The sequence below is a fragment of the Colossoma macropomum genome, unplaced genomic scaffold (assembly GCF_904425465.1).
Source record: "Colossoma macropomum unplaced genomic scaffold, Colossoma_macropomum, whole genome shotgun sequence".
In the NCBI taxonomy this organism is placed as follows: Eukaryota; Metazoa; Chordata; class Actinopteri; order Characiformes; family Serrasalmidae; genus Colossoma; species Colossoma macropomum.
Genome location: NW_023494802.1, coordinates 35,325,058 through 35,396,028, shown reverse-complemented (window position 1 = coordinate 35,396,028; position 70,971 = coordinate 35,325,058). Strand labels below are relative to the sequence as shown.

The 70,971-nt window shown below is 40.8% G+C and overlaps 8 protein-coding genes and 2 pseudogenes across 8 annotated transcripts in view; 7 read left to right on the top strand and 3 right to left on the bottom strand.

The window, feature by feature from the left end:
* Positions 1-1,918, bottom strand: part of egr4 (early growth response 4) — a 3,574-nt gene extending 1,656 nt beyond the window's left edge. Inside the window, 3 exon segments of the mRNA XM_036592361.1 lie at positions 1-168; positions 170-723; positions 1,325-1,918. The exon segment at positions 1-168 is cut by the window's left edge and continues 1,656 nt beyond it. Of these exon segments, the coding sequence (XP_036448254.1) occupies positions 1-168; positions 170-723; positions 1,325-1,394 (792 nt within the window). The 5' untranslated portion in view covers positions 1,395-1,918.
* A 7,717-nt stretch (positions 1,919-9,635) lies between these two features.
* LOC118822544 (steroid 17-alpha-hydroxylase/17,20 lyase) lies at positions 9,636-16,665 on the top strand. The gene is made up of 8 exons (XM_036591660.1): positions 9,636-10,351; positions 11,524-11,662; positions 11,751-11,980; positions 13,369-13,455; positions 13,606-13,797; positions 15,056-15,225; positions 15,418-15,521; positions 16,421-16,665. The coding sequence occupies exons 1-8, from the start codon at positions 10,013-10,015 to the stop codon at positions 16,663-16,665; spliced, it is 1,506 nt and encodes a 501-aa protein (XP_036447553.1). The 5' UTR covers positions 9,636-10,012.
* A 1,911-nt stretch (positions 16,666-18,576) lies between these two features.
* On the bottom strand, positions 18,577-23,542 carry LOC118822543 (flocculation protein FLO11). Its single transcript, XM_036591659.1, has 5 exons — positions 23,319-23,542; positions 22,696-22,737; positions 22,053-22,311; positions 21,132-21,293; positions 18,577-20,649 (listed from the first exon to the last, which is right to left on the bottom strand). Exons 3-5 carry the CDS (start codon positions 22,195-22,197, stop codon positions 19,340-19,342), a joined length of 1,617 nt encoding a protein of 538 aa, XP_036447552.1. The 5' UTR covers positions 22,198-22,311; positions 22,696-22,737; positions 23,319-23,542; the 3' UTR covers positions 18,577-19,339.
* Positions 23,543-31,090: 7,548 nt separating this feature from the next.
* LOC118822524 lies at positions 31,091-34,591 on the bottom strand (annotated as a pseudogene).
* A 3,807-nt stretch (positions 34,592-38,398) lies between these two features.
* LOC118822657 (chemokine XC receptor 1-like) lies at positions 38,399-40,033 on the top strand. Its single transcript, XM_036591850.1, has 3 exons — positions 38,399-38,551; positions 38,802-38,855; positions 39,025-40,033. The coding sequence occupies exons 2-3, from the start codon at positions 38,852-38,854 to the stop codon at positions 40,014-40,016; spliced, it is 996 nt and encodes a 331-aa protein (XP_036447743.1). The 5' UTR covers positions 38,399-38,551; positions 38,802-38,851; the 3' UTR covers positions 40,017-40,033.
* Positions 40,034-42,699: 2,666 nt separating this feature from the next.
* LOC118822894 (chemokine XC receptor 1-like) lies at positions 42,700-43,730 on the top strand. The gene is given in 2 exon segments (XM_036592222.1): positions 42,700-43,306; positions 43,308-43,730. Coding segments are annotated over 2 exon segments (906 nt in total). The 5' UTR covers positions 42,700-42,823.
* Positions 43,731-45,294: 1,564 nt separating this feature from the next.
* On the top strand, positions 45,295-51,035 carry LOC118822978 (chemokine XC receptor 1-like). Its single transcript, XM_036592320.1, has 4 exons — positions 45,295-46,009; positions 49,293-49,433; positions 49,705-49,759; positions 49,931-51,035. Exons 2-4 carry the CDS (start codon positions 49,395-49,397, stop codon positions 50,887-50,889), a joined length of 1,053 nt encoding a protein of 350 aa, XP_036448213.1. The 5' UTR covers positions 45,295-46,009; positions 49,293-49,394; the 3' UTR covers positions 50,890-51,035.
* Positions 46,033-48,343, top strand: LOC118822977 (annotated as a pseudogene).
* A 6,902-nt stretch (positions 51,036-57,937) lies between the features above and the next one.
* On the top strand, positions 57,938-60,185 carry LOC118822893 (chemokine XC receptor 1-like). The gene is made up of 2 exons (XM_036592221.1): positions 57,938-58,007; positions 59,218-60,185. The coding sequence occupies exons 1-2, from the start codon at positions 57,938-57,940 to the stop codon at positions 60,183-60,185; spliced, it is 1,038 nt and encodes a 345-aa protein (XP_036448114.1).
* Positions 60,186-65,140: 4,955 nt separating this feature from the next.
* LOC118822651 (chemokine XC receptor 1-like) lies at positions 65,141-67,851 on the top strand. Its single transcript, XM_036591844.1, has 2 exons — positions 65,141-65,289; positions 66,450-67,851. The coding sequence occupies exons 1-2, from the start codon at positions 65,286-65,288 to the stop codon at positions 67,454-67,456; spliced, it is 1,011 nt and encodes a 336-aa protein (XP_036447737.1). The 5' UTR covers positions 65,141-65,285; the 3' UTR covers positions 67,457-67,851.
* The last annotated feature ends 3,120 nt before the right edge of the window (positions 67,852-70,971 follow it).

The window sequence follows — 70,971 nt, the reverse complement described above, 5'->3', positions numbered from 1 at the left end:
CTTCCTGCCTGGAGCTTTGGGCGCGTGCGCTCGCGTTCCGGTCGGCAGCGCCGTTGAGAAAAGCAGAGAGTCCAGCGCGAGGGGGTCATGGGGGAAACACGCTGAGCGGTAGAAGGCGTGTCCGTGGAGAGTGGACGTGGCCTGGACTTGGGCCGTGAAAGTCTGGGGGGCTCGGGACGGTCTGCGCGCACTCGTCCGCGTACAGCGGCTCCTGCTTTATCCACGTTTCCGGGGCGCACGCGGGCTCCAGCGGCGAGAGCAGTTCGATGATGTCGTCCAGGTCCGCGAGGCGCTCGCATGCGCGCGCGTCCTCGAAGAAGTCATCGAAGAAGTCGTCGAAGCTCTCCTTCTTGACGTGCGCGGCAAGCGGCTGGCACGCGCTCCCCGCCGAGTCCGTGAGCTCGTCCGAGGAGTCGCTGCAGAACGGCGAGGCGGGAGAGCCGAGCGAGCTCGCGACCGAGCCCACCGAGCCCTGGCGAAGGAGCGCGCCCCCGCTGTTGCTGCTGCAGCTGCGCGAGCTGGAGGGCGGAGGCGAGCTTGCGGACAGACCCACGATCTCTGTGATGAGGTTGAGGAGGGCGTCTGTCTCCGGGTGGAAAACGGAGGGAGGAGAGGGAGGAGAAGGAGGAGAGGGAGGAGAGGGAGGGAAAAGATCAGAGGAGCATTCAGCACAGCCGGAGAGAAACGGAGAGTCCGGAAGCTCGAGTTTAGGCTTCAGGAGACCTGAGAGAGAGAGAGAGATAGAGAGAGACAGAGAGAAGTGTTAATGTTTGTTAACAAGTTTCATTATTTACATTATCTGTGTTTCATTATTATCATTATTATTATTATTATTATTATTATTATTATTATTATTCAACAGACTTAAAGTTTAAAATGAGCACCATTTGCATTGCTAATAATGCACAATGAACTGGAGAGAGAGAGAGAGAAAGAGAGAGATATAGGGAGAGAAACAGAGACAGAGGGAAAGTGAGAGTGAATGAGAGAGAGAAGAGTGAGAAAGAGAGAGAGACAGAGGGGAGATATAGGGAGGGAGAGAGACAGAGAGAGAAAAAGAGAGTGAGAGAGAGAGAAAGAGACAGAGACAGAGGGAGAGATATGGGAGAGAGAGAGAGAGAGAGAGAGAGAGAGAGAGAGAGAGAGAGAGGGGTGTCATTATATAATCTCTCTCCAGTTGATGCATAAATGACTCACTGCTGTTCGCTCTAACAGCGTCGCCCCCCATTAACACACATGAAGCCCCCATTAAAGCAGAGCAGGTGAGAACAGCTCGTTCTGCACCACCTCATCGCCCTAAAGCCCAAAGCCCGCTCGCGCTTACCGGTCTCCGGCTCGATCGCTTGGCGCTCGCAGATGAAGTCCAGCGCGCTGAAGTCCACTGTGTTCAGCATGATGAAGAAATCCGCTCCGGTACCAAATCAAACAGCAGATTATGAACAAAAATGTCCCGTTTGTGCTTCAAAATTCCACGAGGTGCGCGTGTCCTTTGCTCCAGCGCTTGGGTTTCCGGTCCGGGATTCCCTACGCGTTCCCGTACGGCTGGTTTGAGTGGCTTTCGTTATCCGGTTTGTGTTCCTCCGGTCGCTGTTTACTGGGATCCCTCTGCCGCTCCTTTTATACCGCCGGCGCTCCGCCTCCCGCCGCATCAGCGCGAGGATTCCCCGCCGAGGAGCTTCTGGGCGCGCGCCGCTGCCCATAAATGGGCAGAAGAGGATGTGACGGGGTTCCCCCTCCGAAAATGGGCACGGGGCCGTGACGTAGCGGCGGTTTTCCTGATGCAGAGAAAGGAAAAAAAAAAACATGAAATAAATAAATAAAACATGGTCTGGAGACTGAGCTGTTTGTGAATGGAGGGCAGCCATAATGTTAGCAGCTGAAGACTGACTGTTATAATATCCACTGATCTTTACTGTGTGGCGTTTGTCTGGCGGGAAAACCGCCTCAACGCCGGTCGATGCTACAGGAAAAAGATGTCTGAACGGCTTATATAAGAGCTGCAAGAGCCAGAAAGTTATGCGCAATCATGCTATGAAATGTTGGCTGCTTTATTATGTTTGTTTGCATCTGGAGCCAAAGCCGAACTGAAAGCCCACTATTATATTATATATTATATTATATTATATATTACATTATATTATATTTTATTAATACATAATATATATGTTGTACGTAACATCTCCAAGAGTCCAGTTACCAAATGATGCGCAGTCATTGCCATAACATGTAGGCTCTTGAATCGCAGCTGCAGCGTGCGGAAGGCAAACCACACTGTACATGCATTATACTATATGATTTTATTTTTACAGCATATTATACTACTACAGTGAGCGCATCTTTCTTACACTGCGGGTTTATGGCTGACTGTGAAAGGCTCGATGCAGGCTGGTGCTGGGTTAAGTTGCTGTAGCCTGTTGCAGCAATGTCAGATTTCAGCACCCTGGACAGCGCCTACAGCCGCATTGTTATTTTTCCCACCCGTATACCGACAGATCCCACCAAGGAATACTCAGAAGGTTCCCGCCTCCTGGACTGGGATTGGCTAATACAGACTCGCCTGCTGCGCTACGATTGGCTAGTAGGTCACACTCACCAGCAGTCCACCATATGGGAGAATTAAGTTCTAGCCAATCGTAGTGAAGGAAGCAGGGTTTTCCGGAAAGTGGGTGGGAAAAATGGAAGCGTTCTAACGGCTTTTCTGTCTGAATAGACTCTCCAGTTCAGATTACTTCTCTCCCTAATCTGCAAAGCCAAAACCCATTTTCACACAACTTCCCGACATCAGTATGGACCACTTTTGCATAATAAACTGATTCAACATAGTGAAGCGAGAGTCGCCTAATGCTCTACTGTCTTCTCTGCTAAAATCATGAACGGGGTTAAAAGTGCAGAAATATTGGGTCAGATTAGTTGAGCATGCGCTGTGTTATGTAAGGGCTGGTTTTCTGAATCAAACTGCCGGTGTAAAATATTAAACCCCGTTTGGATTCATGCTGCTGTGTGAAGGCGTCTCAGTGTTTTGATATGATAAAACAGGTTGAGTAACAAATGCTGTCTTAGTCATTTTAAAATATGCTCAAAGTGCCTCCAGCTCACTGTTTGATTATGGCTCATAAACCTCAGTGACTGACCTTTATAATCACTGCAATAACATCGTGCTCACATAAACATGACTAAAGGTCAGCGACATGATATGAGAACAGGGCGGACTGGCAGTAGATTTTAGAGCGCCCCCAGCAGGACCAAGGTCGAACTGACAACATGTTTGTCGATCAACGAATCATTTTTTGTTATCTGGTTTGTGGCTAATATGTAAAACGATTCAACTAATTTTCCAAGGTTTTTCTCCCCATGTTTGTGTGTAACGTTACAGAAACAATAAAGGCTGAGTTTATGTAATGATCACCTTATTAGCTAATTTGCTGCTTTTATAATGAGAATTATGTGAAATAACAGCCCTCATCATCACCATTATCTTAGCACACTTTGCGGTGTCAGCCAGAGGGCTTTTTTCTTTTTTTGGCGCACCTTCTCTGAACAGCCGACCGCTGTTTTTCTCTTTCTATCCATGTTTCGGCAAAGACTGCTAGATACTTTTAATGATAGATACTAACTGCCCGAGTGCTAGATACCATGACGTGGAAGGTTTTCCCAAGAACCTCGAAAGAGTCAAGGCTCTGGTCCATCATGCTTACTTTACTTGCAAGTTATGTAGAGAAACAGCGTGAAGAGCACAAAGGAAACATACAAACCCTGCCAGCTGTAGCTGAACTGTTAGCCTAGCTCTCCTTTGTTTACAACTCTCTCGCCCAAAGCTGGCTACCACACACAGCCCCGCCTTTCAAAATCAAAGTCCCTGACGATCACCCCAGTGAAAAATGCACTGAACAAAAACACAATAATTTTAACATGTACAGATTTTTAACAACCTACTTGACCCTGTATCTCCAAATGTGATAATTATATCGGATTAATTTTGTGGCAAAAGTTTCAAACAAAATAATAAAATTCACAAGCAAAACATAAAGTATCAAAATGCCCAAAATATTTTGCAAATACAAATAATGAGTTAAACTTTACTCTTCAGAAAGATTAATGCTTACTTTCATTCATTCTGACATAAATTTATTATTCATTTTGCCAGTTTTTTGCTTTAATATTTTTTTGTCTATTCATTTTTTGTCTATTTGTTAATTTTGCTTATACATTTTTTGCTTCTTGAATCTTTCTGGAATCTTTGACTTTTATTATTTCTTTAATAAATAAATAAATAAATGATAAAGCAAAATGGAACTGATTAATACAGAAATTTCTCTATTAACTTTAAGGTTCTTTGCTCTATAAGTTCCTCTGCAGTCTGAGAGTCTGAGAGTCTTTACCTTTAAAGCGGAATTCCGGATATACACACCAAACATGGCGCTGCTAAGAAATAACAAGCACGTGACACTTTCCTTATTTTATTTATTTAAAATCTATATATTTTGGGTTCTCTGACCGGGGGGATGCTGAGTGCTAGAGCGCCCCCAGCAGGACAAACTTCGACCTGTAGAGCACGAGGCTCCAAAAATACCCGGGAGCGCGCCTGCTGCAGAGGCGGAAACTGCAGTGTGTGTGTCTCTCTCTCAGCTAAATTAGAGCCACTCTGTGCTCATCAGCCTCTCACAGCGAGGGGACTAATTATAGGCAACAGTTAAAGGCTGTGAAAATGAAGCGCTTATATTCAGTCTTAGATCTGCGAGCTGATCAGGTTGATGTGCTCGTGCCACCCACAGCGCGCGCACTGAAACAGCAGCATCTGTATGAGCTCACTTGACCGCATCTGTAGGAATGTGATCTGATCTAATGTAGAACCTCTATCAGAGCGAAAGAGGTACATTAAAGGAACACTTCGACCTAATCTCCATCTAATGCGGGTTCTCTGTACGACCGATCACCACAGAGAATATCAGCACATTCTCCTGTACTTGACTGAAACACACTTAGTGGTGTCTGACAGTAAATGTTTACAAAACATTTCCATATTTGCAGAACACTTTGGTAGATTCTGCAGTAAGAGGAGAATTAAGCACTAAATCTGCATAATTCGGTCTTTCAGAGATGGCACTAGTTTTCCAGAGGGATGGATTTATGCTAACACTTTACCAGTGCAGTGGTGTGGGCGCCATTATCGCCATGGATACAATTAATTCTTAGAGAAAGTGAATTCGGTTCTTGTGTTCAAAAGTTGGAGAAAACGTCATTAGAAAATCTTTGGTAAGACATTCTCTCGTAATCATGACATGTCTTACTATTTCTAGTTTCGATTTGTGTTTTATAGTCATATATTTCTAATGTTTTCCCTCGGAATTGTGGGGGGTGGGGCTGGGGCTACAGGTGGTCGTGGGTCTTACGGGTTTAGATACAAACAGCGCCCCAAAACTCCAAACCTTTGTTTTTGATGAAGGTGCACACACTGCCACTGACTTCCAGCACTATCATTTATCATCTTTCCTTTACTGCACAAACTCAAACGAAGCCGAATTTTGCCTTTTAAATTTTCTCCGTCAGTTCTTTTTCGAACTTTCCGTTATACCTTAAATAATGCCGCAGTTGTGTTGTGGCGCCTGCGACTGCTGCACCGTTTAAGGTGGAACTGAGAATTCGAAAACGAACCTGGCAAACGGGAAGCCAGTTTCAGCCTCACTAAACTTAAACCCAGAACCAAAATGCTAAAAGCCATGCTTGAAGGTTTGAAATGTGCACTAAACTTGAGATAAACTTCAGCTTAAGCTTTTGTAGGTAGCTAAAGAATTGGAGCTAAAGCAAACGGTTGCTGCAACGGTTACTGCGCAGTGATTGGAGGGCTGCGAAAAGAGGGCGGAGCTTGGCGGAGATATAATAATTTGATTGGTCATAATACAATGATGGCACTCACAAAAAACAAGTCAAATTTTATTTCATTGAAAAGTAGTTTTGATAAATATTCTTTTACATATTCTGCACATTTGATTGGGTAGACCTGTTATCAATGTGGGTAGGGGGAATAAACAAATCGCTACAGCAATCAGAGGCCCTGAATTACGGGGCCCCTGGGCTTCAGCCTAGGTAAGCCCGTGCATTAACTTGCCCCCGCCCATAGGTTTCAGTTATAAGTGAGCTTGAAGTCCACAGGTTTCCGTGTCTTTCTAAGTGCAGGGAAAGGCGTTGCTTTTATTGGCTGTGGTAATTAGCGGATACAGATGTGGCAGACAGAGAGATCAGGCTGAGAAAAGCTGGACTGTTCCTTTAAATCTCTCAGTCTTGCGTTCACTCCTCCAGTGTTCATTCGTGTCCAGCTGGACTTAGATAAACACTTTGGGCGTTTCTCCAGCGCTGGGGATTTAGCTGTGTTCACTTCAGCATACACTCCAAAAGGACACTTCTCACTTCTTATTGGAGGACAGTGTACTTTCTTTTAGTACAGCTGATCTGAAATCAGGGCTAGAATCTGATCCTAGATCAGCCTTATTCTACTATGGAGATAAATGTGTGTGCTGTATCTCTCTCTCTCTCTCTCTCTCTCTCTCTCTCTCTCTCTCTCTCTCTCTCTCTCCACCTCCATGTGAGCATCCCAGTCTCTCTGACACACTGAGTTATATTTAGAGCACACAAACATTCATCCCTCAGACCTCTCTCTCTCTCTCTCTCTCTCTCTCTCTCTCTCTCTCTCTCTCTTCGCTCAATTCAATATTTGCTTTATTGACTGAAAATGTACATTTGTATTCCCAATGCACTGCAAGTAACATCTAGACCTACATATTATACAAATAAAGAAAACATCAGTAGAGACTTCAAGGCCTAATGATTTCTTTGAAATAAATGTGTGTAATTTTTAGATTATTTGTATTTAATGGTATTATCATGCTTCTTGCATGTAAACAACCCAGGTGTTGTACTAATTCTCTTATTTCTCTTGTTTTGGTTTGAAACAAAAGGACTGAAATCTTGAATTGCCAAGCAGATACAGCCAAGCTAGATCTCCCATTGGTTAGGGCTTCAGGAGCTGAACTGAAGTGTTAACGTGTCAGTTATACCACTCACCATTAAATAAGGCATGATAGTGATAGGGTTTAACAAAGGGTGAGATGCACCCGTAAGAACATCACTCTAGGCCTGAGTCCTAAGTCTTTTCTCAACTTTGTGCAAATAAGAAGGAGTTTCCCCCACCATCAGATTGTTAAAAAGTGCTGCGGTGTGCTACGTCATGTGTCACATCCACAATCAAACTACACGCTGAAATCAGTGTTGATAGAAGATGGAGGAGAAACCAGCAGGAGATTTTTACATTAGTTCACATATTTAAATGGAATGTCTCACCTGTGTTTCATCAGGGCACAGAACTCTGCTTGACAGCTAAACTTACTCATCTTTCAGTGACACACCTGCAAAGCGGCCAACAGTTAGTGAGTTTTGATTCGCTGTAATGTCTGTGCAGTGTTAACTAGCAGAAATTAAACTGAGTTTTTTATTTATAACCTGAATTAAAGGTCTAGCTCCAATATCCACACTCAACCACTCAAAACAATAATCATGTATCTCTGTGTGTGTTTGTGTGTTGACTAGGTTTATGCTACATTGTGGGGACCAAATCCTGTTAATACACTCACGTTGTGACCACAAGCTGGTCCCCACAATGTTAGTCATTAAATTTTAAGGTTAGGGTAAGGTTAAGGTTAGGGTTAGGGTTGGGGTAATGGTTACAGTTAAGTTAGTAGTAATACTGGTTAAAGTTTGGATAAGACTCCTGGAAATGAATGGAAGTCTATGTTATGGCCCCACAATTCACATAAATAAGATTGTGTGTGTGTGTAGGTGAATTTTATCTAAGAGCTTTGTGGTCTTGACCATGCAAGTGAGTCTGGCACATGCATATTTACTGTCATAACAATCGTGCGTCAGAAGCGCACACTGCTCTGACACCAGAGACTGAGGAACATCTGACATAAAGCAGATGGAGACGAGAGAAGAGAGTGGCAGAGTGAGAGCTGTAGAAATAGTTTCTTTCAGGCTTTGGAGAGTTACTCTGTGGCTAAAGCTGCACCAGCCTTGAACACTGTCCTTTACTGAAGATCCAAGACTGGATGGCTGGACAAAACTGTGTGTGTGAGAGGAACACGTGAAAGAGCAAAAATGGAGGAATGAAGCTTTTAGACAGAAAATCTTGCAGGATACATACTGTGGCCCCAGAAAGATTTGAAGAACATTTGAAACATTTGTGCCATCCTAAAAAGTAAGTTCATAATGTGTAATGGAGCCTAAAATGGAGCCCATCCCAGCAGTCATTGGGCAGAAGGCAGGATGGATTTCAGCATATTTAACACTAATTTATCACAGTAAAAATGCTTACTATTGTTCGGTGCAAAACATGGTGAATAATTATGCTCATTGACACTGTTTTTGATTTCAGTTAAGTCTATGCCAATAAAAATTTATAACATTTATAGGTCTGTTTTTTTCACATGTAAATTTACAGGAAATAACTGTCTACAGAGATGCATTACTTTTACATTTACTGAAACAAGTTATAAGGTGTAGAAAATACAGGACAATAAAACTACATCACAGTAATCTTGGGGTTCAGGTGACGTGAAGTCACAGTATACAGTTGCCATTTTACTGTTATTTACTGTTAATATGGAACGATGGGACTAAAAGCAAAATTTTACTGTAATTTTGCAGCATTTTCTCTTTTTTACAGTGTATCCTCAGTGCAGTGTGGTTGGAATCCTCCTCCAGTGTTTCTCCATACAAAGAGTCTACCATCAGTTTGATGTTAAACGTGTTTTTCTCTGGAAAAAAATGTCATTTTTTAAAACATTTTATGACCTTCATTGAAGTGTACTGATGGTTAAACTGTGCCTAAATTAAAAGTGTCTAAATATTTTTGGGGGCCTCTGTATGTAGTTTATAGCTCAAATGAATATCTTATATTTTTCCTATTTCCACTTAGTTGGTCCTGCAATATTTCTGGCCCAAAGAACACACACACACACACACAGTTTTGTTCAGCTCTCCAGCCTTGGATCTTGAGTAAAGGACGGTGTTCAAGGCTGGTGCGGCTTTAGCCATGAAGCAACTCTCCAAAGTCGAAAAGAAACTACTTATACAGCACACTGTAAAAATCACTGTAAAACTACAGTAAATTACTCGCTAATTTAAATTGTCCAGTATAAAGTGTGTCCACTCCTTGCCTTTATTACGGCTTCCATTCTTTTCAAGAGATTCACATTCAGTTTTTTAAAGAAATCTGCAGGAATATATATATATATATATATATATATATATATTATTTTTCCACACCTCTAAAGTTCTGTCTTAGAAGTTGATTGCATTTTCTGCTTCTCACAATCCAAATAATCCCAAACACATTCACCAATGTTGAGGTCTGGACTCTGTGATGGACAGTTCATTGTTCTGAGAACACCAGTAGCTTCTTTGTTTGATTTGCAAATGTGTCTATTTCTTTTCTTATAAGGGCTTCTAGACAGCTACACATCCTTTCACAGAGCAATAGCATTGAGTTGTCTTCTCACAGTGCAAGGATGAACAGAAACATGAAAAACTTGCACTTAAAGGCCATTTTGGCTGGAAACTAAATAAATAGAGAGGATGGTCTCTTTCGCGCTACATCAGCAGGTTTTTCTAATTAGCTTGTCAGTACATTTTTATGCTTGTCTGCTTTAGTGACCCTCAGATGACTTGCCAATCCCCCTAAGGGTTTCCATGACTTCTGACCCCTACCCAAGGTTCTGATAACATCCCGCCTCCATCTCAGGCCTGACTCTTTATAAACACTCCGAGCTGGAGCTTTGATTAGTCGCACATGTTTATACACACCTCTATATAAAGCATAACCATTTACACATATTTACACACACCTACACGCATTTACATACATCTTAGACACATTTTGGTACACTAACATCATCTGAGACTTTACACTGACAACCACATCACACATATATACCCACACATTCACACACACTCACTCACTATGGACATCAAGTCAGTCGTTTCCCCGGCGACTCTACTACTCTGCTGCTTTGTTGCTATTCTAATCCTGGTTTTGGGAAAACGTATGCTACGATGGCGCCGGTCCTCCAGAAACGAGCGGACAGTGCCCAGTCTGCCCAGATTACCAGTGCTGGGCAGTCTGCTGCACCTGCGGTCCCCACTGCCCTCATACCTGCTCTTCACACAAATGGCTGGCAGCTACGGGCCACTCTTCAGCTTGTATGTGGGGCCGCACTACACGCTGGTGGTCAGTGAGGTGGGACTGGCCAGAGAGGTGCTGTTGCACCGGGGCAGGGACTTCGCTGGACGGCCCAAAATGGTGAGTTACTGCTTTTGTCTAGTTTTGTTAATAATCAGGTCAGTGGAGTCTGTTGACCATCAGCGATTTCTGGAAAGAAAAGAGAGATTTGATGAAGAAGATAAAGTTGTCTCAATAAGAATTTTGAAGCTTAATGAAATATGATATAATAACATATTGTTTGCAGATAAATGTACAAAGTGATTCCCGTAAGCTAGATCTGTGCAACATTAAAGGTTTGAAGTGATCTGGAAGCTGCAAAACGAAAACAGAACAGTGTTTAGCATGGAGAAAGAAGTTATAAAATAAACAGCCATGAAATATGAACATACAGTGTCATAAATCGTTAAGCCTGGTTTGCTTAAGTATCTAATATTCCATATATATCTATATCTATATTACCTATAAGTGACAATAATGTCCCATACGCGTTTTATATATGTAGTTACCTATGTAATACGTCCTGTATGCTACATGTGCCCATATGTATTTTACATATATTTACATATCTCAATTTTTTCTTTTTTTTTCGGAATAAAATACATGAACTTACAAGTAAAGGAAGTTCTGCCCTCTTCTGTAAAGTTTTGGAGATACTTGCTTTTCTTTGAACAGTAACAATATGTAAGTATCTCTCTCTCTCTCTCTCTATATATATATGTATATATATATATATATATATATGTATATATATATTATATTATATATATATATATGTATATAGTATATATATATATGATAGATAATGATGATAGATAGATAGATAGATAGAGAGATAGAGAGATAGATAGATAGATAGATAGATAGATAGATAGTTCCCTATATGTAATATGCCCCATACATATTTTTTTTTTTTATTAAGCACTAATAACAATTTTATAAACCTAACCCTTAACCTTAACCTAAACCATAACCTTAGCCTCAATCACACCAATTTTTTTTTTTACTATTTTAGTTTTCAACGATGAAACATGGAGCTTTTGGGAAAAGCACTTGACTAAGTCAGGACCCTTTTTTGACTTTGTAGGTTAGCCCTGTTTTTCTGTGATTTTCCACAAAGTCAGGACATATTTGTCCTTAAAATGTAAGAAAACAAACACACATGTGCACACACACACACACACACACACACACACACACACACATACACACACACATCAGCTGAAGCCTTGTCCTGTGTGTGGTCTGTCAAGGTTACCACAGCACTGTTGACGAGAGGAGGGAAAGACATTGCCTTTGCAGATTACAGCACACTGTGGAAGTGTCATCGCAGATTAGTCCACTCCTCATTCGCTCTGTTTGGAGAGGGTTCCAGCAAGCTGCAGACCATCGGTACACTCCCACACACACCATACACACTGTAAATATGGAAATAAGATCTGCATTGTTCAAACGCATCACATTGGTTCTGTGTCTGCAGTGTTAGACGCAGCAGAAAATTTGTGTTCGGACCTTCAGGCCTGTAAGGGGCAGCGGGTGGATTTATGTCCTGTCTTGATGCGGGCTGTCACCAATGTAGTATGCAGGCTGGTTTTCAATTCGTCATACCGCTCTCATGACCCCGAGCTCCAACAAGTCATGGACTATAATGATGGCATTGTCCAGACCATCGCACAGGGGAGCCTGGTGGATGTTTTTCCCTGGCTAGAGGTCAGGAACACTAGCCATCAATAGTACATTACACTCTTCTAGCGTTTGATTCATACACATTGTAATAGTGTACAGTCATTAGAGTGAGTGTGCATGTAATGTTATAGTTCAGTCTCCTATCTACAGTGTTGTTGCTCACATTAAAAAAATACTTCAGTATTTTTAGGTTAGGCTGTTAATGCATGCTTGATATATATACACTTTATGGCCAAAAGTATGTGGACAGACCTCCAATTATTGAGTTCACGTGTTTCAGCCACACCCATTGCTAACAGGCATATAAAATCAAGCTGTCATGCAAAATCCATACACAAACATTTGCAGTAGAATGAGTCATACTGAAAAGCTCAGTGATTTTAAATGTGGTACTGCCGTTGGAAGCAACGTTTGCCACAAGTCAGTTCATGAAATTTCTGCCTTGCTAGATCTGCCCCAGTCCACTGTAAGTGCTATTCTTATGAAATGGAGGCATCTAGGAGTAACAACAGCTCAGCCACAAAGCTGAAGCACATTGCATGTAAAAATCACCTATTGTATGTGGCATTACTCAGTACAGAGTTTTAAACTGCATCAGCACAATAACAGTGAGTCAGGAGCTTCATAAAATGGGTTTTCAAGGCTGAGTAGTTGCACACAAGCCTATGATCACTATAAGCAATGCCAAGCATTAGTTAGAGTGGTGTAAAGCATGCCACCACTGGACTCCTGAGCAGTGGAAACATGTCCTCTGAAGTGATGAATCATGAATCACTATCTGGCAGTCTGACAGAAGAATCTGGGTTTGGTGGATGCCAGGAGAACATTACATACCACATGTCAGAATCCATAGTGCCAACAGTAAAGTTTGGTGGAGGAGGCATAATGGTCTGGGACTGTTTCATAGGGTTTAGGCTCTAACCTTTAGTTCCAGTGAAGGGAAATGTTAATGCTACAGCATACAAAGACATTTTAGACAGTTATATGCTTCCAACTTGTGGCAGCCGTTTGGAGAAGGCCTTACGTCTTCCTTCATGACAGTGCCCCAGTGCACAAAAGCAAGATCCATAAAGACATTTGGTGTGGAGGAACAGCAGTAGTCTGCATAAAGCCTGAACGTCAACCCCAGTGAACACCTTTGGGACAGATGCTCTTTTGAATGAATTACTATAAACACACTCCAAAATCATGTGGAAAGTCTTTTCAGACAAGTGCAGGGCATATTAAGGCCCATGAATTTGGAATGGGATGTCCAACAAGCTCATATAGATGTGATGGTCAAGTGCCCACATACATTTGGCCATATAGTGTGGATGACAATCCCTACAGGCATCTTACTCATTCAGAATAGGTGATTATGTAAGCACAGACCACAATTAATAAAAAAAAAATTGCTGCATTTACTTCCACAGATCTTCCCTAACAAGGACCTGGCGAAGCTGAGGGAATGTATATCTATCCGGGACAAACTGCTAAGTAAGAAACTAGAAGAGCACAAGGTAAAGCCTATACATACAAACATGCAGACAAACATATCTGAGCAATTGATAGCATTCAGTATTTTTCACGGTTTTAATGAGAAATGATGCTTCTTACTACAAAGTTACCCAAGACTTTGTGCAAAAGGTTGAAATATTTTTTCTTTGCAGTTGACCCTTACATCTGGAGAACCACGTGACCTCCTGGATGCTCTCCTGATTGGTCAGAGTGCGTCTGTTGGGGAGGGTGACATCACAGACGATCATGTTTTGATGACAGCAGCTGAAGCTTTTGGAGCTGGAGTAGAGACTACATCCACCACTCTACTGTGGGCTATAGCATTTCTACTGCACAACCCACAGGCATGTACACACATGCACATACATACATACATTGAGTTCTGCTACGTTATTAGTTACTCCAACCTTGTACCTGCACTCACTGACCATTTGATCATAAGTTTCAACCAGCATGCAAAACACTCCCTGGTATTTGGAGGGGGACCCATGTTGGCTAGCTACTACAGCTCTACAGCTACATGCTAACTCATTCGCCATAGCAGCGCTGATGCTAGCTTCAATGGCACCAGAATGTTTGGTTTAACACTTCTTGTTTTAGAAATGCTCTTCCTCACATTAATTAGGATCTTGCATGTCTCTTCTTTGGTCTTCGGTTTGAGAAATGAGCAACAATTCACTCTTTCCACTAATCTCTTGGGAAATTGGTCAAGTTTTCAGATTCACAAATATACTTAAGCATATTGTAAAGTTTTTCAGAGGAATCCCAGGCATAGTTACAGTCATAGGCTATGAAGGATCAACTAGGTGAACCAATGTGCTGAAGTGCCACCCTGAGGTAGACCAGTGCTGCATCTCTAGTTAGTTAAGAATACCAAAGACAGAAGCTCGCCGATTGTGGGTGACGGACGCTAAACAATGACCTTTCCCTGAATTTGTATTTGAGTGTCTGTTTTTCCCTAATGGACAGCATGACATCATAATAAGTTTATTTTCAGGGATTCCCCAGACATTCAGGGGGTCCAAGAGGTTATTTAGGGGGTTCCAGACCCCCTCCCCTGAACCCCCTGCATTTCGCACCTTAACTCCAACCATATATAGTACTGGGCAAAAGTCAGAGTGCCGATTAATTACAAGATATTAATTTTTCAGCTTCAGGAAAAAACAGGATTCAGGTCTTTATGCGAGTGGAAAAGTGGCCTTTTTGACCATAAATGAAAATAAAGGGTCTCTGTTTTTGTACAGGTGTACTTCATAAGTTTACAATTATTAACTGTCAATTTATCAGCCCCCATTTTCCCTGTTCATCAATGTAAAGGGACCACCAGCAGACCACCACTGATCAGATATTATTTAGGCTGGACCCTACTAAGCAACTGCTGGCCTGAGAATCATCCACCAAAAGTAGAAAAAGTAGTGCTGTGGTCAGAAACTGACCACTGATAATGGGCTAGTTAACAGAGAATGTGCAGGAAAAGGATGAGCTATAGTTCTCCTAATTGTTCAACTGCAAGAAGTTGTGTTTCATGAAGAGTATGCATTTCAAGTGTGAAAAAGGTCACTTATTTCTCCTTAAACGTTGCATTACATCTTTATGATGAAGGTGCAGGAACGTCTTCATGCTGAGCTGGATGAGAATGTAGGAAGGGACCGCCCTCCTTCTTTGAGCGACAGGTCCAATCTGCCATTCCTGGAGAGCGTTTTGTATGAGGTCATGAGGATCCGCCCTGTCAGTCCTATCCTTATCCCCCATGTCGCTATGCAGGACACCAGGTAACCATGGCAATGCCGCAGCAACCACAGTAGCCACCAAAAGGACAAACTTCTGGTTACCATGGAGACACACAGATACAGCCGTGACCGGAATGTTAGATGCAAATCCTAGTTGCTGTATTGCAGTATTGCACACATTAAAGTCTGCCTTCCTACACAATCCAATAAAGCCAAATCTACTATTCTGTGCAGTTTGGGAGGCCATGCTGTCGCAAAAGGAACGAGAGTTTTGGTGAACATGTGGGCGATCCACCATGACCCCAAACACTGGGACGAGCCTGATCATTTCAGACCAGGTAGCACAAACGTCTCACTCACCCTGAAACCACAAAAAATATGCCTGTTTATAAAGGGATGCCTTGTTTCTTGATGACTTGTCACAGGTTCATGGATTAGCACAGGATTATGGATTATTCAGATTTTCATTAGTGCCCAGAATTCACACTACAGCTACAAGCAATACGTTAGCTCAAGATTGAAGACACCATATTAAGGATATCATCAATAATAATCAATAATATTGAGGTTCGCTGTTCCCCAGAAGACTCTGTACACATTTAACCAGGTTGACTGGCTCAGCAAATGAGGCCACAGCTCATCTTTCCAATCTTATATAGACATTGTATGTCCAAAAGTGTCCAGACACACTTTCTAATTAGTAAAAATTGCACCCATTGGTGACCAAGGTGCTCAGCTGTGCACACAGTCTGTATAGTCTCCACAGAAAAGCATTGGCAATAGAAAAGGATGCTCTGGAGCAGCTGCACAGGAGTCAAGGAAGGTCACCATGCCCAATGCCAAGCGTTGGCTAAAGGGGTACAAAGTCCCCCAGCATTGGGTTGTGGAGCAATAGAACTGCTCTCTCAGGTGTTGGAGCATCCAATACCTTTAGGATGAGTTAGAGGGCCATTTATGATCCAGAACTGATCATTCAAAGTCAGTCATGCTCTTGTGGCTGAATGCAATTAAATGCACACAGCAATGTTCCAACATCTAGGGTAAAGCCTTCGCAGAAGAATAAAGTGTTAATGCACCAAAACAGGCAACAAACTCCCTATTAATACCCTTGATATCTGAAAAATCATTGGATAAGCACATGTCTACATACTTTTGGACAAAATAGTGTACATGGCACTGTATTACCGGAGTATGTGGCACATTTTGTGATCATCATTCTTCCCTCTTTCTTACACAGACAGGTTCCTTGATGCCACAGGTAAGAAGATAACCCCACCCAGTTTCCTGCCTTTCGGGGCTGGTCCCAGGATTTGCGTTGGCGAATCGCTGGCCCGCATGGAGCTCTTCCTGTTTGTCAGCTTTCTCCTGCAGAGGTTTCATTTCAGTGTCCCCTCAGGGGCTTCTCTGCCTGATCTGCAGGGACGCTATGGGGTGGTGCTACAGCCCCTACGCTACAGTGTCACAGTCACACCACGGCACTGAGCACAGCTCGCTGAAGTGACCCTACAACCTCCCAAATCATCATGGTCCACTATCAACCTGTTGGCCTAATATTAAACACAGGCATATTAACATAAACATGCATGATGAAACATGCTGCATACACAAAGACTACATTCACATTACAGCAGTGTTTTTTGGGGTACTTTTTGGATGGGATTAGTTTTACACAGGGAGGTGAGGTTATGTAATTATTACAGGAGTTTACAGAGATGTTGGTCATGTATGAATATACCATGTCAGTAATTTTTACAGGCTACATGCTTCTGCTTAAGTATAGGTAGCACTCGAAAAAGCATTTACTTGTATTCACTATGGCCCACATTAATCCAGTATATGTTATCCTACCTCACATGCATGACTTAAAACATTAAAATGTAAGATGACAGCGATGCTGACTGTTGGCCTTAACTTTCCAAGCTAATGACATACTGTATTCACTTCAAGACAGCTAGACAGATAGTTAGAGTTACAAAAATTACGATTAAACTAAACATGTGGACGTTTTCAATTTGTGAGCAGCTGAACATACTGCACATGTAACTTTTTTGTTTGACGGTAATGAATAAACTGTCTAGCCAGTAATTCAAAAACATTTTTCTTATACCGTGCAAATCGGCCATGAACATTACAGACGTTGATTACCCTGTAATTTACCTTCCCATGTAAAACTACATGTCTCAGTTGGATTTACGTCTGTCTTTGGGAACACTTCCCTGAGTTTCAACTAATTCTCTGCTCCAACACATCTGATACTGATCATCAGTTAATTATCAAGTCCTTCATGAGCTGGACTGAGTCAGTGACCAACTTTTTCAGAAATGTGTTAACACAAAAATATGATCTGATCTAATCAAATTTGAGTCACCTTCATATGCGCAACTTCTAATGCCAGTGGTCACACTAATGACTAATGGCATCACTTACGAACACAAATGTGAAACTTCGCAGCAGATCAGATCTAAAAAAAAACTGAACTTAACTGAACATTAAGCCCTGCAATGTGAATGTATCCTTATGCATACAAACACATTTGGTGATCACAGATCAACAGGTCCATGCAGTATAGAAATGACGAGGCAAACTTTTCACTTGACTCTTTTAGTGTTGAAGTCATTGAGAATAACATCTGCACACCTTTCACAGTCTCACATCAACATCAAACATACTCTATTGCTCAGACTAGAGAAGGTTGTCATAGTAACGCCACGGCAGCACCATGGTAACGCCATAGTAACGTAATTGTAACTCAGTACTGATGCCATAGTAACACTAGTGTCAATACACACAATCCCTCAGCCTCAATTATATTTTACACCAGTTTCTAGCACTGTGATGCACTCCAAATGAAATGGCATGCTTAGAAAATATATATCATTTCACAGAGAGCATATATATCTATATATATCATCTGTACCTACATATATATTTATTTGTATACGTATTTCCCATATTTATATTCATCTTTGTAGACAGCAGTTCAAAGAGTCTGTTAAGTCTTTAGACTGCTTTCATGTTGCCAATGAGCAATGCTGTTTAAATGTTTTCACATAAAGACGTAACAAAATGTTATTAAAAATCAAGAACGGAACAAAAACAATGTCCTGAGGTTTTTTTTTTTCTTCTTCCGTGCTTTGAGGTGCAGCATCTGTTTGGCCAAGCTGGTGTTCTGAAACACTGGAAAAACAAGAGAACGCAATCTGTTTCTGCGTGTTCTAGAGTGTTCTGTGGTGTTCGGGAATGCGCGAGTGCATGTTTGGTTTGTGTGAACCTGTGAAGGACCTTTTACATTCGGCCGTAAGCTCCAGTTAACACCGAGCGCTAAATGGCTGCCTGACCCTGGCATGAACTACATTACCCAGAGGCACACGGGACAGTTATGACTAGTTTGTGTTTGTGTTATTGCATCTTTACTGTTGGCATTGTTTAAACCATGAGCATTTCAAGCAGCTTCATAGTCTATCAAAGCGTACGACACTCCACTCAACAGGACAGGGAACAGGTCTCTGATCCTGTGCTAGAGGCTACAATAAAAGCAGGGCAAAGGAGAGGGAGATAAAGGGGGAAAAAGAGAGACAGAGTGATAGATAGATAGATAGATAGATAAATAGATAGACAGATAGAGAGAAGGAATTATGAATGTTGCTACAGAATATAGAAGTGTTCACAGAGGAGGCCAGATGAGCTGGCATGGTTGTACCACCGTCCCACATCAGGGTCAAACATAATGGTTACTGTGTGTGTGTGGGTGTGTTTCAGCAGAGTCCGTGGCTCTGACATCAGTCCGTCTGTCAGCAGAAAAATGGGCTTTGTGTTAAGCGCTGGAGAACATCTTTATCCTTCTCTCAAAACAACAGAGAAAGAAACAGACAGAGAGACACAGAGACAGAGAGAACCCTCCTATGCTGTCAAGCTACAGTTTTACCTAAACCACTCTATGATCCTAAGCCAGTCCTAATGCAGCAGCAAAGTTACTTTAACTGGTTGGACTCTTGACTGCTGCCTTTTACTAATTCTCCCTCCAGCGGTCCAGGGGGATTCCTCCTCCACACTGACTGGCTTCCGAAACCCCAACGCAAAAGGCTTCCTCAGCACTTGCTTTCTCTAAAGCCACACTCAGCCCTTGTACACTGGATTCTAACGGCCCACCTGTCCGTCAAATTGTTTCCATGGCTATGACAACTGCCTCTGCCTTAGTTGGTGCAGAGGGGGCAGAGCTGCACATGTCTGGCCACTCCCCTAACCCATCTCCTGTGGCAGGAGTCAGCTGGGCTCGTACAGAGCAGTCAGCGCTGTCATGAAGACCGTCGCTCGGAATGGTGGTTGCCTCCGCCTCCAAGTGATCCCTCTCTTCATCTTCCTCATCCTCTTCTTCCTCTTGATCGATGCGGCAGCGGCACACCTCGATGCCGGAGTCTCCGGTCAGGCGGCGCTGCTGGAAGTGTGTCTGGTCCACATCCAGGTCGCAGACGGCCGAATCCCGCCGCTCCGGCTCCAGGAAGTCTGGGGAAAAGAGCAGCGGTCTGGGCGGAGACTGAGGGGGCGGGGTGGGTGGTCGTTCTTGCACAGGGCCCTCCCACTTTGTCGGGGAACTCTGCTGCTCTGAGAGTGCTCCCAAAGGGTCAGTGAGAGGGAATAACGGAGGAGGGAGAGAAGGGGAGGGCGGAGAGATAGGAGAACAGGATGGTGGAGAAGACGGAGGCACAGCAACAGAAGGGCGAGTGGCAGGGGTGTTTTGGGATGTATTGCTGGGTGGTTGAAAAAGGCCTAAGTCAGTGGTGTTACTGGTCATAGTGTCTCTGGTAGGACTGGGGTTAGATGTTTGACCCACGCTGCTAATATCATTGGCAATGTTGGATTGGGTTGCATTACTTTCAGTGATGGTGCAGGCCTGACTAGCATTACTGATGTCACTAGTGTGAACTGTATTAATAGTTTCATTGGATTTAGTGGTTTCGTCTGCATTACTGATCTTGTTGTTGTTGTTAATTGCTTGATTGGTAACTGTTTTAACAGTCCTGTTGCCATTGCAGTCGAGGGAGGTGGAGTCCGATATTTCCACCTCCATTGATTCTGCCCGATTTAATGAAGAGTTGGGGCCAGGTTCGTTGAAGGGTGGAGTAGAAACAGTCTCACCATGTGCCTCTGAGGCTGCAGTTGAGTGGGCGAACACGGATATGGAGTTAATGGGCACTGCTTCACTGTGGGAAGGTGTGGAGGTGTGGCTAGTGTCGGTCTCGTCTGTGAGCTGGGCAGAGGAGGGGGAGGAGCTACAGGGGGATGAAGGACAGCAGGAGTCACAGGAGCAGCTGGTGTAGTTGTCAGAACTCTGGGAGGACAACATGTGACTCGGACCAGGGTGGGCAGAGCCTCGTGGGTAAGCTACCGAACTGTAGGGAGGGGGTGGGGTGCTGGGTTGGGCTGCTACTTCTTCATAGGATGGCAGTTTTAGCGAAGCAAGGAAACCTGCCATTGGAGAAAGAAAGTTAAAATGACTATGCTGTTCTGTTCTTTAATCCGGTATTAGCACTATTAGCATGGTATTTACATGCTAGATGGGAAAGGAGTAAAGGTCTAGCCATTAATTTGTAGCAAAATAGCACAGATCAGTGTGACAGGTAGGAAGGTTACTTGTCTTTCAGTGTAAAGAGTAGAAAAAGCAGTGAGTTTGAGGAAAACAAATGGAGATTGTGGCACGAAAAACATCTCCAAGCAATGTTAAACTGGTTTGGTGTGTAAAGCAATACCACCATATATTCCAGTATCTTATGACTTGCATATCATAATTATAAATATTAAATAGTGTCTAATAAAATGCCTCAAAAAGATTTTGGCCATCATACACTAGTATGTGGTGTGAATACTATCAGTGAACTAAGGCTGAGAGGGGGCTAAAAGAAAAAGTGGGAAAGACAGATAAAGAAAAAAAGAGACGTAAGAGATCATACTGAGGTCCAGCATAGAGGATGGGTAGCTGCAGGCTCCGTGGTAGGCCATCAGGTTGATCTCTCTCTGCCTCTGCTGCTGCTGCACTCTCTGCTTAGCCTGCCGGTGCCGATAAGCACAACAGCAGCTGAACAGGATGAGCACACTCCATAACAGCCAAAACCCTGCAATACGCAGATAATATAAATCATGTATGCTGATTGTTAGGATAGACACACACACATACACTGGACCCGGCAGAATTCAACTTAAAAGACAATTAACAGCACCCCAGTTAATCAGCACTTAAATTGAATAAAATATAAAATAATATAATATAAGATATTGACAGTACTGAAGCGTGTAAAGGGAAACACGCAGGTAGATACATAGACAGATGGAGGGATGGATAGACAGAAGTAGCCAGCAAACTATCAAAGTCACAAGGACACAGGTAAACAAAGTGTAATTAAGGTGAAAGTGAATAAAATGAAAAAAAAAAATCATATTATAAAATGCATTTGGCAGATGCACTATAAAGAAGAACTTCCTGTACTGCTCTATCTGTACCACTGCGCTGTGGGTGGATTAGTTTAGGAAAGTTTACAGTGCCATAACTTATGTGAAGCATCTACAGGAACAGTCTCCTAACTTTGGTACTGGGGTTTACTGTTGACTAAGGTAATAGACACTGTATTATGATATTGCAGTGGCTTTCAACCCTGGTCCTTGAGTAATCCTGCTTTGCATACTGTAGTGTTTTCCCTGCAGTTACTTCAACTTCGCTGCTGTAGTTGTAGTGTTTTCCCTGCTGTTACTACAACCTACTTCAACTCAGAAACAGCTTGTTAATTAATTGATCAGCCGGATCAAGGAAAACACCGAGGTGGCCACCCTCCTGTACCATATCTAGAGTGTGTGAAATATAAACCGGCTGTACTCACACCACAGCTCGTAGTAATACGTGCAGCATCCGGTCTCTCCGCAGCAGTGGCCGGTCTGGCAGAGGTAGCCGCTGGCGCTGTTGGCCCCAGGGCAGTAGCGGGGGCTGCCGAGGAGAGGCAGGGTCCCCGTGCTGTGGTACTCCATACCCTGCAGCAGGGCGTGGCGCCACCGAAACAGGCGCTTCTCCTCCTCCTCCACGACTGCTGCTGTGGCAACACAAGCCAACACCCCCTTGCTGCCTCCTCAGGATCAGGAAGTCTGAGAAAAAGGAAAAACAGAACTGAGTAAACTGACTCAAAATGAACTAAGCTACACAAATTGAATTTTTCTCTTTGTTTCAGAAAAATGGAACTCAGTGTGCACAAAATCAAGAGGATTCATCAATAACACTATACTCTCACATTTAGAAGCTTTCTGTTTAAAATAAAAGACTCCAAGGCACATAATAGCAATTTTACTAAAATAATCATGAATCTAGATTTTTGGTCATTTGTTTTGTCAACTTCATCATTTCTTCATGTGTCTGAGCCCCACAGAGCTAGTCAGCAGTTTGACTCCTATAGATGCAACAGGAACCCCTAGTAAATAACCCTCACATACTATTCTAACAGTACATGGAATGACCTGCAGAAGTTAACCTACCTGCAGAAGGATGCCGCTCTTTATATGTTCCGCCACAGCCATCTGTACGGAAAATACATACAAGAAACAAAAAACTTAAGTGATGCAGTCAGGAATCAATAATATCTAAGATGCATTTGTCTGCCAGATGCATTTGTCATATCTGCCTGACTCTCTCTTCACGGGCTCCTTACGTGCAGAGTATTTACGCATGTAAATGTGCATGTGTGACAGTTTAATACTGCGGTCAGAGCGCTGGTTACGGAAATCCACAATACAGCAGGTCTTAACGTTACCAACAGGGAAGACTCCGCTTGCTGGTCTCACACACTGCACAACAGCATAAATCAGAAAGCAAACACGGGCTCATAACGCGAAGAACCTACAGCGGCCAAAACTGAACTTAACACACAGACAACTAGAGGCTGATGAACTCGAGAGCTTTGAAAACAACCGTACAGCTCAACGTGGCGGTTTGGAAAATGAAGAGTAACGTTATTAACGTTGCTGGCCCAGAGCCGTTAGCATTAGCAGAGCCACACCAGAGAGGCTGCTGCTGCTTTACATGGCCGCTAACCAGCCGCTGTATCTCGAATGTCAGTCAATGTCGGCGACGAAGGAAGGAAAACGCTAAAAGCACCCACCGCTCTGCCGCCCTCACTCCCATCCTCCACCGCGACTGGCGAGCCTCGCGTCGCCGCCTTTCTCCATCTTGTCGACCCTGCGCCGTCTCCCCTACGCCATCGCTGAGCGGAGCGCCAGCCTGCTGCACACGGCACTGCACAGCACCGAGCAGGAAACCGGACACAAACACGGCGCCGTTCGGTGATTTTTTTTGCCGTTCACACGACACGTTCACCGTTACAAGAGAATAATTAATGGGGTACAGAAGCCGCGGAGAGACCGTTAGAAAACCATTTTTTATTGTTCGTTAAAGCGGACCTCGTGCTGATTGGCTGAGGCCGCGCAGCGTGTCAACCAATCAGAGAGCAGCAAGCGGGACCCTGCATCTCTCATAGCAACAACACCGAGAGGATGGCAGCACGGTTAACGTGTGTGTGTGTGTATCCACACACACACACACACACACATATATATATATATATATATATATATATATATATATATATATATATGTGGATTTTTTTCAGAAAATTGTGGATTTTTTTCAGATCTGAATCAAGAGTGGAGCTTGATTTTCTCCTCTCTCAAAGATGAAACCTTTAAGTACTGTTTATATGATGGGGACAGTTCTGGTGGTACTTTTTTTTCTAAATGAGTACAATCTGACTTCTAATTTAAATTAATGCCTCTTTTTACAGTCCATTACTGTCCTTCAGTTTCTTTGCAGTCATAGATAAATTTAGCATGTGATGTCTAGAGTTTATATGCTGGTAACATCAACATGGCCTCTTGCAGCTTCAGGTGAGGAAAAGGTTCCTACTGTTTACAGCCTCTGAATAGATAGTGTATACAGTCTATACAGTGATCTCAAAGCTTTCAGTAAGACAGAACCTTAGGCACACCAAAGTACTTGAATTATCATTTTTATTCAGTAGTTTCCCTGAGGAATGGCTCTGGGTACCTCTCTCTCTCTAAATTGATTCTCCATTAGCACCAGTACCTCCATTTCTTTGCTATCTGGTTGTTATAACAACCCAGTCACATGATCTAAAAGATGTCTGGTCATTCAAACACAGCCACTGGAGAAATGCAAAAAATACTGAAGATATTTCACTATAAACAGCTGGATTTTGAATTTAGCTGCTTTTAAATGAATATAAAAAACTTATGTTTATCACCAGCCTCAGAGTTTCTGCTTATAAAGACACACATATCTCTAACAACAGGCACTTTTCTGAGGTCACAGGTTATGCAGTGATGAAGATACATTAAATCACATGTTATGTCACTGATTTACAGAGGCCTTCAACTGGGCCCTGGTCCAGAAAGAGTCTATACATACTACAAAGCATACAAAACATATAAAACATACTACGAGCTGTCAAAGTGTGCAAAATTTATTTTACTCAGTGAATTGTAACACTGGAATATCTCTTATTAAAAAGTAGTGTATATTAGTGAAGAGCCTTATTGTGTGAAGAAATCACTGAATGTGCAGAATGCTGGAGAGGCTTATTGTCCATAATGCTCTGTGCATAGCAGGTTTATGTGGAGTGCTACAACCTGTCTACAGAGCCACAGACACTAAAATGTCAGCAGAGGAGGCTGTTTCTCTTTACTGCAGCTCCTTCTACATGAACATTAATCTAAAAAGCTGTAAATGGGCATAGATAATAAATACAATATTTACAATATTTAAACATCTTAAAAGATTATTTGGCATATTATATTACTTAAGTGCTGAACAATAACCTACTGCACTTAAATGTGAGGTACCTCATGGACCTGGCCTCCCACCCTCCCTCACTCACTCTCCCACTCATTCATTCATTCATTCCTCCCCTCACTCATTCATTCCTCCCCTCACTCATTCATTCCTCCCCTCACTCATTCACTCATTCCCTCCCTCTCTCTTTCTCTCACTCACTCACTCACTCACTCACTCACTCACTCACTCACTCACTCACTCACTCACTCACTCACTCACTCACTCTTTCCTTCCCTCCCTCCCTCTCTCACTCACTCATTCATTCCTCCCATCACTCATTCCCTCCCTCCCTCTTTCACTCACTTACTCATTCCCTCACTCACTCATTCCCTCCCTCTCTCACTCACTTACTCCCTCCCTCCCCATCCCCTTCCCTCCCTTACTCACTCATTCATTCCCTCCCTCCATCCCTTGGTCACTCACTGCCCAGTCATTCCCTCCCTCCTTCACTCATTCCCTCCTTCCCTCACTCATTCACTTATTCCCTTCCTCCCTCCATCCTTCCCTTCCACCCTCTCTCACTCACACACTCACTCACTCACTCACTCATTCCCTCCCTTACTCACGCACTCACTCCCTCTTCCCTCCCTCCTTCACTCATTCCCTCCCTCCCTTACTCACTCACTCATTCCCTCTCACCCTCCCTCCCTCCCTCCCTCCCTCCATCACTTCCTCACTCACTCATTCCCTCCCTCTTCCCTCCCTCACTGACTCACTCACTCCCTCATTCCCTCCCTCCCTCACTCATTCCCTCCCTTCCTCACTCATTCTCCCCCTCCCTCACTCAGGCTGAAGATTCTCCACAAGGGGGCTCTATTATCTCTCAAGTAGGTTGTGGTGCTTCATAAGAGTGGTGCCTCACAACAGTAGCCACATTTCTATCCAAAGGATTTTTTGCAAAAACGCTTCAGAGCATTTGTCAATGTAGGCTATGAATATGGAGATCATGTGTGATATTTTATAAATGTCAAAAAACTTTAGAGGAAAAATTGTTTACTGAAATGTCATGAAAACCTTTCATTTTCTGCATAAATGTAGTATCATGTAACAGATTTCCCTCACATGCCACTTACAACAAACACAAACAGCAGGGCAGAGAGATATAATTAAGAGAGATTTATGATTAAAAAATAAATAAAATGAGTTAAAAGGACACAAGTTGAAACATGCTTGAAATCAGAGATGGCAGTATGTCAAACAACATTTTTTGTTGTGGGTGAGCACTTTTTACCTAATTTTGTCCCCAATATCAGTCATATCGGATCAATCTTTTTGCAGAAAATGATGTCATTATGTAAAACATTTCTATGAAGTTTTCTTGAAAAACATCATATATTGCAACTTGATCACATGGTCACAACACATCTTTTGTGTATCTGCCCAGCTTTGAGGTGAGAGTCAAGGCTGTGAGCCAAGTATTCCACCAAGAAATGTAGAGCAGGGGTTCTGAACCTTTTCCACCCCAAGACCCACCTGTTTATAACCATAAAGCATAGCAGCCCACAGAAAAACTAAAATCAACTTTTTTTAACAAAATAGTTTTCCTTTTAATTGCTTACACTGAAAAACCTTTGAATTGGGGCCTGAAAAGATCAGATTGTCCATATCCGTTCAATCCCAGAAACTAAATTTGCAGTTATGTTAAAAAAACACTGTCTGCTCTGCACGCCGGTGGCTGCGTTGTCTCAATCCGATGATGTTTAATTAGCCTGCGACTGCGATGTTTTTTATTTATACATCTCTGTTAATATTTATAGTGGCTATAATTTATAATTATTCAATTTTTAATTATTAGGCCTAAGGTACGCTTTTTTCCACTTATGTGTTTTATGACCTAAAGTGCCATTACCGGCCCACTACGGACTACTGCTTCCCCCTGAGTACAGGCCCACGGACCACTAGAGGGTGCTTCACAGCCCACTGGTGGTCCACAGCCCACAGGTTGAGAAACCCTGCTGTAGAGTAAGATATTGTGGCCAAGCAACTATGGACTGCTGCAAGAAGAACGTTCGGTTGCCCACCAATGTATGCTGCGGTCATTTCATGAACTTTTTAACTTTTTGTCATATAACAATTAACAAATGATAACACAGCACTGTTTGATGCAAAAGCCTTCATATATAAGTAGTTTTTCGTCACCGAGTTTTTGGTCACCGAGTCTTACATAGCACCAATCCAACTGCGCCCCTCTTCTCACGCCTGCAGCGTGCTCAGTCTCAAATGGCTCCCTGCTCCCTACATAGTGCACTACTTAGGAATTTAAATACTGGCTCCTGCACCCAACAGTCCTTAATATAGCTAAAATAGTCATTTGTGATTCAGCCACATTCATACTTGACAAATAGTGGACTATTCAGCTGTAGAAGCTGTAATTTCATAACTTACATGACTAGCACACTATTTACTTAGATAGCATGCAGACCTGCACTTCTGGCAAAGATATTGCATGGTCGGCACTGGCAAACTGTATGTGAGCCAAAAGTGGCCCACATATTAAAATGCTCCTATGGCCCACACACCTCAAAACAGATCTGGGCTACTTCTGGGAAACATTGCCAGTGCTGACATGAGCTACATTATAATCATTTATATTTTAAACAGGGATTAGCAGGACTGTGGGGGAGCATTTACATTCAGATCAAAACCCAACCTAAAATTCGCTTCTGTGAAATTTTATTTGTTATTTCAACAAAGATAAATGGCAGGTTAAAATTCACTGAACCTAAACTTTTCTGTCAGGCAGTTACTTATTTTAAATCAAACAACATTATGGACATGTAGGGTTGTAACTAGAGGTACCTGAGTAGTGCAGTGGGCTAGGCATTTGCTCCTTCATCAGGAAATCATAAGTTCAAATCCTGTCTAAAGCTAGCAGTCCAAGAGTGTTAAACACCACCTCTCCCTGAGCCTCATGGCATCGTGCAAAATTCCTATGCAACAGGGTGGTTGTTGCAATGGTCTGGTTTTTGTACTAATGGTTTTAAGTGGTGGGGCAGTTGTGGCTGAAAGGTGGCTGAGATGCGGCCCTGTAATGGCAGTAAGCAGGCTGGGTTCTGGCCCACTCCTGTGCCATGTGGTATGTGGGCCGCATCTGAATGTATGTCAAATGTGCTATCTGGGTAGGTAGTATGGAGCCATTTGGGATTCAGCCTGAGTTTGATGATACTTCATTTGACATTCTTTAGACTTTTATGTTGCCATTTTACAGTAAAGTATACCGTAGACACTTTACTTCAAGCCTGTGATATTAATGATGGAGTTGTTTAGGCTGTTTGCTATCTTTTAGCCTGTTTCCTAGCTGGCCTGTCTAGTTCTAGTTAAGAAAATAAATTGTAAGCCTCTCAGTTTAAACAAAAAACAGGTTCTTACTTCATCAGTACACGCGGTGGTTCCTGCGGGCAGCATTACAGACAATGATTATTCCATTAACAACACAAGGATTTTCCGTGCCGTGGCGCAGTAATACAGAGCTCAGTTGTTATGATGCGGTCATATGAGTGTGTAAACCGTGCATTTTAACGCAGCTCAGTCAATCAGATTTTAAGGCCGGAACTATCAGTTCTATTTATCTGTGTTTCTAGCAAGATTAATACATTCCCAGCTTTCAGTTCCTTCTCTATGTTACTGACAGTATCTGAAACTGGGGGTAACTTTACTCAGTTCATCAATCCTGCAGCACATCCTCTGACCTATTTGATTATATTCCTCCTTCATTGTTTTTAAGAGTGTTGCTCCCTCATATCTAAGAAAGTAGTGAAACCTCTCAAACCTTCTGCCTTTCTGTAAGCAGAACAATTTCTAAATTCAGCAAATATGCAGCAATCGTGTATGAAAATGTGCAGAAGTATATTCTCTGTAGAGGAACTCAGTTCTCTGTATGCTGACTTATTTTCTCTTAGAAAATCAACAAAACGCGCAATTTGACCAAGGGTGCCCAAACTTATGCATATGACTGTATAATTATTTTGTCTGCAGTAATTTCAGACATTTCTTGCCAGTTAGTTAACCTTAAAAAGTGTACGCAGGATCCCTTCAGTAAAATTCTAGGACTAAAAGGAAGTATATTTGTCTGATTTGGCTGTAATGGAGCTGTGGTTTATAGAGTGGTATTTTACAGGCATAAGCAACTTCATCTACTGGGCAGAAGTTGTGGTTTTTCTGTGTCATTGAAGTCTGACCACACGTCGACTGCTGACCTAAACAGTTTCTCATGTGACAGATTGCAGAAGCTGATACCTCACTGAAAAAAGTCAAACAAGGTTACCAGGAGCCACTGTGCTTTAAAGATCATCTCTTATGTCAAACGCAGAGAGTAAATAGAAATTCTGTACTAAATGCCATATTAAAATCCTCTGTAGAAGATGTGTTGACTTTTTTTTACTTAGAAAATCCACAACACATTATTCGCCTGGGGGTGTCTGAACAACTGTACTCACTAAGAAACCAGCTGGAACAATAGTAAATCATTATTGTCTCCAAAACTCCTCAAAGTATATATATATATATTTTTATTTTTTTTATTTTTATTTTTTTTTCATAAAGTCTCCCACACCAATGATGTGCCACAGTGGTCATTATTACACTATTAGCTGAAACAGAGAGTGAATGCACGGGTGAAGGTACACACACACACTGAGCTCCGAAAACAAAAGTGAAGAAGGTCATTGTAGTGAGTTTCAGGGTGAGTGGAGGGGGAGAAGGTTGAGGACCTTCATTTTTGTGGGTTTGCTGCTCAGAAAAGTTAAGAACCACTGCAGAATAACATGATTTGTAATCATTCCCAGTGCCATTGCAGTGTCAGATGTGTCTAAGCGAGTGAGTTATACCTCTCTTGGCTCACAATAAAAAAGTGTGAACAACAAAAATCAGTCAGGAGCTGAACAAACCGAACACAATGAAATAAAACACACAAATGTAAAAGAGTAAATGAAACTGATTATAGGGTCCTTTCCACAAATATACACTAACATTCAAAAGTGTGGAACCACACACACAATCTAAACCATCTGTCCTTCTGGGTCACGGTGGGGCGCTGGCCATCGCAGGGCAGACAGACAGACAGACAGACACATTCACACCTAGGGACGATTTAGCATGCGCAATCATCCCGACTGCAAGTCTTTGGAAGGAAACCCACACAGACAGGGGGAGAACTCCACACAGAAAGGACCCTGGCCGCCCGGCTAGGGAATCAAACCCAGGCCCTTCTTGCTGTGAGACAACAGAGCTACCCACTGCGACACCATGCCACCCATGTGGAATAACTGTTTTCAATAATATATCCTCTGACTGCGTGCATAGTGGAGCAATGTTTAAAAAAAGCTCGATTCACTTTCTTTACATAAGGTGGGCCTCATAACTAAAATAAAAAATAAATAAACAAAAATACATGCTGGGGGTCCTTTTGGGCTATGTTGCCTTGAGGCAACATTATGCAAAAATGGAAAGCAATGATACTGATGGTTAAATAGGAAACTTGATTTTTAATCTAAAATATTTAAACAAAGCTGAGTAACTACAGAGTTTGTCTTACAGGGTGTACTTGGTTTAATTACGCACCAGGCAGAGATCCAATACTGTTAAAAAACCTAAGCTAAAGAGTTTCTATTTATCTGAGGAAAGCTTAACATGATACAAGAAATGTCAAACAATTAATTGAACTCATATTTCGAGTAAAACTTTTCTCTGTGTATCACATTACAAAACATCCATTATACTGCAACACAAAACGTGTAGCCATAGACAACACAATTTCCTGGAGGAAAGACAAGTATTAAAAGATGGAAGAAGAAAAATGTTCAGAACATTAAAATGTATCATTTTGTCTGAAGTACAATACAAGTACTGCACTGCTATTATGTTCATTCACTTTTACGAAAGATAAATTCTATATTTATACTTCTATAAGATTATATAGACTATATTATACATGGAATTTTCTGAACATGGACGACATTAAAACGGAAAAAAGCACAGCGACGCATATGGCCCTTCAGACGCTTTTCAGAAGCATCTTTACTGTCATAAAAATCTTCTTCCTTCGTTTTAGTTCAAATAAAGACCTACCTGCCATAGCTGTTGGTGAAGTGTGAAGTGGAGCAGCTCTTTTTTGGGAGCCTTTATCTCCTCTTCTTTGGAGGCCAGATGAAGCACAACTGCCTCCTGCAATGATGAGCAGAGCAGCAGCTCCAAAGCCAATGTACACTGATGCTCCAAGCTCTCTTTTCTGAGCCGTGGTCAGTATGGGATTGTAGAAGTCCTGGATGATGTTGTTGGTTGTCCAGGACACAGGGATAAGCACGAGGATACCAGCAATAATTAAGAAGACCCCAGAGATTAACAAAGCATTTGCTTTTCTCACCTCAGTCTTAATGCAGGTGGTGCCCATCATGAAGATTATCAAAGCCAGAAGAGCCGTGATGATGGAGATGACAGTCATGGCTCGGGCTGCCTGCAGGTCTGAAGGTAGAGCCAGCATGGAGTCGTAGACCTTACACTGCATCTGTCCAGAGCTCTGCACAACACAGACCATCCAGAGGCCTTCCCAGATGATCTGGGCTGTGACGATGTTAGCTCCAATAAAAGCTGTGACTCTCCACATAGGCAGAACACAGACGACAACAGCTAAAATCCATCCTATCAGACCAAGGATGATGCCCACAATCTGCTTTACTACTGCCATGGTGTTTACTGACCCTGCAAAAGGCAAAGAAATTAGAAATCAATTGCAAGATTGAAAACTTCCTTTTATATTCCAGTGCAGAAATGAGGCGGAGAGAACCAAGCAGTGACTATCACTGGTTTTTAGGAACAACCCAAGGAAATGCTATCTGTAAATGAACTGCCTCTTTGCGGAACCCTAAAGGAAACCACTGCTTATGACAGAACATGGGGGGATTACCAGCCAGAGACCACTCTTTACAATTTCAGTCAAAATAACTATGAAGTACAAATCATTCATTTTTCAACATATTCATCCAAATATCACCAAACATACTCAATGATGTTGAGGTCTGGACTCTGGGGTGGTCAGTCCATTATTCTGAAAACACGAGCAGCTTCTTTGTTTGACTTGCAAATGTTCTTCTTTTTTGTGTTGAGTCTCTGGGGTGTGAGTCCAAGTTGAGTGTTGACCCTCTGAGGTTTGAGTCCAAGGTGAGTCAAGTTCGTGGGGTGTGAGCCCGAGTCAAGTTTCGAGTCTCTGGGGTGCAAGTCCGACACAAGTTTCAAGTCTATACGGTGCGAGTCTGAGTCAAGTCTCTGTTTTGCAAGTCAGAGTCAAGTCTTGAGTCTCTGGGGTGCCTTTACCGATGGCCTAGCAACATCTTAGCAACCACCTGGGATACTATATCAATGGCCAAGCGATCACCTCAGATTTCATAGCATGTTGGCTTTGTCAAGCCTACTTGAAGTTTGTTCATGAGCTTTCCACCTTTACTTTCTACTTAATATTTATGGTAGTATGTGGTTTGGATGCAGCCTATTTTTAAGTGAGTGCTTTCTACTAATAAACTTGAGGTTAGATATGACCAAAAAAATTAAATAAATCAGTGAACCATTCTATTGTTCAAGCCTACTGTTCTTGCATGTCAGATGTGTCTAAGCGAGTGAGTTATACCTCTCTTGGCTCACAATAAAAAAGTGTGAACAACAAAAATCAGTCAGGAGCTGAACAAACCGAACACAATGAAATAAAACACACAAACGTAAAAGTGTAAATGAAACTGATTATAGGGTCCTTTCCACAAATATACACTAACATTCAAAAGTGTGGAACCACACACACAATCTAAACCATCTGTCTTTCTGGGTCACGGTGGGGCACTGGCCATCACAGGGCAGACAGACAGACACACACATTCACACTAGGGGCAATTTAGCATGTGCAATCATCCCGACTGCATGTCTTTGGAAGGAAACCCACACAGACAGGGGGAAAACTCCACACAGAAAGGACCCTGGCCGCCCGGCTGGGGAATCAAACCCAGGCCCTTCTTGCTGTGAGACAACAGTGCTACCCACTGTGACACCGTGCCGCCCATGTGAATTCCCTGTTTCCAATAATATATCCCCTCACTGCGTGCATAGTGGGAGCAATGTTTAAAAAAAGCTTGGTTCACTTTCTTTACATAAGGTGGGCCTCATAACTAAAATAAAAATAAATCAACAAAAATACATGCTGGGGGTCCTTTTGGGCTATGTTGCCTTGAGGCAACATTATGCAAAAATGGAAAGAAATGATACTGATGGTTAAATAGGAAACTTGATTTTTAATCTAAAATATTTAAACAAAGCTGAGTAACTATAGAGTTTGTCTTACAGGGTGTACTTGGTTTAATTACGCACCAGGCAGAGATCCAATACTGTTAAAAAACCTAAGCTAAAGAGTTTCTATTTATCTGAGGAAAGCTTAACATGATACAAGAAATGTCAAACAATTAATTGAACTCATATTTCGAGTAAAACTTTTCTCTGTGTATCACATTACAAAACATCCATTATACTGCAACACAAAACGTGTAGCCATAGACAACACAATTTCCTGGAGGAAAGACAAGTATTAAAAGATGGAAGAAGAAAAATGTTCAGAACATTAAAATGTATCATTTTGTCTGAAGTACAATACAAGTACTGCACTGCTATTATGTTCATTCACTTTTACAGAAGCTAAATTCTATATTTATACTTCTATAAGATTATATAGATGATATTATACATGGAATTTTCTGAACATGTACGACATCAAAACAGAAAAAAACACAGCGACGCATATGGCCCTTTAGACGCTTTTCAAAAGCATCTTTACTGTCATAAAAATCTTCTTCCTTCGTTTTAGCTCAAATAAAGACCTACCTGCCATAGCTGTTGGTGAAGTGTGGAGTGGAGCAGCCCGTTTTTGGGAGCCTTTATCTCCTCTTCTTTGGAGGCCAGATAAAGCACAACTGCCTCCTGCAATGATGAGCAGAGCAGCAGCTCCAAAGCCAATGTACACTGATGCTCCAAGCTCTCTTTTCTGAGCCGTGGTCAGTATGGGATTGTAGAAGTCCTGAATGATGGTGTTGGTTGTCCAGGACACAGGGATAAGCACCAGGATACCAGCAATAATGAAGAAGACCCCAGAGATTAACACAGCATTTGCTTTTCTCACCTCAGTCTTAATGCAGGTGGTGCCCATCATGGAGATTATCAAAGCCAGCAGAGCCGTGATGATGGAGATGACAGTCATGGCTCGGGCTGCCTGCAGGTCTGAAGGTAGAGCTAGCATGGAGTCATAGACCTTACACTGCATCTGTCCAGTGCTCTGCGTAACACAGTTCATCCAGAGGCCTTCCCAGATGATCTGGGCTGTGAATATGTTAGCTCCAATAAAAGCTGTGACTTTCCACATAGGCAGAACACAGACGACAACAGCTAAAATCCATCCTATCAGACCAAGGATGATGCCCACAATCTGCTTTACTACTGCCATGGTGTTTACTGACCCTGCAAAAGGCAAAGAAGTTGGAAACCAACTGCAAGATTGAAAACTTCCTTTTATATTCCAGTGCAGAAATGAGGCGGAGAGAACCAAGCAGTGGTTTTTTAGGACCAACCCAAGGAAACCACTGCTTATGACAGAACATGGGGGGATTACCAGTCAGAGACCATCCTTTACAATTTCAGTCAAAATAACTATGAAGTCCAAATTATTCATTTTTCCAAATATTCATCCAAATAATACCAAACATACCATGTTGAGGTCTGAGGTGCTCAGTCCATTATTCTGAAAACAACAGCAGCTTCTGTATTTGATTTGCAAACTTTCTTATTTTTCTGTGGTGAGTCTTTGGGATGTGTGCCCGAGTCAAGCCTCGAGTCTCTGGGGTGCAAGTCCGATGCAAGTTTCAAGTCTATTCAGTGCGAGTCTGAGTCAAGCCTCTGTTTTGCAAGTCAGAGTCAAGTCTTGAGTCTCCGGGATGAAGGTTCTAGTCAGGTCTCGAGTCTCTGGGGTGCCATATCAATGGCCTAGCAACATCTTAGCAACCACCTGGGATACTACAGCAATGGCCAAGGGATCACCTCAGATTTCACAGCATGTTGGCTTTGTCAAGCCTACTTGAAGTCTGTTCATGAGCTTTCCACCTTTACTTTCTACTTAATATTTAATAAGGTAGTATGCGGTTTGGATACAGCCTATTTTTAAGTGAGTGCTTTCTACTAATAAACTTGAGATTAAATAAATGGAATCAGTGAACCATTCTATTGTTCAAGCATATTGTTCTTGCTGTATCTTGGTTTCTGTGTGTCACTGCTTCAAGGAAGAAAAATCAAAACTTGCTGAGTTTCATTGTGGGCAGACAGGAGTCAACCATTCCACATCATCAGTAGTTTTTTACCAACCACAGTTAAGAAGAACTGGAGAACAGACAGATGGTTTATTGGCAGAACAAAGTCTGAGCAAGCTTATTGTGCAATGCTATTGACCAATTTCTTACTGTAGTAGTTTAACAAGAGTTTCACAAGGACATCTGGTTACTGAAAGATTGGCTTCAATCACTTTTCTGACATTAAGAAGTTTTGTCCAGCTTTTATGACCATCCACAAATTTTATCCCTCAAATAAGCCTTTAATTTGCAAATTGGAGCTAGCTAATCGCTTAGTAGTCACAAGTTTTAAAACATTTTCTAATGAAAATATTTTAATATAAATAAAGTCTATTCCTGTTTGCATGGGCAAAAATACATTTGGACAATACTGACTTCAGTCTTTTATTAAGTGCACTCATTTTTCTTAGGTTTATTCATTATTGTAGTGGCTCCATCAACATAAACTGGCCTACAGAAACATTTGAAATTGGAGCAATTAATCCCGTCTGTTCATACTGTTCATAATAATAATTATTATTATTATAATAACTTTATCTATGTAGCATCTTTCAAAGTGCTTCACAACAAAATTAAATGTCTGTTTCATAAAAACGGTTATAGTAATAAACAAATACAAAGACGTATGAACAAGTAAGCATTAAAATATAAAGAAAATAGAACAAAATAAACATAGACTTAGAATGAAAAATAAGAACAAGAGAATAAATATGGTTCAAAATAAAAAATAAAAAAAACAAATATAATTGAGCAAAAACCTAACAGCAAAAAACTTATATCGAGCCTTTCTGAAACAGGTTCTACATAGCACCAACAAGGGTTCTGCTATTGTTATGATATGAGCTTGTAACAATAGCAGAATCCTTTTTGGTAATATATAGAACCTAAAGAACCATTTCACAATGCAAAGAACACTTTAATCATGTAAGGGTTATTTCAGCATTGTTATGGTATTTAATATACACTCTTTAAAAAGATGGTTCTTCAAGGGTTCCTTAGTAAAGAAAATAAACGTTTAAATAACCCTTTGCATGATTAAAGGGTTCATTGCATTGCGAAAGTGTTCTTCATATTGACAAAGAATCTGTTCTATATGGTTCTCATATGTAGAGCCTTTTCAAAACAGATTCTATATAGCATCAACAAGTGTTCTGCTATTGTTACGAGATGAGCTTGTAAGAGTAGCAGAACCCTTTTTGCTGCTACATAGAACCTAAAGAACACTTTCACGATGCAAAGAACCCTTTAATCATGCAGTTATTTGAACATTCATTTTCCTCGTAATGATACTTATTGTACACTCTTAAAAAAGATGGTTCTTCAAGGGTTCTTTAGTAAAGAACATGAATGCTCAAATAACCTTTTGCATGATTAAAGTGTTCATTGCATCGTGAAAGGGTTCCTCACACTGATAAAGAACCTGTTTAATCTGGTCCTATATGGAACCTTTTTGAAGCAGGTTCTATACAGCACCAAAAAGGTTTCTGCTATTGTTACAATATGAGCTTCTAACAATAGCAGAACCCTTTTTTGTTGCTATATAGAACCTAAAGAACAGTTTGACGATGTAAAGAGCCCTTTAATCCTGCAGAGGATTATTTGAGCATTGTTGTGGTATTTATAGTACACTTTTAAAAAGATGGTTCTTTAAAGGTTCCTTAGTAAAGAACATGAATGCTCAAGCAACCCTTTGCATGATTAAAGGGTTCTTTGCATTGTGAAAGGGTTCTTCACATTGATAAAGAATCTGTTCGATATGGTCCTATATCGAGCCTTTTGAAACAGATTCTATACAGTACCAACAAGCGTTCTGCTATTGTTATGATATGAGCTTGTAACAGTAGCAGAACTCCTTTTGGTGCTACATAGAACCTAAAGAACATTTCACAATGCAAAAGAACTCTTTATTCATGCAAAAGGTTATTTGAGCATTGTTATGGTATTTAATATACACTCTTTAAAAAAATGGCTCTTCAAGGGTTTAGTAAAGAACATGAATGCTCAAATAACCCTTTGCATGATTAAGTTTTTTCACATTGATAAAGAATCTGTTCTATATGGTGCTATATTGAGCCTTTGGTGCTACATATGACCTAAAGACCCCTTGAAAAACTAACACTAATAGAGTTAGTGAGAGGGAAATTGACACACTTTCGGGAGTCTTAGAAAACAACATGGATGCTTCTCTAAAAGCAGAAGGAAGAGAATGAAGTAAAGGAAGTCACTGTGCAAAAAGGTGTTGCATTAGATCTTCTCTTGAAGGAAAAGGGAGGTGTCAGACTACGGGAGGTGAGTGTTGCACTTATGTCTCCTATGCCTCATGCGCAGTGCAAGACCAGTCCATGACACGGCTAATGGTACAAAAGAACTGTGCGAAGCCCTGCTTGGGATCCTTCTTACCTGTACTCGTGGTTCACTAGAGGGGCTTTGTGAACAAAATTGCCATAAGCCATAGGGTGTAGTGATATTTCTGATCATTGTTGCATGGAAGCTGTTCTCACTATATGGCTGGTTCCAGCAACGAGAATATGGGCCTTGCTTATTATCGTAATTCGCAAACCTGATTGACTGTTTGATCATCACCCAGACCCTTCTGCGGAAGACAACGTCAGTGTTTAAGCAACCTTGTCCCACACTTCCCTTCGCATGAAGGTGTTGACACTGATGAGGGGAAATGTGTGAAAAAAGAAGTCTTTTTATAATATGATTTTATATATCATCTAAGTTGTATTTTATTTTAACCAAGTAATTAGTTTTAATCAAACAGCATTAACTTTCTCTCTGGCAAGAACGTGAACTCAAGCTGACCACTGAAGGTTCATACACTGTTTTTTTAATTGCAATGTTACACAATCCATGTTTGGTAGTTTTACTCTGTAACCAATCACAAGCTTGAGACTGTCTGCAGTGCCTATATAATCCAGTCTCAGATGATGAATGTTTGAGACTTTTCGTCACAAGACAGAACTCTCCCAGTACTGGAAGAGCTGCATAACTTCTCATATATTAACTGATTGAATAATTTTTCCTCACATCCACCAGACAAAACAGACTGGATTTCTAGTGCAGACTGCAGAAGGTGATACCTGCTCTGTACAATAAGCACTGATTTAGAGAGTCTGTAAGTATTTTACTTCTCCTTGTTTTGGGTTCAGTGCACAGTGTGGCACAAGATTACATAGCTACATGCTTATTTTTCAGCATCTTTGTTAGGCTTTATTGGAAATCATCAACAGCATGTCAGTCAGACTGATTATTTTAGTGCTGTGTGAGCAGATAGTATATTGTAGGCTTTAGATGTATAAATGCAGTGTGAGTTTGACAGAAAACAGTGAATGTCTGCCTTTAGTCCTTCTGTTTCTGTGTTGTAGTGTCCTAGTCCTCTTTCCGTGTGACACAAACAACAATTCAGGAGAGAAAAATGGGTAAGAAAATGCTGTGCATGTTTTTACTTCATCCAAATTGTTCATCATTATCACAATGATAATTAAAGCACTTCACTCTGACTGAGAGCAGCAAAGGGCTCTAATTTAGTATGAACTGGCGAATAGAAGTGCTCTGTAGGTGTTAAACAGATCTTTCTTTGCTTTCCAGAAAACAGTGAAGAGGGACAAAACACAAGTGATGCATCAGAATTTGATGACCATAATATGGATTATATTTTATTTAATGAATTTTGTAAATATAAGACTGTGATCAAATTTGGATCCATTGTAGTTCCCGTATTCTTCACCACTGTGGTCCTCCTCAGTCTCCTTGGTAACGTCCTGGTTCTGGTGATCCTTGGACTCTTTGAAAACCTCAAATCACTGACCAACATCTTTATCCTCAACTTGGCTCTGTCTGACCTGATCTTCACGCTTGGACTTCCGTTTTGGGCCTGTTCCTACATCTGGGGCTGGACCTTTGGTGATTTTATGTGCAGAAGTGTGAACTTTGTCTTCTCTGTTGGATTTCATAGCAGCATTGTGTTCCTGATGCTGATGACCATTCAGCGCTACATAGCAGTGGTCCATCCTCTGTTTGACTGGAACGGGTGGCAGAATTTTTCAGTGATTCCCATCGTTGCTTGGGTGTTTATCTTTGCATCAGCATTACCAGCCGTAGTGTACAGTGAAGTCAGAGCTGAGCCAGACTCTAACAAACTTTACTGTGCATACAACAGCTTTAAAGCTGCCATCGGTGTTACATATCAACAGAACATTTTGTTTGTTGTTGCCTTTTCAGTCATGGGTTTTTGCTACATAAGAATTATTCAGACCATCCTCAGGTCCCAGAGAAACAGCAAACACAGGACTATAAGAGTTATCTTCTGTGTTGTGGTGGTGTTCTTTCTAGGTTGGGCTCCTTATAACATTGTGATATTTCTGCAGACCTTAACTCATCAGCAGATCGAGCCTTTTGCAGAGTGTGATGTCTCGATTAAGCTTGACTTTGCGCTTTATGTCTGCAAACTGTTGGCTTTTGCCCACTGCTTTCTTAATCCAGTACTTTATGTTTTTGTTGGTGAAAAATTCCGGAATCATTTGAAGAAGCTTCTACAGAAAATTGAATCGATGTGGACTTCCATTAAATGGGAATGGTAGAAATTCATTCTGACAGTTTTGTGTATGCCAAATGTTGATCTAATCCGCTCCAATACAATAAATAAATACGTTAAATATGTTGATAGAACAGAGTCTGACCAGGTGGTTGGCAGTGCTGTTTAACGTTGTGGGATGGTAACCTTCGTCAATTGTTCACTTTATAAAAGCATTATATTGAATAGGAACGGCTGACATCAATCCAGTATATGTTACTGCACAATTACCTTCAACTGGACACTGGACAAGCCAGAGTTCCCAGCAAACATACAAAGTGTGCAAACATTATATTAAGCATGTAAAATCTCTAATATATAAACACTAGAACATACCATAAAACCAATGAATGTAGACAGTAATTACACTATATGGATAAAAGCATTGGGACACACCTCTTAATCATTGAATTCAGGTGTTCCATTCAGTCGCATTGCCAGGTATATAAAATCAAGCACCTAGCCATGGAGACTGCCTCTACAAACATTTGTGAAAGAATGAGTTCACTGAATTCGAGTGTAGTATTGTAATAGGAAGCCACCGTTGCAACAAGTAAGTTCACAAAATTTCTTCCCTCCTAGATATTCTACAATCAACTGTGAGAGGTATTATTGAAAAGTGGAAGCGTTTAGAAACCACAGCAACTCAGCCGTGAAGCAGCAGACCACGTAAAGTTACAGGGCAGGTTGCCGAGTGCTGAGGCACATAGCGTATAAAAGCTCTGCTGACTCAATAACTGCAGAGTTCAAACCTCCTCTGGCCTTAACAACAGCACAAGAACTGTGCGCTGGGAGCTTCGTTGCATGGGTTTCCATGGCCGAGCAGCTGCATGCAAGCTTTACATAACCAAGCATAATGACAAGCATCAGAAGGAGTGGTGTAAAGCCTCACCACTGGACTCTGGAGCAGTGGAACTCTATTCTGTAGAGTAATGAAACACGCTTCTCTATCTGCCTATCTGATGGACGAGTCTGGGTTTGGCGAATGCCAGGAGAACATTACCTGCATCTGACTGCATTGTGCCAGCTGTTACGTTTGATGGAGAGGGGATAATGCTATGTTTGTCCATATACAAAAACAGTGAAGAGGGAGAAAATGCAAGTGGTACATTTGCAGATTATGAATTTTATGATTATGAATATTATGAAGAGCATTATAAATTTTGTAGCTATGAGGCTGCGACCAAATTTGGATTATGTCAAAAAAGGTTGTTTATTTTCTGCTGGTGGAAACCCTCCTTGTTTCCTTGTCTTCTCATCAGTTGAGGGACCTTCTGCTCTTGTTAATGTCACTGTTGTTACATTTTTTCTCCACTTGTTGTTGATTGTCTTCACTGTTACATGGTGGATATATATATATATATATTGATTTTCTAAGTGAAAATAAATGTTCTGCATTTTTTTTTCTGAGTTTAACATATTGCAAAAAAAAAAAGGAAACATAAAACCAGTATATAACATAAAAATGTCATTTACATGTAACAGCTGAAGGAAAAAACAAGGACTAATAAATAGAAACCTACTAAACCACCAAGAACTCTGGGAAAGTCTGCTACATACACTCTTAGAACTGGTGGTGGTGGTTAGTTTGTTCTCACTGGACTCTCAACCAGACAGTACAAACAACTTGCCTGAATTAAATGGTAAGAACTGATTGACAATGTCAGAGCTTTCAGTGAGAACTCCACACTCTCTCACCCTCTTACATTCAGTCTCCAAACCTGAGCAACCCAGACTGTTTTTTAACAGAATGTCAATTGATTACACAGAATGTCAACTGATTACACATATAAGCTCAGCTATATTTTTATATTAATTAAGTATTTAACTTTAACCAAACAGCATTAACTTTCTGCCTGGCAACAAAGTAACCTGCAGAAGAGATGCAACCCAAAATGCAGACAGTCAGTCTTTTTAAGAATCGTACAGGGTGCAGATACGTATCTCCTGTGTAAGCGAGAAGTGAGACACTGTCTGTCTCTGTGGTTCCTGCTACTCGCTGAAATTAAGTCATCAGCTTCTTTTAGAAACAGGGCTTCTGTTCTGAAGTTAAGTTGACCACTGAAGGTTACATGTTCTCACACTGTATTTTTAAGTGCCATGTTAGAAACTCCACGTTTGGTAAAGTTTTACTCTGTAACCAATCACAAGCTTTATACTGTCTGTAGTAGACAGAACTCCCTCAGTACAGGAAGAGCTGCATAACTTCTCATATATTAACTGACAGAATCATTCTTTCTTCACATCCACAAGACAAAACAGACTGGATTTCTAGTGAAGACTGATAGTTGCTCTATAAACAGCTCAAACACCTTCAGCACAAGTGCTGTTTTTGAGAGCCGTTTGCTACAAATCTGTAAGTTTTTTTCTCTTATTTTAGTTTGAGTGCACAGTGCGGCACAAGACTGTAGAGCTGCATGCTTATTTTTCAGCATCTTTGTTAGGCTTTATTCATCAATAGCATTGATGAGCACAGTGAATGGCTGCTTTTAGTCCTTCTGTTTCTGTGTTGTAGTGTCCTCGTCCTCTCTCTGTGTGACAAAGACAATTCAGGAGAGAAAAATGGGTAAGAACATTCTGTATATCTGTTTATATTGCATCCAAATCGTTCAACACTATCACAGTGATTAAAACACTTCACTCTGAATGAGAGCAGCAAAGAACTCTAATTTAGTATAAACTGGTGAATAGAAGTGCTCTGTAGGTATTTAACAATCCTTTCTTTGCTTTCCAGACCATGAGGATGGAGAATATGAAAATAGCACTTTTGAATATTATGAAGATTATTACTTTTTTGACTTTGATGTGGAATACATGTTTCATAATGAATTGTGCAGCTATGAGGCTGTGACCAAATTTGGATCCATTGTAGTTCCCATAGTGTTCACCATTGTGGTCCTCCTCAGTCTCATTGGTAACATCCTGGTTCTGGTGATCCTTGGACTCTACGAGAACCTCAAATCACTGACCAACATCTTCATCCTTAACTTGGCTCTGTCTGACCTGATCTTCACTCTTGGACTTCCTTTTTGTGTCAGTTACTACATCTGGAGCTGGACGTTTGGTGATTTTATGTGTAAAGCCATGAACTTTATATTCTCTGCTGGATTTTATAGCAGTACTGTGTTCCTGATGCTGATGTCCATTCAGCGCTATTTAGCAGTGGTCCATCCTCTGTCTGATTGGAACAAAAGGCAGAGGTTTGCAGCGATTCTCATCCTTGCTTGGACGTTCAGCTTTGCAGCAGCTTTACCAGACTTACTTTTCAGCAAAGTCAAAGTTAACTCAGCACTCTCTAAAAAACCATTACTGTGAGTTTAACAACATCAAAGCAGGTGCTGTGTTTACATATCAACAGAACATTTTGTTTGTTGTTGCATTTTCAGTCATGGGTTTTTGCTACATAAGAATTATTCAGACCATCCTCAGGTCCCAAACAAACAACAGACACAGAACTAGAAGACTGATCTTCTGTATTGTGGTGGTGTTCTTTGTAGGCTGGGCTCCTTATAACATTGTGATATTTCTGCGGACCTACACTGATCATCGGATCAAATCTTTAACAGAATGTGACGTCTCCAGTCCTCTTGAATATGTGTTTTATGTCTGCAAACTGCTGGCTTTTTCCCACTGCTTTATTAATCCAGTGCTTTATGTTTTTGTTGGTGTAAAATTCAGGAATCATTTGAGGAAGCTTCTACAGAAAATTTTTCAAAGTTAAATTGACATGAACTTCCATTGAATGAGAATGGTAAAAATTCATTCTGTTAGTTTTATGCTTGCGAAAAGTTGACCCAATCCACTTTCATTCAATAAATAAATAAGTAAGTAAGTAATTGAATGGTTAAATAACTGTGGCATGTTGGAGCTGAGGAGGCAAAGCAGAAGTTCAAATAAATGTGTCCTACTAGTAAACTTGGAATGAAATATAAATAACAACAAAAATATCTGTGAACCTGTTTTTGTTATTAGAAGAATTGTGGTCTTGCTGTGTCTTGGTTTCTGCGTTTTTCATTGCATCAAGGGAGCAACTGAGTTTCAGTTGGGCAAACAGGGGGCGACCACTCTACATCATGAGCGGTTTGTCCAACCACAGTTAAGATGATCTGGATCCATGGATGGTTTTGTTGCTAGAACAAACTGAAGTCAGCGAACATACAACAAACTGTGCAAACATTATATTAATCATTTAGTATCTCCAAACCAATGTAGTGTTAATGGAGAACTTTATGTCATGAAATCAATGTGTGTAGATGTCAGACATATAACACTGTCTCCATGGCAGGTTTGTATGGAATTTTAATGTGGACGTGATTACAGAGCTGTAGACATGAAATTCAGCAACTGAAGACAGTAATTGTGTCACCCGAGGTTGTTTATGTTCCCTCCCACATGTGGTCTTGCTGGCGGAAACGCTCCTTGTTTTCTCCTTGTCTTCACATCAGTGTTTGGGGACATCAGGTTCTTGGTAATGTCACTGTTGTGCCATTTTTTTCTCCATTTGTTGATGATTGTCTTTACTGTTACATGGTATATACATTTTTTAAACCCTAAAATGTTTCTTTACCTTCATTTATAGATTGCCATTTCACATTAAAGGTGGAAAAATTTCTGACATGATTTAACTTGGTATAATGTTTTTTACAACATAAAAGCCTGCCATTTTTACAAGATGTGTAGACTTTTTATATCCACTGGAAAGTACATCCACAATTATTTTTTTATCCACATGATATAACCTCTGGTTAAATGACATTTTATTGAGTTTAACACATTGGAGAAAAATATAAAACATAAAATGTGCCACAATTTTTGCACAGGCCATATTTTAAAATGTTACAGAAGTGTGTTGTCTGTAGAGGACATGTTCACTTCAACCAAAAAAATTGACGAGGGGCGCCCAAACTTTTGCCTATGACTGTATATAACCTTTATATAATGTAAAAATGCCATTTATATAAAACATCTGAAGGAAAAAAAGGGCTAACAAATAGAAACCTACTAAACCACCAAGACCTTTGGGAAAGCCTGCCTTATACTTTCTTAGAATGTGTTGTGGTTAGTTTGTTCTCACTGGATTCTCTACCGGAGAATACAAACAACTTGCCTGAATTAAATAATGAGAACTGACTGAAAATGTCAGAGCTTTCAGTGAGAACTTCACACTCTCTCACCCTCTCACATTCAGTCTTCCAACCTGAGCAACCCGGACTGTCATTTAACAGAATGTCAAATGATTACACATTGCAATTCATGCAGTGACAATGATAAAGGAAGTGAAACAGTAGTGCTAAAAGAGGGAAGTGTTTTACAGTCATGTGCAGCTTCATCTACTGGGCCAAAGTTGTGGTTTTTGATGTTTTTAGAAGCCTGAACACATAAACTGCTGATCCACGTGAGAAAAATCTTATATCCTGATCATAAGCTGTATTTTTATATTCATCATGTTTTTAACTTTAATCAAACAGCGTTAACTTTCTGTCTGGCAACAAAGTAACCTGCAGAAGAGATGCAACCCAATATGCAGACAGTCAGTCTTTTTATGAAATGTACAGGGTGCAGATATCTCCTGTGTAAGCGAGAAGTGAGACACTGTCTGTCTCTGTGGTTTCTGCTCTTTATTGAAATGAATTTGTCAGTTTCTTCTAGAGCTTCTGTTCTGAACTTAAGTTAACCACTGAAGGTTACATGTTCCCACACTGTTTTAAGTGCCATGTTCGAAACTCCATATTTGGTAGTTTTACTCTGGAACCAATCACAAGCATTATACTGTCTGAAGTGCCTATATAACCCACAGTCAGATGATGAATGTGTGAGGCTTCTCGTTACCCAGTACTGGAAGAGCTGCCTTACTTCTCATATATTATTTGATTGAATCATTTTTCCCACATACCGGACATAACAGACTGGATTTCTAGTGCAGACTGCAGAAGCTGATACTCGCTCTGTAAACAGCTCAAACACCTTCAACTGTTTTTGAGAGTTGTTTCCTACAAATCTGTATGTAATGTTTTTTCCTTGTTTCAGTTTTGGTGCACAGTGTAGCACAAGGTTGCAAAGCTACATGCTTATTATTCAGCATCTTTGTTAGGCTTTATTGGAAATTATCAATAGCATGTTAATCAGACTGATATTTTAGTGCTGTGTGAGCAGATAGTATATTGTAGGCTTTAGATGTACAAATGCAGTGTGAGTTTGACAGAAAACAGTGAATGGCTGCCTTTAGTCCTTCTGTTTCTGTGTTGTAGTGTCCTAGTCCTCTTTCTGTGTGACACAGATACAATTCAGGAGAGAAAAATGGGTAAGAAAATGCTGTATATGAGCTCTAATTTAGTATGAACTGGTGACTAGAAGTGCTCTGTAGGTGTTAAACAGTCCTTTCTTTGCTTTCCAGAAAACAGTGAAGATGGAGAATATGCAAGTGTTACACCTGTATATTATGACTTTTCTGAGTATTATGTGTATGATATTTCTCATAATGACGTTTGTAGCTATGAGGCTGTTACCAAAGTTGGATCCATTGTAGCTCCCATATTCATCTCCACTGTGGTCCTCCTCAGTCTCATTGGTAACATCCTGGTTCTGGTGATCCTTGGACTCTGTAAAAACCTCAAATCCCTGACCAACATCTTTATCCTAAACTTGGCTCTGTCTGACCTGATCTTCACTCTTGGACTTCCGTTTTGGGCCTGTGCCTACATCTGGGGCTGGACATTTGGTGATTTTATGTGTAAAGGTGTGAACTTTATCTTCTCTGCTGGATTTTATAGCAGCACTATGTTCCTGATGCTGATGTCCATTCAACGCTATATAGCAGTGGTCCATCCTCTGTCTGACTGGAACAGCAGGCAGAGTTTTGTAGCGATTCTCATTCTTACTTGGATGTTCAGCTTTTCAGCAGCTTTGCCATCCTTACTGTACAGTGAAATCATAGCTAACCAAATAGACTCTAAGACAACCCAATATGACTGTGGGTTTAACAGCACTAAAGCCATTGTTGGTGTTATATATCACGAGACTATGTTTTTTGTTATTGCCTTTACAGTCATTGGTTTTTGCTTCATAAGAATTATTCAGACCGTCCTCAGGTCTCAGACAAACAACAGACACGGGATTATAAGACTGATCTTCTGTATGGTGGTGGTGTCCTTTATCAGCTGGGCTCCTTATAACATTGTGATGTTTCTGAGGTTTTTGACTTTCCACCAGACGACAACACAATGTGATGTGTCCATTCATTTTAACTATGCTATTTATATCTGCACGGTGCTCGCTTATTCCCACTGCTGTCTTAATCCGGTGCTTTATGTCTTTTTTTGGTGTAAAATTCCCAAATTATTTAAGAACACTTCTACAGAAAATGTTTCGATGTTGACTTAACGTGAAGTTCCATTAAATGAGAAAGATAGAAATTAATTCTGCCAGTTTTATGTATGCCAAAATTTGATCTAATGCTCTCCAATTTAATAAATAATTAACTAAAAAAATGCACTGATAATAAGAGGATGGCATGTTGGAGCTCAAGAGGCAAAAGAAGTTTAAATAAATGCTTCAAACTAATAACTTGGAATGAAATACAAACAACAACAAAAAAAAATGAGAGAAGATGTTTTTTATTCAAGCATTTTGGTCTTGTTGTGTCTTGGTTTCTGAGCTTTTCACTGCTGCATGGGGAATAACTGAGTTTCAGTTGGGCAGACAGGGGTCGACCACTCTACATCGTCAGCAGCTTTTCCAACCACAGTTAAGAGGATCTGGATGCATGGATGGTTTTGTTGCTAGAACAGAATCTAAACAGATACTCAGCAGAGCTGTTTAACACTGTTTCTGGGATGATGACCTTCATCAACTGTTCATACCACTACTTTATAAAAGCACTTCAATGATCAGGAACTGCTGACATCAATCCAGTACATGTTATTGCCCATTCACAGCAGCCTTCAACTGAACGCTAGGTCAGAGTTCCCATCAAACATACAACAACATGTGCCAACATCATATTAAGCATTAAGTAACTGAAATACCATAAAACCAATGTAGTGTTAATGGAGAACTGTTTTATGCCATGAAATCAATGTGTGTAGATGATGGATGCTGTCTCAATCACAGGTTTATGTTAAATTTAAATTACCAGCTGATGACAGAGATATATACATTGAAATGAAGCAGATGTAGACAGTCATTTTGTCAGAAAAGGCTGTTTATTTTCCCCTCTACATGTGGTGCTGGTGGAAACAACAAGCTCTCAGACCAGCTTTTTGTATAACATTAGGTATAACTACAGTTACAAAAAAGTACATTTAAAAAATAAAACATAATAACTATATGAGTAATAAAATTATAATAATCATCATAATAATGTGAGACATCAGGACATTGTTACCAGGTTGTTGGTAACTGGTCTACACTCCATACTTTTTCAGTAGGCTGAACAGCTGGTCAGATAGCAAACCGGTTAACAGACTCCTCCAACAATGTTCAGAAAGGTTTTCATTTTTCTGTTTTTTTACTGGAAAAAACAATTATCTCCAAAATGGCAGCCTTACAGGAAAGTGTGAAAATTACGGAGCCCTGCAGGTGATATTCTGTATAAATAAAAATAATGCATGGCCACGATTTAGTAAGGCAACGGGAACAAGATAATTAAGTCATAACTTAGTAAGGCGTGGGAACGAGATCCTAATACGTGGCCATGACTTAGCAAGGCATGATCTCATTCCCACGTTTACCATGATCTCATATCTCATTCCCATGCATAATTAAGTTGCAGCCATGCATAAGAATCTCATTCCCATGCTTTACTAAGTTACGGCTATGCATAAGGATCTCATTCTCACGCATTAATATGGTGTGGCCATGCATTATTTTTTATTTATACAAGATGTCACCAGCAGGGCTCTGTAGAAAATAGTCAAAACTTTAAATGCAATTTAGTGTAAAGATATTTTTCTAAGCAATTTTGGAGCATTTCTGTTGGTCCAATTGGCATTAAATTTTCACACAAGCTTAAAGGCAGCTGCTGTGTTTAAATGAAGTAGAAAATTTTGAATTGAAAAACATAGAAATACCTGTTTTTGTTTTTTGGACAGCAACAATATGTTGCTTAGTTGGTTAAAACAATGAACAGAAATTAGTTGGTGTTACTTCAGAGCTGCACAAACAAGATTAAGAAATCCCTATGCATGTCTTAACCACCTCAGTTTTCATGGGAAGTGTGCAGTTCACGAAATATCCAGAAATGTCATTTTTCAGAAATGCCAGTTTGTTTCAATTCCTCTTTCAGAGAGAACTGCAGCCAGTAGTGCCATTATATGCAGTTCCTTCTACTGATCAAAAGCCTGACAGTAGAAAGCACACTCTTCTGACCCTCCAGGTGAAACAGTTCATGTTTCCAGTGCAGACTGCAAAAGCTGATACTTGTTCTGTAAGTATATTCCTGTACATTTGTACATATTTTTATTTTCCTTGTTTCAGTTTTAGGTCACAGTGTAGCACAAGGTTGCAAAGCGACATGCTTATTTTTCAGCATCTTTGTTAGGCTTTATTGGAAATCATCAACAGCATGTCAGTCAGACTGATATTTTAGTGCTGTGTGAGCAGATAGTATATTGTAGGCTTTACATGTACAAATGCAGTGTGAGTTTGACAGAAAACAGTGAATGTCTGCCTTTAGTCCTTCTGTTTCTGTGTTGTAGTGTCCTCAGTCCTCTTTCCAAGTGACACAGGCAACAATTCAGGAGAGAAAAATGGGTAAGAAAATGCTGTATATGTGTTTTTACTTCATCCAAATTGTTCATCATTATCACAATGATAATTAAAGCACTTCACTCTGACTGAGAGCAGCAAAGGGCTCTAATTTAGTATGAACTGGTGACTAGAAGTGCTCTGTAGGTGTTAAACAGATCTTTCTTTGCTTTCCAGAAAACAGTGAAGAGGGAGAATATGCAAATAGCACATTTGGATATTATGAATATTATGAATATCATAATACATCACATCAAAACGAAGCTGTGATCAAAGTTGGATCCACTGCAGCTCCCATAGTCTTCACCATTGTGGTCCTCCTCAGTCTCATTGGTAACGTCCTGGTTCTGGTGATCTTTGGACTCTATGAAAACCTCAAATCACTGACCAACATCTTCATCCTCAACTTGGCTCTGTCTGACCTGATCTTCACTCTTGGACTTCCGTTTTGGGCCTGTTCCTACATCTGGAGCTGGACGTTTGGTGATTTTGTGTGTAAAAGTGTGAACTTTATCTTCTCTGCTGGATTTCATAGTAGTATTGTGATCCTGATGCTGATGTCCATTGAGCGCTACGTAGCAGTGGTCCATCCTCGGTCAAACTGGAACAGATGGCAGCGATTTGTCTTTCCTATCCTTACTTGGGTGTTTAGCTTTGCAGCAGCATCACCAGAGTTACTGTACAACAAAGTCATGTCTGACCCAACAGATAATAAACATTGCTGTGACTATTACAGCATTGAAGCTATCATCGGTTTTACATATCAACAGAACATTTTGTTTGTTGTTGCCTTTTCAGTCATGGGTTTTTGCTACATAGGAATTATTGTAACCATCCCCAGGTCCCAGAGAAACAACAGAAACAGGACTAGAAGACTGATCTTCTGTATTGTGGTGGTGTTCTTTATCAGCTGGGCTCCTTATAACATTGTGATGTTTCTGCTCACCTTACTTTTTCATCGGACCGACACTTTTACACAGTGTGATGTGTTCATTCATTATGACTCTGCGTTTTATGTCTGCAGACTGCTCGCTTGTTCCCACTGCTGTTTGAATCCAGTTATTTATGTTTTTGTTGATGTAAAATTCCGTAATCATTTGAAGACGCTTCTACAGCAAATGTTTGTGGGACGGTGACCTTCATCAACTGCTCACAGCATTATCTTATAAAAGCATTACAATGATCAATAAATGCTGACATCAGTCCACTCCATAATATTACACTATTAGAGAGGCCTTCGCTGCCATCCAGATGACGTCTTTTTCAGGGAAGGCCTTGCTTATTTCAGCAGGACGATGCCAAACCACATTCTGCAAGTATTACAACAGCATGGCTCTGTAGTAAAAAGAGTCTAGGTGCTAAACTGACCTGCCTGCAGTCCAGACCTGTCACCCACTGAAAATATTTGGTGTATCATGAAATGAAAAATACAACAAAGGAGACCCTAAACTGTTGAGCAGCTGAAATCCTACATCAAGCAAGAACAAGAAAACATTTCACTTTCAAAACTACAGCAGTATCTCCTCAGTTCCCAAACACTTACAGAGTGTTTTACAGAGAGATTTAAAAGAAAAGGTGATGCAACACAGTGGTAAACAGTGTCCCAACTTTTTTTTAAATATGTTGCTGCCATCAAATTCAAAATGGGCACATATTTTTCAGAAAACAACACAATTTCTCAGTTTTAACATTTGACATACATCTTTTCACAATATAAGGCACAGTAGATGGTGAATGTCCTTTGGTGTATGCTCCTTTTATTCACCTAATTCACCTACTTATTCCGGAATGTTTCAAAATAGTGTAACTTAAATATTCTCTAAACTTTTCACTCTTATTTTGCCCTGGTCCCAACATTTTTTGAGTGTGTTGCAGGCATCAAATTCAAAATATGTTTATATTTACAAAATACAATCAAGCTGGTCAGCCAAAACATTAAAAGTCATTTCTTTGTACTTTGTACTCTTTGTCACTTAAATAACAGTTCAAGAGAATTAACAATCATAGATTCTGAATTTTATTGCATATTACACAATTTCTCAGTCTTAACTACTACAAAGTCTTGGTCTAGACTGGGACTCAATGTGTCCAAGTCTCTGTTTTGACTCGAACTCAACTCAAAAAATTATGTGGATACCGTAAAGAAGGTTAGGGTTAGGATGAGGGCCAGGGTGAGGGTTAGAATTAGGTTTTGGGTTGAGGTTAAGGTTAGGGTTAGGATTAGGTTTTGCTACCTACTGTCTACTTCATGTAACATATCAACAATACATCTAGTTAATGTAAATAACGTATAAACAGTACATCTAGATATTTACCTCAATGTACTCAGATGCTGCACTACTGCTACATCACTTATATGTTGTTGATGTGTTATTGACACTACAAAGGATGACTCAAAATAGTTAACTGTCCAAATAAAAAAAAATCAAACAGATATGTTAAATAACAACATGAAAAAATGCATAAAAATTAAAATATTATTTTCATGAGTTGAAATTAAGCAGTTAGGGTTTGGGACAGACACCTCTCAATAGAAAGTACCCTATAAATGATGATTTTGTATACAGTCAGGTCCATAAGTATGTGGACAGTGACATAATTTTTGTAGTTGTGGTGCTTCATTAACCAGCTGTTGTTGGCTACAGCTATGCTGTACATAAGCAGGGTTTCCTCTTCCTCTTCCTCTCACAGCTCATTTGCTACTCAAAACATGACTGACTCTATCAGCTTTCTGCTCACACACACACGCCAGATGGCTCCACCCTTCACAATATGAGCCCTTAGCAAAATAACCCTGTGAAGTAACTCTTCAGAAGAATTTCAGAAGAACCCAAAATCAATGTGTAAAACCATTTCTTGAACACACTACAATATTTTCAGGTTGTGATTGGGGATGTACAAAAAAGTAACTCATTTACTCAAGTAGTTTTTCAGTAAACAACCTATTTACTCTTACTTAGTAATTTACTTTATCAATACTTTTATTTGTACTCAAGTAAACTTACTACAGTAAAATTACTTTTACTTAAGTATTGATTTTCAGTACTTTTTCCACCCCTGCTAAGAGAAAAACTGGAAGTTGTAAAAAGTTGTAAATTAATAATTGTGAAATGATACTGATCACATTTGCAAATTCCACAGCAATAACAAAAAAAAAACACGTACAGAAAAACACTCATAAGCTATTCACACACTCTGTAGACTGAACACATGCAGATTATGTAAAATATAGTGCATATGTCACACATTGTACTAACTCTCAGACGGAAACGGACTTCATTTCCCAAGCTCCTTTTGAAGATCATGTGACTTCAAACGTCCCTTCTGAATCGGAGTCTCAAGTGGACTCCATTACCCACAAGTCAAGCGGGGATCATATGACTTCTGACAAGCACTCACACACCTATCAGCGTTCCCAATCCCCTGAGTATTGACTAGCTTCACCTGTGTGCCTAGTCATGTGTTTAGTTAGAGTAATATATAAGCCCGGGTTTAGTGAGTATCAGTGCGAGGTATTGCTTCCCTGAGAACTTACTGAGCGTTATTTCTGATTACTTGATTCTGTTTTTGACTCTGCTTTTTGCCTGTTCCCTTTTGTACTGTTGCCTGGTATTTTGGATTTGTGTTTTGACTATTTTGCCTGCCTTTTTGACCTCATCTTTAGTCTTGCCCCATTGTTTTGTTTGCTTTGTGATATGATTACTTTCGTGATCTTTTTGCACTTCTTGGTTTTGACCCATGCCTGTGTTTTGACTACGTTTTTGCCAAGTGTTAATAAAACCAATCTTGTTAGTTTTATCCGCACGCGTCTGGATTCTGCTGAATGGTTACAGCATATAATTCATTTTCTTTAGTTTTAAAATGTATCTTCATCAAACCCACATCAAAACACCATCAATTGTCACCTGGAATGGTTTTAATTAACAGGTGTGCCTTGTCAAGAGTTCATTTGTGGAACTGTTTGTCTTCTTAATGTGTTTGAGACCATCAGTTGTGTTGTGTGGAGTGGAGTTGTGTTCATCATGAAAGTATTTTACAATGTAAATAAAAGGCTCTGTGCATTTAAAATATGTTTGAGGGGATTAGAAACTAGTCAGAGCTTGTACACAGGGCAGTAATCTGGGTGGTCTGTGGGTGGATCAGAAGTGATAGTAAGTTAGCGGAGTGCTGATCCTATCAAGCCAGCAGGCCGATACATGCTCACTATGTGGGTGAAGTTCACTGTCTGACTCTAGAAAAGCCCCGGAACGACCTCAAAGGATACAGCGCCTGGTAGAACCTTCATTAGAACCAGTACTGCTCCAGAACTGTTGGATAAACTGCATAGCTGTTAGTCACGACTTCTCTCTGTGGCACAGACGAGCATCTGGGAAATAGAAATGGGTAATAAAATGATATTTACGTCAATAATTTTAGTCATTTATTTAAACAATGTTATGATTTGTCGTCACTACTTTTCTCTCTATCAGCTGTTTTTCTGCATATTAAAAAAAAAGAGTTGCAATGGCAAAATTTGGGCAAAATCCACTTAATTTTGGTTTGTACGCTCACTCAAGGATGATCATTTTTTCCATCAAAAACAATCCATTATTGTATTCTTTAAATGTAAATGTGAAAAGAGGGAAGTCTGTGTGCATCTGCATTTTTTTGTTTTTTTGTTTGATACTTCATCCAATATAATACAGTGTCCAGTCTTTCTTCTTACACAATTTTCCACATCAAAACACTTTAGTATAAGTACATTGCACTGCTGTCAGAACAAAACCTTATATCTCCCTGAAGGTAACTTTACAAGAGAAGGAAAAATGTTTTTAACTTTCAATGGAAGTAAATGGAGAATTTTTTTTTCCCAAGTAATTTTAGATTTTTGAATTTCTGTTGGTCTGTTCATCATAAAATTTTGACACAACATAAAGGGCAGCTGTCTTTTTCAAACTAGCTCAAAAAAATGAAAAATGACAAAAATGGAGATAGCAGCAATCGGAAAAACAGCTGGATAATTATTTCCTTTTCTAAACCACAAAAAGTACAGGACACTGGTGCATTTTTTAGTCCTGATTTGTGAATTCAGATGACATCATTTTCCATGCCCAAATCTGCCAATATTACACATTAGGGTTTTATTTTGTAAAGCTTATAACTTCAGAAGTCAAGCTCTCAGATGAAACCAGGTTCAAACTGCGCAGCTGATTTGTGGAAAATTTCACAGCTTTTATTTTGTCTGTGTTTCGCCTGTGTAGACTACAAGCGAAATATAAGCTTTTTTACTTTGGCTGGTGATTTTCAATACAAATAACATCAAAATCTATGAAAATGTGTTTGATTTAGCAGAGCTCGCAGGCACCCTCTGCTGTGTTGCAGTCCTGTTTTTGATATAACAGGGGAAATAGGAAGTGGCCAGGCTCCTCATAAACCTGCTTTGTCCCGAGCTGCTACTTGGTCCATTTCTTGTACGTGACGGAAAGAGTTCGTTCTCTTGCACAGCTGATGGAAACTCAATCTAGCTGTTGTGATCCCAATGACTGGGGTGCCATTTAGACCTTGAAACTCTTAAAAAATTAAGCTTTATACATTTTTTTCAATCATTTTGAACATTGAATCTCAGCAAACATGCATGTGTTGATCTCAGACAGTGTCACTCAGTGGCTTGAATGAGTAAAAGGTTTGAAAGTAACAGGGTTGAGTTTACTGTACAGAATTAGTATTCACTCTTAAAAAGATGGTTCTTTAGTAAAGAGAATGGCTCTATGAAATGAATAGAACTATGAAAGAACGATGTACATGCTCAAAGCGTTCTGTACATGGTGAAATGGTTCTTCAGATTGATGGAGAATGTGTTGTATATGGTTCTATATAGCACCTCTGTGTAGCATTAAGCTATGTTACAAGCTTGACATTGTCACAACAGAGGAACCCTTTTCAAAAAGGTTCTATAAAAATCTAAAGAACTGTTTCACCATGCAAAGAACCCTTTATGCATGCAAATGGTTCTTTGAGTGTTCATGGTTCTATATAGAACTATTGTCTTTACTAAAGAACCCTTGAGTAACCATCTTTTTTAACAGTGGAGAAATAGACAAAAAATGTGGTTAACTAGCATCCATGCTAATTGCATTGAAGTCAATAAGGATATTCTAATGACATTCTAATGTTAAACTCAGCAACTGTATATATACCGTGCTGATGTATGTCAGTTGTAATGGTCATGTGAGATATTATTATTATTATTATTATTATTATTGTTGTTGTTGTCATAATATTATGGTCATATTACGACTTTACATGTTTAACAATCCCTTCCTGGATCGGGGCCTTGTCGAGGCGGACGGGCTTGTGTGGTCTAGGGATCTTCAGAGCTAAGTCGTCGGGAGCAGTATGCTCCTGGTAGGGTCTCCCAGGGCGAAACAGGTCTGGAGTGAAGACCCAGACTAACTCGATCCAAAAATCCTCTTTGAAAAATGGACACATACAAACGTGTACCCTGCCCGGGAGAGGGTCACCGGGACCTACCCCTGGAGCCAGGCCTGGGGGTAGTGTCCTCCGGCGAGCGCCTGGTGGCTGGGCATCCCACGTAACCCGGCCGGGCTCAGCCCGAAAGAGGCAACGTGGGGGGACCATGTGGGCCCACCACCCGCAAGGTCGAGCATGGGGGAGCAGTGCAGTGCCGTATAGGCAGTGGGAGATTGCGGGGGGGCCCCTGGTGGCCTAGGCTCCTGCGGCAGAAACTGGCTCTTGGTACGTGGAATGTAACCTCACTGGGGGGGAAGGAGCCAGAGCTTGTGCGGGAGGTTGAGAGGTACCAACTAGATATAGTTGGGCTCACCTCCACCCCACCCACAGTGTCGGCTCTGGAACCAAACTCCTTGATAGGGGTTGGTCCCTCTCCTACTCCGGGGTTGCACAGGGTGAGAGGCGCCAGGTGGGTGTGGGGATACTCACGAGTCCCCGGCTGGCAGCCGTGCAGTTGGAGTTTGTCCCGGTGGACGAGAGGGTCGCCTCAATGCAAATTAAAATGGCAGAGAGGAAAACTCTGACTGTTGTGTGTGCTTATGCACCAAACAGCAGGTCGGAGTATTTGGCCTTCTTGGAGCAAGTGGGTCGGGGTTCTGGAAAGGGTCCCGCCTACAGACTCCATAGCCTTACTGGGAGAGTTCAATGCTCATGTTGGCAATGACTGGGAGACCTGGAGAGGTGTGATTGGGAAGAACGGCCTGCCCCATCTAAACCCGAATGGTGAGTTGTTATTGGACTTGTGTGCTAGGCATGGATGGTCCATAACGAACACCAAGTTCCAACCCAAGGATGTTCATAAGTGTACGTGGTACCAGAGCTCCTTGGCTGAAAGGTCAATGATCGACTTTGTTGTCGTTTCATCTACTCGGGACCGTATGTTCTGGACACTCGGGTGAAGAGGGGTGCTGAGCTGTCGACTGATCACCACCTGGTGGTGAGTTGGATCAGATGGCAGGGAAGACTAATGGTCAGACCCGGTAGGCCCAAGCGAATAGCGAGGGTGTGCTGGGAATGACTGCCGGAGGCCCCTGTTCGGAATGATTTAAACTCCCACCTCCGGGAGAGCTCTCTCATGTCCGGCAGGAGGTAGGAGACATGGAGTCTGAATGGACCCTGTTCAAAACCTCCATTGTGGAAGCTGCCAGGCATGGCTGTGGCCAAAAGCTTGTGGGTGCCTGTCAGGGCGGTAACCCAAGAACCACCTGGTGGACACCGGTGGTGAGGGAGGCCGTCAAGCTGAAGAAAGAGGCCTTTAGGGACTGGATGGCCCGGAGGACTCCCGACTCAGCAGATAGGTACCGACCGGCAAAAAAGGTGGCAGAAGCAAAATCCAGGGCATGGGACGAGTTTGGTGGGGCCATGGAAAAAGACTTTCGGTCAGCCTTGAGGAGGTTCTGGACAACTGTCCGGCGACTCAGGAGCGGTCGGGGTGGCTTCGCCCAAGCTGTGTTCGGCAGGGGTGGGGAAGCTCTGACTTCAAATGAGGATATTGTCGGTTGGTGGAAGGAGCACTTTGAGGAACTCCTTAATCCGGGAGATATGCCTCCCTCATGGGAGTCAGGGCCAGAGGCTTCTGGCGTGTCAAGCTCCATTTCCCTGGTGGAGGTCACTGAGGTAGTTGGCAAGCTCCTCAGTGGCAAGGCACCTGGGGTGGATGAGATTCGTCTGGAGATGCTTAAGACTCTGGATATTGTGGGGCTGTCGTGGCTGGCGCGCCAATATTGCATGGACCTCGGGAACGGTACCCTTGGACTGGCAGACCGGGGTAGTGGTCCCTATTTTTAAGAAAGGGGACCGGAGGGTGTGTGCCAACTATCGGGGTATCACACTGCTCAGCCTCCCTGGGAAAGTCTATGCCAAGGTGCTAGAAAGGAGACTTTGACCGATAGTTGAACCTTAGATTGAGGAGGAACAATGCGGATTCCATCCCGGCCATGGAACAATGGACCAGCTTTTCACCCTTTCACGGATTGTTGAGGGGGCATGGGAATTTGCCAACCCAGTCTACATGTGTTTTGTGGATTTGGAGAAGGCTTACGACCGTGTTCCCCGAGATATCTTGTGGTCCTCCGGGAGTATGGGGTGCCGGGGCTGCTACTCCGGGCCATTCAATCTCTGTACTCCCGGAGTGAGAGCTGTGTTCGTATACTCGGCATTAAGTCAGACTCTTTCAGTGTTAGCGTTGGACTCCGCCAGGGTTGTGCCCTGTCTCCACTCCTGTTTGTGATATTCATGGACAGGGTGTCAAGGCGTAGCCGTGGTCAGGAGGGCATTATGTGTGGAGGCCGAAGGGTGGCGTCTCTGCTATTTGCAGACGATGTTGTTCTTTTGGCTGGATCACATGGATGCCTCCAGCGCGCACTGGAGCAGTTTGCAGCTGAGTGTGAAGCGGTTGGTATGCGGATCAGCATCTCCAAGTCTGAGTCCATGGTCTTAGCCCGGAAAAGGATGGCATGCCTACTCCAGGTAGGGGGAAAGGACTTACCCCAAGTGGAGGAGTTTAAGTATCTTGGGTTCTTGTTCATGAGTGATGGGAAGAGGGATTGTGAGATCGACCGCAGGCTGGGACAGGCGGCAGCAGTAATGCGGTCGTTGTACCGGACTGTAGTGGTGAAGAGGGAGCTGAGCCGTAAGGCGAAGCTCTCTGTTTACCAGTCGGTCTACATCCCAACCCTCACCTATGGTCATGAGCTATGGGTAATGACCGAAAGAATGAGATCGTGGTGGGTCAAGATCCCGGGGTCATCGTAGGACGCGCTGTAGGGATTATATCTCCAGGTTGGCCTGGGAGCGGCTTGGGGTCCCCGGGAATGAGCTGGAGGAAGTTGCGGGGGACAGGGTTGTCTGGGATTCTCTGCTCTCCCAACTGCTACCGAGACCCTAGCTGGACTAAGCGGTTAACAACGATGATCATGATGATGATGTTTAACAATCTATTCTTTGCTGTCCAGAAAACAATTCTTCCATGGATAATAAACCATGTCCCCAGGAGGCTGCAATCAAATTTGGTTCCACTGTACTTCCCATATTCATCTCCACTGTGGTCCTCCTCAGTCTCATTGGTAACATCCTGGTTCTGGTGATCCTTGGACTCTACGAGAACCTCAAATCACTGACCAACATCTTCATCCTCAACTTGGCTCTGTCTGACCTGATCTTCACGCTTGGACTTACAATTTGGGCCTGTTATCTCATTTGGAGCTGGACGGTTGGTGGTTTTATTTGTAAAGGTATTAGCTTTGTCTTCTCTGCTGGATTTTATAGCAGCATTGTGTTCCTGACACTGATGTCCATTGAATGCTATGTAGCAGTGGTCCATCCTCTGTCAGACTGGAACAGGTGTCAGAGTTTTCCCGTGATTCCCATTATTGCTTGGGTGGTGAGCTTTTCGGCAGCTTTGCCAGACTTAGTTATAAGCAAAGCCTCACCTGACCCAACAGACCCTAATAAATATGACTGTGATTATACCAGCATTACAGCTGCTCTTGGTGTTATATATGAGCAGAACATTTTTTTGGTTGTTGCCTTTTCTGTCATGAGCTTCTGCTTCATAAGAATTCTTCTGACCATCATCAAGGCCCAAACAAAGAAGAAACACAGGACTGTAAGACTCATCTTCTGCATGGTGGTGGTGTCCTTTGAGAGCTGGGCTCCTTATAACATTGTGGTATTTCTGCAGACCTTAGCTTATTATCCGATTGACCCCTTGACACAATGTGGTGTCTCCGATCATCTTGACTATGCATTTCATCTCTGCAGATTACTCGCTGTTTCCCACTGCTGTGTTAATCCAGTGATTTACATTTTTGCTAGTAAAAAAGCAAGGAATCATTTGAAGGCGCTTCTACAGAAGATATTCCTACAGCAAACGAATACAGAATTCCATCAGGCAGAAATTCACTCTTACAGTTCAATGTGAAGCAGGATTGAATATCCATGTCATTCCTGAGTCACCTAACACAAAAGCAATGTAAAACTGAGGAGGCACAATATTCCAATATTTTATTTTTATATTCCACACTATGCATGCCTTAAATACCTTCATTTATAACATTATTCCTCACCAGTTCACATTGCAACAAGCAGGTCACGCCCATTTCACCCATGTAACTATGTAAAATATTAAACTCTGCTACAAATACATTTTTTTATTATAATGTTTTAAATGTCATATTATATTATTAAGTATGATGCTTATATAATGTCTGTACTATGCTGAAATTGATTGGCGGGTGTTTTATGCACTGTGTGATTTAGCATTAACTTTCACTTTAATGGCTTATATTCTGTCATGTGTAATTACTGTGGAGTTTTTGTGAAATTTTATGCCAAAAATTTCAAGTTAAATTCTAAAATCCGCAAGCAAAATATTAAGTATCAAAATGTCAGAAATCTGTTGCCAATGCAAATAATGACAGTTAAATCAAACTTATTTTTTCAATAAAAATTCTGGTATCAATTTATTACACCACTTTGCCAGTTTTGGCTTTCATTTCTTTTATATTTGCTGATACATTTTTTTGCTACTGGAATCCCTCTTTTGCTTCTGAAATGTTTCTTTTGCTTCTGACTTTTGGCACTTTTTTAACAGGGGGTGGGTCTTAGAAGAGAGCATTTACCTGCACAGCTATACCACCTTTCGAGTTTCAAACTGCTAGCGCTAACCAGCCTAGCACGGTCCTCTAGGGATAACTAGGAGAGACACACTGGGAATGGAGTTAAACTGCTTATATAATAGAAATAGCTGCTTATATCTGATATTAGTTCACTGCAGTGATTTGGAGCAGCAGCATTCTGTAAATGGACGTGATGAGATGCAAAGCCTGTTTCAGCGACTGACACAGAGTGGATAGAAACAAGAAGAGACTGACATAAAATCCTTTATAAAAGACAAATCAGAACAGCCATTCATGACATGCCAACTTTATTCCCTTTGTAGTGATTGAACATCAGCTATCTTATGGCAGCAGTAAGTCATAGCTGGCAGTAATCAGAGGAATTGTCCACTCTTCACTGTTTAAACAGCTGCAAAGCTCACCTAGTTGGCCCTTTAGCAGACAATGCTAGGCTAGCTAGCACTACATCTGCAAACTCAAAAGATGATACAGCTTTGTTCAACAGTTATGTTTTCCTAAATACTTCAGTTTCCAAAATATATTTTTAAAACAGCTCAACACAGGAATCTGAGTGTGTTACATCAATAAATATGACCAACATTAATGTTGGACAGCTCAGCACATTCTTCTCCATGTTCAGATCACAGCTCTTGGAGTGGGCATGGCTATGTGTTCAGAAGACCTGTCACTCCAAATTAGTTGGAATTGACCAATAGAAAGTGCAGGTCAAGCTGAACAACTGTGTCAGCAAGTAGTTGAATTCACTCATTAGAAGGGATATCTGTATACTTTTGCACATATAGAGTATCTGTCATGTAGAGTTGTAGTACTTGAGTCCGGTCTCCATGAACTAGTCTTGTGATATAAGATATTACAATGTGATTGTTTCCATTTCATAATAAATATGGATACTGTTTAGTTTATGTTCATTTGACTTTGAAAGAGGAAAGCAACAAAGAATAACCTCAGCACTGCTTCAAGTTACAATGTAAAGTTTGACTAAGACTACAGTATAGCATAATACAAACAATAATTTTAGGTTAAATATTTAGGCTAAATATCACACATTACATATTAGTCAATTCCACGTCAAGACTGAGACCAGATTTTTTTCAGAGCATATATGTTGGCTAAGGCAGTCAGGTTTCAGAGGTTCTTGAGTCCATGATATCATGTACCTGAACAAGCTGTCCAGGGCCTTTGGAAGAAAAACAGGCCTGCAACATCACAGATCCACCACCATTATTTCAGAGCGGGGATAATGTTCTTTTCTATATGGCTATATTTGTGTCTACACCAATCTCATCTCTGGTGTTTGTTGCCAAAAATTCTGTTTCGGTGTCATCTGACTATAAAACACTTCCCACTGAAAGTTCCAGTTCTGGCAAACTGTAGGAGCTTGAGTTTGATGGCCTTTGACAGCAGAGGCTTTCTTCTCAATTCAACACCATTGTTACCCTTCCCTGAAGTGGTCATCCAACAAAAATGACTCCAAGGCAAAGCATATAATATTCTAGGAGGTCACAAAGAGTCCCAGGTTAACATCTAAGGATCTGTAGGCCTCTTTTACACTGGCTAATGTCAGTATTCATGAGTCTATAATCAGGCAAACACTAAACAAGAATAGTACATATGAAATGATAGCACAGAGGAACACTGGTACACAGGTACCATACTGTAGATTAACGGTAAATTATAGTAAAATGTTACAAACTATTTATTTCCCTATTTATTTATTTCTGTATTTCCTTGTCCTTATGCTAATAAAGGGGCTGTCAATCAACAATGTCACAGCATGTTAATATTCCTATTGGTTGTTTGATATCGGATTCTGTATAGATCGTTTGTACGTCTTGCTCTGTCAGCGGTAACTAAGGACAAGATAGCACAACAATGGCTGCTTACACGAAGACAGCAGACAGCAAGAGATCTGAGAGTCTCGGCTGATCTGGCTGAAAATGCAGGTACGGCTTATTTACTAGTGTGTGTGTTCACTAGCATGTATGCGGATCACTGTACAGATAGGCTAGATTGCGGTGGTGAAATTTTCCCATTGTGGGACTAATAAGGGTCTCTTAATCAATAATCACATCTCTATGTATACACTCACTGGACACTTCTTATACACCTAAATTAGTTTAACTAACTAAGCCTGTTTGCATATGACATCATGTCACTGCATTGCTGTGGTGTGAACTGCAGAAAGAGGTCAGGAAGTGATTTTCTACATGGCCTGCTGCACCATTTAAGGTGGAACACGCAAACTGGCAAAAAAGAGGCTGCTTTGGGTGGAAAGCAACACCACTAACACTTGAATCGGAATTAATGGTTAAACAAACGACAGGCAGGGATAAATAACTTAACGTGCCATCCAATTGCAGTAAGCTGAAGTGACTCGTCTGTCTTGTTCCATGATGATCCACATCTTCACTAGCATAAGTTGAGTAAACAACCGTAGCATTAATGTTGAGAAGCACTGCGGCATGAAGGATGTTTGAACGAGGTAGTTGCTTATCTACTGCCTCGATAGAAGTTCAATTTAAAAAACGCTCCACTTCATAACAAAAGATTCATGTTTAACATATGTTCTCTTGTAATATCGTATAAACTAGCACAGTATGGGCTGGCCTGCATCTTGCATGCTTTTCACCTCCTGCCTCCTTCTAGATTTTACACGTGATCAGAATCTGAAGTCTGCAGACAACATATTAGAGATTGTAGTCCATCTGTTTCTCAGCATAATTTGTTTACTCCTTCATCAGTGATCAGGACCAAGAATAGGTTTCATTTGGGAGGTGGTTTCCTTCTCAGCACTGCAGTGATGTTGACATGGTAGTGGTGTGTTATCGAGGGTTGTGTTGGTACAACTGGATCAGACCCAGCTGGACTTTTAAAACACGGTGTCCACTCCACTGTATCCAAATACATACCTACTGTACCTTGTTAGTCCTTTTAGAGGTGAAGTTAGAGATGTAAGCTCATCTGTTGCTGCCCAGTTTGTTAGTTAATTTCTAGTCCTTCATCAGTGCCTACAGGATGCTGTTGGCTGGTAATTTATTCTCAGTCCAGCAGATATACTTAAGTGTTTAAAGACTCAAGCAACACTTCAGTATGACTCTGTGCAACACCACACATATTACCATGTCAGTGTCACTGAGAATGATCCTCTACCCAAATAAGACCTGCTGTGTGGCGGTCCTGAAAATTGAATAACAGGGTAAAAGGGGGCTAACAAAGTATGCAGAGAAACAGAAGGACTACAATTGTACAACTACAAAGTGTTCCTATATGGTAAGTAGAGCTGATAAAATGGACAATGAGTCTATACATATAATCAAGCACAATGGTGTACTGCACACTCTACATTCCATATTTTTCTTTAACACCTGTAACTATTTTTTCTTTAATACCTGGTAACTATTACCCATATACTTGCTATTCCACCCGTTTTGTCTGTGCAAGGTCTGTATATTTTTGTAAGACAATTAAAGCTGTTGTTTCCAAATGATTTCTAGTGTTGTCACTGAAATTCATGTATGCATAGAGGTGAGTTTTAAGAATCGGTGACTTTTACAAAGTAATACAGTACATACTGGTATAATGCATGATAATGCACATCATGTTCTTAAAACTGCAGCAGACTGTTGATTGTTCTGCTATGTCCACTTCTGTTCATTAACGTCTGAAAAACAAACCAAAATTAAAAGATGATTCAACCTTGATTCACAACATTGACTCAACCATAAATAAACATTGAAATGCCAGCTGAGGTACCTGATGTCCGGCCCATTTAAGGAGAACTTTAAATTGAAGGTAATTTCGTCTGGCCCATAACATGTAATGTATATAACATATAACATAATATAGCCAGTGTGGGGTAAGTGTATGGTATAGCCCTGATCTGGCACACATCTGGCCTATTTTTGGTGCAGCTGAGGTTATGTTCTTTGGCCCTGATTTGGCCCAGACCTGGCCCATGTAAGGTGAGCATATGGTAAATTTAATTTGGCCCAGATTTGGTCTACAACACACATGACATCTGGCCCATATAAGATGAAGCTGAGGTTAAGTCCTCTGGCCCTGATTTGGCCCAGACATGACCCATGTAAGGTGAGCATATGGTAAATTTATTTGGCCCATATATGGTGGAACTGTGGCTGAGTTGAGGCAGCCAGACTCACCCTGAGTCAATGCTGTACATCAAGGCCAAAAGTGGGCCATGAGAGAACTGCAGATGTGGGCCACATCTGAGCCAAATATTCATTGCTATCTGGGTCAGAACAAACTCACAGAGATGCTCCGCCTGTTAGAGCCTGCTACTATTGTTCAGAACTGAATCCCTGTTAGTTTCTGTTTCTCCGCGACTTCTCTCTGTGGCACAGACGAGCATTTGGGAAAGAGAAATGGGTAAGAAAATGACATTTATGTCAACTATTTTAGTCATTTATTAAAACAACACTGTGATTTGTCATCACTACTAGCGAACTAAAGAAGAATTTTCTCTCTGGTGTGTGTTTTTCTGCGTATTTAAAACAGGAGCTGAAACGGCAAATATCGGACAAAATCGACAAACCTCGCCAAAACGAACCATTTTTGCCTGTAAAAAAAATGAATGCGCTAAATTAAAGTATATCCATCCATCATTATTGTGTTCTTTTAACGTAAATGTGAAAAGACTGAAGTCTGTGTGGGGAATATACACGACAGAAGGCAGCAGAGTCCAGTAAACTAATGAAGAACTGATAATGTATCTTCATCTTACCGATGAAAAAACATAATAATAATAATAATAATAATAATAATATAATAATAATAATGCCAGTGCATTCTCTTAACATGTCTCAGTGCAGGCTTGTTCACAGACATGTACTCGCCCTCTTGGTTGGTGTGTTGAATGTCAGTATTTTGTTCTGCTGTCATTCTTCAAGATCCGCGTGAGCGAGATGAGGCTCAGCCTCGTCCCGGGAACAGAGCTCGTTGATCGGCTCGGGCTCAACAAGCTTCATCGCTCTCGAGCGCCCCCTCTGGTGCAGTACCACCCCAATAATTTTCTGCTGTGGACTATTGGTGGACTGCCTCACCTCAGCGGGGAAAATCGTGATTGTAATAAGACACGGAGACTCTGTGGAGTCTTAAACACAGTTAACCTCATAACTGCTGCGCTGTGATTAGACATAGCGTTACATGGTGGCGACTGCAGTTCAAATCCTATAGTCAATAGTGCTGTTGACTGAAACATGACTGCAGTGTCTCTCTCGATAAGACTGATCGCTATATACAGTCAATTAAATGACGTTTGCATGCTCAGAGGTTCTTTGCATGGTGAAATGGTTCTTCTGATAGAGAATGTGCTGTATGTGGTTCTATATAGAACCTTTTTGAAAAGGGTTCTACATAGCACCAAAAAAGGGTTCTTCTATTGTTTCAAGCTTCCCAGATAGCACATTTGATATGGCCCATATATATATGTGTGTGTGTGTGTGTGTGTGTGTGTGTGTGTGTGTGTGTGTGTAAAGCAAAACAGAATCATTCTTTACATGTTTAACAATCTTTTCGTTGCTTTCCAGAAAACTACACTACAGAAAACAACACTATAGAAGAATACGAAGACTATTACTCATATCCTTCCATGAATAATGAAACATGTCCCCAGGAGGCTGAGATCGAATTTAACCCTACTGTACTTTTCATATTCATCTCCATTGTGGTTCTCCCCAGTCTCATTGGTAACATCCTGGTTCTGGTGATCCTTGGACTCTACGAGAACCTCAAATCACTGACCAACATCTTCATCCTTAACTTGGCTCTGTCTGACCTCATCTTCATTCTTGGACTTACAATTTGGGCCTCTTACTTCATCTGGAGATGGACTTGCGTTGATTTTATGTGTAAAACTGTGAACTTTATTTTCTCTGCTGGATTTTATAGCAGCATTGTGTTCCTGACACTGATGACTATTAAGCGCTATGTAGCAGTGGTCCATCCTCTGTCTGACTGGAGCAGATGGCAGAGTTTTACAGTGATTCCCATCATTGCTTGGGTGGTGAGCTTTTTGGCAGCTTTGCCAGAGTTCAGCATCATAGGTGACCCAATATACCCTGACATACTTTACTGTCAATATTTCACCATTTCAGGCATTCTTGGTGTCACATATGAGCAGAACATTTTTTTGGTTGTTGCCTTTTCTGTCATGAGCTTCTGCTTCATAAGAATTCTTCTGACCATCATCAAGGCCCAAACAAAGAAGAAACACAGGACTGTAAGACTCGTGTTCTGCATGGTGGTGGTGTCCTTTGTAAACTGGGCTCCTTATAACATTGTGGTATTTCTGCAGACTTTAACTCATCATCAGATTGAGTTTTTTACACAATGTAGTGTCTTTGCTCATCTTAAATATGCATATCATCTCTGCAGATTACTCGCTATTTCCCACTGCTGTGTTAATCCAGTGATTTACATTTTCGCTAGTAAAAAAGCAAGGAATCATTTGAAGGCGCTTCTACAGAAGATATTCCAACGACAAACAAATACAGAATTCCATCAGGCAGAAATTCACTCTGACAGTTCACTGTGAAGAGGATTGGGGACCCACATCATTCCTGTGCAGTTTTTAAGGGTCACCTTGCATGACAAAGAAGGAATGTAAAACTGAAGAGGCACAATATCCCAATATTTTATTTTTATATTCCACACTATGCATGCCTTAAATACCTTCATTTATAACATTATTCCTCACCAGTTCACCTTGCAACAAGCTGGTCACGCCCATTTCACTTATGCTATGTATCATAATCATGATGTTTTAAATCACATATTATATTATTAAGTATGATGCTTCTATAATGTCTGTACTATGTTGAAATTGTTTGGAGGCTGCGTTTTACGCACTGTGTGATTTAGCATTAACTTTCACTTTAATGGCTTATATTCTGTCATGTGCAAGTGATCATTAAAGAGTTGGCACAGCTATATTTTTGTCATTTATTTCTGAAATGCTTTTTTAAGGAGCACATCTAAAATAATTACTATGGAGTTAATTTTGTACCAAAAGTTTCAAATAATTTTCCAAAATTCTAAAATCCATGAGCAAAATATTGAGTATCAAAATGTCAGAAATTTGTTGCAAATACAAATAATGAGAGTTAAATCAAACTTATTTTAAAAAAATCTACTCATTTTTGTCCATTCAGGTATAAATTTATAACTCATTTTGCCAGTTTTTGCTTTCATGCTATATTTGCTTATTTTGCTAATATTGTTTTGCTTCTGGAATCGCTCTTTTGCTTCTGACTTTTGGCACTTTTTAACAGGGGGTGGGTCTTAGAAGAGAGCGTTTACCTGCACTTTCTATTGGTCAACTGATTTAGATTGACAGGTCTTTTGAACACGTTATGAGCAATGTTTGTCGTATTATTTTACATTTTTAATGCAACACATATTTATGGGTCCTGTGTCGACCTGTCTAAAAAGAACTAACTGTTTAAAAAGAAATAACTGTCTAAAAAGAAATAACAAAGCCTGTTTCAGCGACTGACACAGAGGCAATCTGTGGATAGAAACAAGAAGAGACTGACATAAAATCCTCTATAAACAACAAACCAGAACAGCCATTCATCACATGCCAACTTTATTCCCTTTGTAGTGATTGCATCTCATGGCAGCAGTAAGTCGTAGCTGGCAGTAATCAGAGGTATTTTTCCACTCTTCACTGTGTTTAGATCAATGCTGCATTATTTACCTCGACCCCACAGCACTGCAGATTCAACGATTTCCTGACCCAACACACCTGCTTCGGCTCATGAATGGCTCAATAATCAGCTGATGAGCTGGATCAGGTGTTTTAATACAAGGAATGGTTGAAACCATGTGGAGTTGAAGGTCATCATAAGCAGGGCTAATAGACACTGATTTAAACAGCTGCAAAGCTCACCTAGTTGGCCCTTTAGCAGACACTACTAGGCTAGCTAGCACTACATCTGCAAACTCAAAAGATGATACAGCTTTGTTCAACAGTTATGTTTTCCTAAATACTTCAGTTTCCAAAATATATATTTGAAACAGCTCGACACAGGAATCTGAGTGTGTTACATCAATAAATATGACCAACATTAATGTTGGACAGCTCAGCACATTCCTCTCTGGCAGTACTAAGCTCAGTGTGAAGTGCTCCGCCACATTCAGATCACAGCTCTTGGAGTGGGCGTGGCTACATGTTCAGAAGACCTGTCACTCCAAATCAGTTGACCAATAGAAAGTGCAAGTGAATGCACTCTTATAAGACCTGCCCCCTGTGAAAATGTACCAAAAGTCAGAACAGAAGAAAAATTTCAGAAGCAAAAAAACTTTTTTCACAAAATCACCAAAAATAAAAAAATGGAAGGAAAACTGGTAAAAAAAAAAGACTAACCATTTTATTTCAAAATGGCTGAATGATTTTATCATTTTATTTGAAACTTTTGGCACAAAATTAACTCCATAAATTACTTTCTTTCATGAAATTCAATTCAATTTTTGACAAAGTATCTTAAAACTCCATGAAAATAAGTAATTATTTCGTCAATATTTTGAGAAAAATAGTCACAATGTAGATATTTAAAGTAAATATTAAGACAGTATTTCAAGATACTAAGTCAACATTTTGAGAAAATAAGTCACTATTTTGAGATACTGAGTTGGGGTAATGGGCTTCTTCACTATTTTGAAGGATCTGTCATTTTGGCAGTAGCTGGGTTTATGCTATCCTTTAGTCTGAACCATTTGAAACAGTTTTCTTGGTTAAACAGAATAATGTGGTTCCAGAAGTAGTCTGTAAAAGGCTCTCTGGAATCTTCATAATGAACATTTTTCTTTCAGTCATTCGAAGACTAAAGGCTAGTTTTTCGGTTGTATAAATGTTAGCAAAATGACATTGAATTTAATGATGTTGTGCATATATAAACATCATTTTTTGGAAATCTTCAAACACAGAACACACATCTAAGAATATCAGTAATCAGTTTGCAAAGTTTGTGGTTTATTGTTTACACCATATTCACCTATAATGTGTTGATTTAATGTGACAATAATAATTAGTCACTATAATCATGCACTAGATATCCAAAGGTTTGCAGACACTTGCCCATTCAGCGTTTCTTCTGAAGTCAAGTGTATTAATAGGGAATTTTGTTGCTGCTTTGCTGCAGTAACAGTCTCTACTCTTCTAGAGAGACTTTACAGTAGACGTTGGAACATTGTTGTGAGGATTTGACTGAATTCAGCCACAAGAGCATTAGTGAGGTCAGGTACTGATGTTGGATGATCAGTTCTGAATCACTCCAACTCATTCCAAAGGTATTGGATGGAGTTCCATCACTTGAGAGAACACAGTTCCACTGCTCCACTGCCCAATAATGAGGGGCTTTATACCCCTCTAGCTGATGCTCTGCATTGGGCATGTGACCTTGGGCTCATGTGTGGCTGCTCCAGAGCATCCAATTCTATTGACCACGCTTTTCTGTGGATATCATACATGTTCTGTGTGAGCAGTTGAACGCCTGTGTCAGCAAGTAGTTAAATTCACTCATTAGAAGGGATATATGTATACTTTATAGAGCACATATAGAGTATCTGTTATGTAGAGTTTTAGTACTTGAGTCCGGTCTCCATAAACTAGCGGTCTCAGTCTCGTCTCGCTCTCAACCTCATTTGGATTTGGTCTTGTGATATAAGATATTACAATGTGATTATAACCATGTTTCCATTTCATAATAAAATGGATATTATTTAGTTTATGTTCATTTTACTTTAGGTGGTGATTCTGAGTGAGTTTAAAAGAGGAAAGCAACAAAGAATAATCTCACCATTGCTTCAAGTTACAATGTAAAGTTTGACTAAGACTACAGTATAGCATAATAAAAATAATCAATAATTTTAGGTTAAATATTTAGGCTATATATTATATATTACTTAGTAGTCAATTCCACGTCAAGACTGAGACCAGATTAAGATTTTTTTCAGAGCATATATGTTGGCTAAGGCAGTCAGGTTTCATAGGTTCTTGAGTCCATGATATCTTGTACCTGAACGAGCTGTCCAGGGCCTTTGGAAGAA

Coding starts and splice junctions, on each gene's coding strand:
- LOC118822544 (XM_036591660.1), top strand. CDS start 10,013: ATGGACATCAAGTCAGTCGTTTCCCCGGCGACTCTACTACTCTGCTGC. Junction 10,352..11,523: donor TCGCTGGACGGCCCAAAATG/GTGAGTTACTGC, acceptor TGGTCTGTCAAG/GTTACCACAGCACTGTTGAC. Junction 13,456..13,605: donor AGAAACTAGAAGAGCACAAG/GTAAAGCCTATA, acceptor TTTTCTTTGCAG/TTGACCCTTACATCTGGAGA.
- LOC118822543 (XM_036591659.1), bottom strand. CDS start 22,197: ATGGAGTACCACAGCACGGGGACCCTGCCTCTCCTCGGCAGCCCCCGC. Junction 21,294..22,052: donor GTATTACTACGAGCTGTGGT/GTGAGTACAGCC, acceptor TGCGTATTGCAG/GGTTTTGGCTGTTATGGAGT. Junction 20,650..21,131: donor ATCCTCTATGCTGGACCTCA/GTATGATCTCTT, acceptor CTCCAATGGCAG/GTTTCCTTGCTTCGCTAAAA.
- LOC118822978 (XM_036592320.1), top strand. CDS start 49,395: ATGTTTCCAGTGCAGACTGCAAAAGCTGATACTTGTTCT. Junction 49,434..49,704: donor CAAAAGCTGATACTTGTTCT/GTAAGTATATTC, acceptor TCTGTGTTGTAG/TGTCCTCAGTCCTCTTTCCA. Junction 49,760..49,930: donor AATTCAGGAGAGAAAAATGG/GTAAGAAAATGC, acceptor TTTGCTTTCCAG/AAAACAGTGAAGAGGGAGAA.
- LOC118822893 (XM_036592221.1), top strand. CDS start 57,938: ATGCTTAAGACTCTGGATATTGTGGGGCTGTCGTGGCTGGCGCGCCAA. Junction 58,008..59,217: donor TTGCATGGACCTCGGGAACG/GTACCCTTGGAC, acceptor TTTGCTGTCCAG/AAAACAATTCTTCCATGGAT.